The sequence below is a fragment of the Triticum aestivum genome, chromosome 5A (assembly GCF_018294505.1).
Source record: "Triticum aestivum cultivar Chinese Spring chromosome 5A, IWGSC CS RefSeq v2.1, whole genome shotgun sequence".
Taxonomy (NCBI): Eukaryota; Viridiplantae; Streptophyta; class Magnoliopsida; order Poales; family Poaceae; genus Triticum; species Triticum aestivum.
Genome location: NC_057806.1, coordinates 671,914,828 through 671,986,916, shown reverse-complemented (window position 1 = coordinate 671,986,916; position 72,089 = coordinate 671,914,828). Strand labels below are relative to the sequence as shown.

General features: G+C 45.5%; 2 protein-coding genes and 1 pseudogene across 2 annotated transcripts; 2 read left to right on the top strand and 1 right to left on the bottom strand.

Annotated features, from left to right (window-relative positions):
• The first annotated feature begins 7,439 nt into the window (after positions 1 to 7,439).
• LOC123101771 (protein SRG1-like) lies at positions 7,440 to 10,114 on the top strand (annotated as a pseudogene).
• Positions 10,115 to 33,135: 23,021 nt separating this feature from the next.
• Positions 33,136 to 40,361, top strand: LOC123105863 (putative aconitate hydratase, cytoplasmic). The gene is made up of 20 exons (XM_044528026.1): positions 33,136 to 33,453; positions 33,561 to 33,668; positions 34,075 to 34,235; positions 34,722 to 34,814; positions 35,703 to 35,888; positions 35,972 to 36,133; positions 36,298 to 36,442; positions 36,526 to 36,668; positions 36,745 to 36,801; positions 36,898 to 36,977; positions 37,054 to 37,129; positions 37,424 to 37,609; positions 37,862 to 37,929; positions 38,011 to 38,129; positions 38,207 to 38,328; positions 38,698 to 38,796; positions 38,901 to 39,380; positions 39,501 to 39,599; positions 39,690 to 39,932; positions 40,024 to 40,361. The coding sequence occupies exons 1-20, from the start codon at positions 33,165 to 33,167 to the stop codon at positions 40,093 to 40,095; spliced, it is 2,988 nt and encodes a 995-aa protein (XP_044383961.1). The 5' UTR covers positions 33,136 to 33,164; the 3' UTR covers positions 40,096 to 40,361.
• Positions 40,362 to 45,092: 4,731 nt separating this feature from the next.
• Positions 45,093 to 46,489, bottom strand: LOC123101770 (aspartic proteinase nepenthesin-1-like). The gene is made up of 2 exons (XM_044523069.1): positions 46,450 to 46,489; positions 45,093 to 46,393 (listed from the first exon to the last, which is right to left on the bottom strand). Exons 1-2 carry the CDS (start codon positions 46,487 to 46,489, stop codon positions 45,294 to 45,296), a joined length of 1,140 nt encoding a protein of 379 aa, XP_044379004.1. The 3' UTR covers positions 45,093 to 45,293.
• Positions 46,490 to 72,089: the final 25,600 nt, after the last annotated feature.

The window sequence follows — 72,089 nt, the reverse complement described above, 5'->3', positions numbered from 1 at the left end:
CGACCATTTCGAGACTCCTCGTCATGTCCGTGATAACATCCGGGACTCCGAACAACCTTCGGTACATCAAAATGCATAAACTCATAATATAACTGTCATCGTAACCTTAAGCGTGCGGACCCTACGGGTTCGAGAACAATGTAGACATGACCGAGACACGTCTCCGGTCAATAACCAATAGCAGGACCTGGATGCCCATATTGGCTCCTACATATTCTACGAAGATCTTTATCGGTCAGACCGCATAACAACATACGTTGTTCCCTTTGTCATCGGTATGTTACTTGCCCGAGATTCGATCGTCGGTATCCAATACCTAGTTCAATCTCGTTACCGGCAAGTCTCTTTACTCGTTCCGTAATACATCATCTCACAACTAACATATTAGTTGTAATGCTTGCAAGGCTTATGTGATGTGTATTACCGAGAGGGCCCAGAGATACCTCTCCGACAATCGGAGTGACAAATCCTAATCTCGAAATACGCCAACCCAACATCGACCATTGGAGACACCTATAGTACTCCTTTATAATCACCCAGTTACGTTGTGACGTTTGGTAGTACCCAAAGTGTTCCTCCGGTAAACAGGAGTTGCATAATCTCATAGTCATAGGAACATGTATAAGTCATGAAGAAAGCAATAGCAACATACTAAACGATCGGGTGCTAAGCTAATGGAATGGGTCATGTCAATCAGATCATCCTACTAATGATGTGACCTCGTTAATCAAATAACAACTCATTGTTCATGGTTAGGAAACATAACCATCTTTGATTAACGAGCTAGTTAAGTAGAGGCATACTAGTGACACTTTGTTTGTCTATGTATTCACACATGTATTATGTTTCCGGTAAATACAATTCTAGCATGAATAATAAACATTTATCATGATTATAAGGAAATAAATAATAAATTTATTATTGCCTCTAGGGCATATTTCCTTCACTAACACTAGATATCGCCACAAGACGAGAAACCCTAACCTCACCGCCCCAAAGAGACGACAGGAATCTATGCCGGAGCTCTGTCGACAATGTCTAGACGACAAATTCGAGGAGGATCGGAGCCCAGAAGACAAACTCAAAGAACTAGCGCTGCCATCCGTCTGCACCACACCTACAAGAACTAAAAACACTAACCTAAACTACTAATCGGAGCGGAGGCATCGGGATTCCCCTCCCCGCCACCGGCCGTCGGAGTAGCAGGCAGGCAGAGGGGAAGCGAATCCACGGACTTGTCGGCAAAGTTGGGAGGGAAGAGTTTGCTAAAAACGAAAAGGGAAAATTCTTGTGAAACTTAATGATGCTCTAACCATAACTAGTAGAATGCCCGTGCGTTGCCAGGGGCCATGAGATGTTTTTTTTTTGCAGTTGCATATATAAACATAATGCATGTCAAATTTTGCATCTATAGAAATGTTAGCGTGTAACAATCGAAAAGTATTTTAATCAACTTCATTTGTGTTGTAAGTTGATAAAAAATAATAGAAAGTTGTGTACGTAGACGGCAATGATCTGACTAAATATCAGTCACAAACTTGGATCTGCTTGATGTGTTTAAGATATTTCCATTCAACGTAAAAAATGTTGTCTTTAGCTTCATTTGCATGGTACAATGTGAATCCCATTTTTATAAATTGTAGGTACATATAGATAATTTAGATGGTATTTTCTCTAAATCTTCTACCGCAGCCGAGTCATGTCAAGCACAGTCGCGCTATTGCGCCATCAATCTCCATGACAAGGCCATCCCAGGTCGATTATCGATGCCAAGGAGTGCACACCGTCACGCCGAGGGCGATCACCATGGCGCGCGGCCTGCTACTCACCATAGCACTTTCCTATTCTAAGTGCGGCAGCCACCGGAGGACTAACACCACTGACTCTTAGATTTGACCTGCCCATCCCACCCACCCTACTTGTTTGTTGTTGTTGCCGGCACAGTTGTCCTTCCTATTCATTGCCTTTCCGCGCACAACATGCGCCACCTTCTCGTTTACTTCATCGGGTCATGTGAGAGATAACTCGGAAAAGATCTAAGTCACGGGCTCCTTATATCGACATGGGTGACAGAGTTCTCACCTCGGGGCCAACGTCCCAAGAGGAAACTGAGGCACAATGAAACCTGGAATATTAATTAACTAAAACTCATTAATGGGGTAATTGTAAATTCCTGAAGGGGCCCCATACTAATTCTTTAGGATCTAACAAGAGTTGCAATGAAGTTTGACATCAAGCTATGGGCATAGTTCATGGGCGCAGCTTTCCTCCCCTTCCTTCCGTTCCGCAGTCCACATCACTCCTCGCACCCCCACTTATTCTCTTCTCCGAGCCACCGCTGCCATCCGCATAGCCTTGGTTCTACTTTACTTCAAGATTTCATGTGAAAGGTATGAGAACACATGCTGCAGATAAAATTCTCAATAAGTCTCATGTCTATTTATATCAAGAGTAAGACCTTGTATTTTCCATTCGGTAACAAAATATAGCATATGGAGTCAAAACAGATAGCCCCCAAAATGGAAGTCTATCAGAATTCAGTGAAGAAATCCAAATCACCACCATGATTCCACAACCAACGTATTAAAGTTTCTACGTAGTACCAGTCATAAAGTGTTTTCATTGCTCGCATGAAAAGAAATTAAAATAGCTCAACAAATGAAACCAGAACCTGAACAATGAAATCTGATCACAAATTAGTGACACGAGAACTCATCTAATTAGTTTCATTATTCTTTGTATGCATAACATTATACTTGGTATGGAATATAGTAATGTTTTAAAACCTTTGATGTATAAATCCTGAAAATCAATACTACCTGACAACTTGAACAACAAAGAGGGAAAATAGAGATAAACTTCTACTGATGTAGTTTGAGAGGATAAGTTCAACGATGAACAAATCAGAATAATCTGGAGTGATTATCCCTGCTATAAATTGTTTAGTACATCGCACTATGCCTGTTACCAAAGCTTGACAAACGAGAACCCCGACCAACTCATCAAAATAACACATCACTTCCGGTACCATGTTGTTTCATCAAAAAATCCTAGAACACAAATGTTAGAACTACCATAAAGATCGGATTGGATGAAATAGGGAATGGGATCTTCACGGTTCACACTGGTGGGAGGTTGTCGATGTAACTGATGAGCATCTTGAGTTTGGGATGGATGTATCCGTGTAGGTCATGATCCAGCTCAAGGAGTGCGTCGGAGATATACTCCGGCGGCATGCTGAGCGTCCCCTCCACCTCCACAATCATCTTCGCCACCTTCATTAGAAGCAACGTCACACACTTGTAGTATGTGTCAAGAAGAGAGGTGCCGACCTTGACGTCTCGCTCCAGCCAATGCCCTTGCATCAACACCTGTTCCAGGAAGCAAGCGTCAAGGGCGGCGAATAATCCCAACTCTGGCATGCTGCAACTCATGCATCACCCTAAAGTAGTACAAAGCCATCGCCCCAAGAGACCTCTGGGCACGTACTCGTCCACCATGGAGTTGTACATGACGATGTCCCTGGCCGGCGCTCCGTCAAACACCCTCTCAGTGTCCAGCATGCCGCCGGTAGGCGGCCAGAGTGCCCCCCGGCCGGGAGGCCCGCGTCGACGAAGCCCTGGATCACGGCGTTGTGGAGGAGCGCGCCCCGGCTCCCAGCGACCGCGAGAGACTCCGGCGCAGCATCCAGACGGCTGGCAGGGGCGTGGGATAGGCCAGTGTCCTGCGGCGCCTGGTCATTCCGGCTGAGCTCTAGTGGAAGGAGAGGGCGGCAGGGCCGTGTTCCTTTGGAGTGATTGGGAGGCGGGGATGGGTGTGGCCAACGAAGTCGCGGTAGGTCGTCATTTATCCCATTCACTACTCAATCATGATATGTTGATATCAAAAGACACTACAATCCACTTGATCTTACAAATAGCTTTTTTCAGCCACATTGAGATACGTAAGCACCAATTTACATAACTTCCTCAAAGCAAGCATTAACAAATGACACAAAACATTTAATTCACATATGCCGTTAGGATTAAAATAAGCAAGTTCACATTATGATAGCCAATTTCACTACAACTTTCTTTCAAATTGTTTTTCCTATGACGTGCCAAAGATATTCTCATATATTTTCAAGGATCATAAATTAAAATGAATTCCCATCATCGATTAAAAAGTTCCTCTGCAGTATTTGGTCATCATGCGCACAAGCTAAAGATATGTAACTCTCAAAGTTATAGTATATTAAAACATTTCTCTGCAGCCAAAAAAAAAACAGATTGTGCCACCTAAAAATAAAATGGTACATGGTATGTTTTAACAAATCCCTTCAGACATGTAAGCATGTAACATGAAGAAAGTAGTACAATATAATGGCATGGCTTCATACCAATTTTGAGAGTCTATACTTTGTAACAAACTCAAGCTATTATGATGAAGAAAATTGTACATGATCATTTTCATATATGTCTATATATCTCGTACATTGAGAAAATAGGGTTCCTCTACAAAACAACAACGACTTTAAAAGGAAAAACATATAGCCCATTCACTACTCAATCTCTATGCCACAAAATATACCATCAATTATCATGATCGAGGATAGCAACTATACAAACCCAACAGTGAGAAATATCCAGAGAATTTAAGCCCCTCGGTGTAAAGAAATCTGGCCAAACTATACATTTTGAAAGGAAACCATGTCCTAGATGAATAGCCTACACGAAGCACACAAAATTAAATGTCTCATAATATGTAGAATAGTTATAGCTCATGTCGGGCGCGTGTGGGGTGCAGGTCTGCCGAGGCCAAGAAAAGGCTTCACTAACCTCTATTTGCAAACAATTTTTTGATCCAAACTTTAAAAAAGCAGTTGCACGTTCATGTTTGATCAGGCAGAAATGAATGATTGAGATGGAACTAAAATATCAAAACTATAATTGTCGAATGATTGGTAATGTGACTCGTAATCGGAATACCACAGGAGATAAAAAAACATACAAAACTCGATACCGTTTAGGTACAAATGTCACCCGCTCCTTCCTCGGCACCTTGGCGACAATCTCATCTCCCACGTTCACAAGAACAGCTCCCATGTGCGACCAAACATGACTCGTCTCCAGCCTACATGCATGCAAGTGAGATGGATCATGACTTGCTCTTGCATGAATAGCTGATGATCCTTATGAATCTTACTCAAGTACCTTAATGTTCCAGCTTCATCTAGCTGTAAATCTTCGAAGTATACAACAAAGACTGATTAAGGCTTTACCACATCAATAGAATGCAGAGGCCGGGGGTCCTGCTCCTTTTCTAAAAATAACCACATCAATAGAATACAATTGCTAGACAGATTTATCTTTTTGCATAACCAGCAGGCACACCTCAAATTGCCCAAATTTAATCAAAGGGACATATATATTTCTCATGCTTACTTGCCATAGCCATTCTCATGCAGAAGCATGTTGGGCATATTACCTAGAAGGCACAGACAAGCATGAATTACGATAGTCTGGGTATATCAGGTTTTAATACTTTTGCATATAAGCATCTTACTACAGTAAAGTGTGCTTGTAAGGTATATGCATCTAGCTATGGGTGTTTCCAGTATACCTGAATATTTTGCTTGGCCATCAGCATGTTTGAATGACGGAACATCTCCAGTTAACTATGCCAAGTCATCTTGAAAAATTATAGGAATCTTGAAGGTATAAAGTGGCAAGTCCACAGTGAGAAAATTCAGAAATACACTGGAAATACTAATGGATACTCATGGACAGAAGTTTTCTAGTCTAGGACGCCCGCAATAAGATATCTAGAGTATATTAGTCATTGATATATTAGAACCTCGCATGATATTAGTCAATTATTAGCCTTTTAATTCCAGGATGTCTCCGTGGCAAAAGTATTACCATCTACTCCCTCCGTTCCTAAATATAAGTCTTTGGAGAAATTTCACTATGGGCCATATACATAGCAAAATGAATGAATCTATACTCTAAAATGCATCTAGATACATCCGTATGTGGTCTATAGTAAAATCTCTACAAAGACTTATATTTAGGAATGGAGGGAGTAAAATTCTTTCCATATGGTAATGCAGGGTCGGCCATTGCTCTACTTGTTCACGGATTTTAGACAAAAGCACACCATAGATGTTCCGGTTCTTAAAACAAAGCTCCTCCAGGTTGTGCGGATGCCTAAAAATATAGTAGTAAAACAAACAAGACATACTCTGTTGAAATAGCGTTGTCTAATAGAGAAGCTCATGCGCATGACTGATCAAACTGACCATGGCATATTAGGGAAAGCACGCACCGCACCGGGCTAGGGTTTTCTCGTTCTTCAAGATCTGGGTGTTGCGGATCAGCCGATGCTGTGGCGGCGACACCTTGCAGGTCTTGGCGACGACCTCCTTGAACATCCGTACGGTGGCACCCAGGCCGGCCATGGACTTGGAGCCGCTGGTGCACCGGATCTGCCGCCGCGAGCTCGCCGCCAGCGTCGGTGTCGGCATCCCCTCTGCCCATTCCCTAGCCTCAGGGTTGATCCAGGTGCTCCGATCCGGCTTTGGGTGTGCGTGCTTCAGGCGACAACGGAGGGTGCATGTCGTTACAGAGCGATTGCGGCTGGAAGGAGTCGAGAAGAGCTTGCGAGGAGGATTCAACGGGACGGTTTCCCTTCTCAGCGGGGATTATTACGTAATTTTGGGGACGTGGGGCATCCCAAACAAATCTGTGTGGGATTTCGTCTGCCAGCGGTACACACCCATCAGATGGTTTGACTAAATTTGACGGTTGATTTGATCGACCCTGGCCGATCCGGTGGTGCTAATTTATCTAGGTACAATTAGTGGGGTGTCTATAAAAAAGAAAGTGTTCTCTCTTTATTTGTTTCCAGAAAACTCGTTATTTGTTTCTAGAAATCCGTTGTTTGTTTCCTAAATTAAATTGCATTAATAAGAGATATCGGTTGATTTGGATAAATTAGGAAAGTTTATTCCGTGACTTTTTGTAAGTTAGGAAAGTGTTGCTTTGCTAAAAATGAAGAGAAAAATAAACCAACGTGAAGAGTGGTGGTGGGAGGGAAGACGAAAAAAAACCGAACGAAAAAAAACCCAGACAAAAGTGATGGGACTATTCAACCAACTCGTCCATTAAGAATAGAGATGCATGATTGAAAGCACCAAGCCAAAATCTCTCCATGCTGCGAACGGTAGTAGTCGGTGGCAACTATTTAGCTGTTTGCGTTTTTCTAGGCCAACACAGGAACCCGAGTTGTTTGTTTTGAACTTGTGGTCCAAATCAATGATAGAGGTCTATAATGCTTGCGTTCACTGCCACGGCTCTCCACGGCTATAAATCTGAAGTACTACTACCTTGCTACTACACGCAGGCGGAATATGGGATACCAAGCAGAGCAACGAAGGGAAATGGTCGCACGGCAAGACCATGCCGGTGAAGAACGTCCAGGCGCTGGCCGCGAACGCAGCGGAGCTGACGGAGGAGGCCATCAAGCGGTACATCAGGCCGGCGAGCGCCGACGATGTCGCTGTTGCTGCTCATGGTGATGATAACAGCCAGAGCATTCCCGTAATTGACCTTGGTATGCTCCTTGATTCCCGGAGCTATCAGCTGGAGGCCGCCAGGCTCAAGTCTGCATGTGAGGAGTGAGGCTATAGCCGGCTATTTAAAACTATGCTCAAGTCTGCATGTGAGGAGTGGGGCTTCTTCCAGGTATGATTTTGTTCCATGTTTGAACATTTTCTCCATGAACTACGACATCATATATGTCTTTGCTTTCCGTGGTCTGCTACATTAAATAAATCCAACCGTGAAGACATAGTTCATATAAAACAAATGGTGTATTTTTCGTAACAGATAATAAAATTATAACAACTCTTAAATCAGCATTGCAGAATATGTACATAGGAATACTAATTGATTTTCATTAGGGTACTCTCTGACCCTACTTAGTTCAACCAAATGAAGCAAAATTTCTGAAAGTAGTGCGATTCTGAAAACTTGTAGTTTGGTTGAACTAAATAAGGATCAGAGGGTACCCATTTGCATCCCCGTGTGCACATGTTTTGTTGACCAAATTAAAGACATAAAGACCTGTGTCAACTCTATAATTTTGAGAGTATATCTTTTGTTAGAGAGGGCTCAGATCGATTAGTACTAGCTGCAAACAGAAATACATGGAGGCTAATGCTAGGCGTTAGTCTGTTACATCTCCTCTTGGATCTGTGTATTGTTAAACGCTGGAAAATAATTTTGATTGCAGAAGGGGTGCGGCGATATATGTGGACATGGACATGCAACAGAATCAAATGGCCAACAAAATAATAAATACTTTCAGCAATATACTGCATGGAGTGCAAGCTTCGACCAAAAAGAAAGGATAGTAGTACTAGTACACAAATACTTGATTTCAAGAATGAATTTAACAAAAAAAAAAGGTTCAATTCATTTAGATATAAAGTTCAAACTAAAACTTATATGTATAGAATGATGGAGCATAAATATATCAAACAGCATGCCTACGACATATTGTACTGTACAGAGACAAGAGTTGTCACAACTAAACCCGTAATGGTTGTAACCACCAAACAGATGTTTAGTACTTCCTCTGTAAACAAACTTTAGTGACCTTATTTCAAAAAAGTAAAAAACTTCAGTGACCTAAATGCCTTACATTTGTTTGCAGAAGGAAGTAGTGACCTAAAATGTCTGACATTTGTTAACAGAGGAAGTACGCAATAAGTTGGAGCCACTAAATATTTTTTTACCCGTAGAAAGAAGTTGGAGCCAGTAAATGTTAAGTCAATGCAAAAGAAAAAATGCATTGTCAGGAAAAACAAGCTATTACAGGAGAAAATGAAACATAGTGATCTGGCAAAAAGAACTACAAACAACAAAGCATATGAAGTAATAATTCATTCACCATCAGAAAATATATATCAATAACTATGTGTTGCCTTAGATGAGCAAATAAATAGGTCTCTAGAGTAAAGAAAATATTGCAGGCCAAATGTGCAGGTCACACTGCTAATTCAAAAATAAGTTGAGCAATCCTATTCCAAGTTTGTCACCCTTTATATCTCCTTTCAGACTGAAATACTGCAGTTTTTCTCCAAGGAGCCAATACATGTAATACATACAATTTGCAGGTGAAAAACCATGGAATTCCTGACACAGTTATTTTTGCAGGTACATATTTTAAGTCCTATACCATGACTAGCTAAACCTTGAAACAACAAGAAGCGGTGTCTCTGATATGATTTTTTTTCCAATGCAACAGGGAATCCATTGAGTTGTACTCCTCTGAGCTGATGAGGGTGACTGGCTCGCTCATGGCAATCATCGCAAGAAACCTAGGTGTTGAGCTCCCCCAGAGATACGTACGTGAGTCAGGCATTGAGGATGACCTACTACCCTGCATGCCCCGTGGGTCATGATAAAGTTTTGGGGATTTCACCCCATTCCGACATTTCAATGCTAACGCTGGTATGGGAGCTGAATATGGTGGGAGGGCTCCAGATCAAGAGACAAGATGCAGGGGTGCCGGTAAAACCCCAGCCCAAGGCATTGGCGGTGAATGTTGGTGACTTTCTTGAGGTATATCTATGCACCCGTTGATATATTAATTTGTTATCCATTTCTTATTAGGATATACTGTCTAACATCGTATTAGTATTTTGTCAGGTTGTGAAGACTAAAATGCCACATACTCGCTCTAATAAAGAAGTCCCCAATTATTAACATGAGCCCTCTTTATTTGTAGATATTGACAAATGGAAAGTACCAAAACATTGAGCACAGGGTCACCGTTAATCCTCACAAGAAGAGGATGTCCAATTCTGCTTTTCACCTCCCAAAGTTTGATATGAGCGTGGGCCCACTATCTGAAATAGTTGGAGCCGAGGTCAAGAAATACAAGACCCTGAGGGTGGACGAGGTTGCTATGCCATGCTTAGCGTCTGAGTCTACAAGAGCAGAAATTTCAACAGCCGTAGTTGCTATAATAAACTATATAGGCCCGAAACATTTGCGCTGCTCCACTTTGGTCATGGTTAATTGACCGATGTATACGAATGTGAGCTAATAAATGTATCCAGATGTGAGATAATAAATCAGAATGTGTACTCCTCGAAATTTAGAAAGCTTTTCTAATTAAGCTGAAAATGTACTTAACCATAGCATTTGCATGTGGTTGTATTTTGGGTTACTAACCCAAGTGGCCCAGTGGAGTAACTTGCTAACCGTGGAAAAGTGGCAATCCAGTGGTGCAAACCTGACATGTTAAGAAGGCCATGGAAAATGATGGAGTAGTTACAGGGCAGAGTATTAGGTTGTACTTGATCAAGTTGGCCATGTTAATTAGTCTATAAATAAAGTTAACTGTGTGGCTTCCCAGTAGTACTGATTTGGCCATGTGGTTTTGACTTGTGAGAGATAATCAGTTTAGAATTACAAGAAGCCACTAAAACTAGGCAAGAATTTGCATCGCAGTCTTGTATGCAGCAGAGTTGCTCTTGACAGCCCAAAGGTGCCATCAAATATTCCAAGCAAAGTTGCACATGCACCTAGAACATAGCAGATAAAATCTAATCTAGTTGCTTATCGCCCTAACCTCGTTGATGGGATTCAAAGAAAAAAATACTTACAATTCATTTGTCCTCTTCGTGTGCCCTCTTCAGGCTTGGACTTTTCCAGCCAGTTTGTCCGGAACAGTATTTGCACTTTGCTTCGAAGGCACTTTCCTGGGATCTGGGCTGCTTCCGTAGTCTAGAAGCTTGCAGGTTCAGGGTAAACAATGCAGCGCCATTATCGAATGGATCTCGTGAACGGTTGACAAAATGATATGATATTAGCACATATATAATCTTATGCACACTAGTGGAGTTCATATGTGCTCTACCTGATACCCCCAACACCAGAACCAAATATACAGAGATGTCACCACCACTTCAACCTACTGCATGTACAGTGTTTTTTTTCTTTCGAAAAGGGGGTTACCCCGGCCTCTGCATCAGAACAATACATACGGCCATCTTATTAAAACAAATAAATAAGGTTGTAACAATGTCTCAAAAGTCTCCAACTGAAACAAAAGCTCACGCAGAGCTAAATAGGCTAGAAACACATACTAGCCAAAACAAGGACGCCACAACCGGCTGTCTAAAGCAAGATAGGTAAACTAATTGTCTATTCTATTACATGATCGCCATCCAAACCGGTTGAAAATATTCCGTGCTACCATCTCCCAGCGGATAGATCCAGTAACCAAATGCTCTCTGGCCTCCATCGGAGTGAGTAGCGACCACAAATGGATCAATGCCGTGGCTTGGAAGATAACCTGCATAAAATGAAATCATGATGTTCTGTTAAAAACCAAATCATTTCTGCAATTCCAGATAATCCACAGTAAAGAGCATACTCCCACACGAATATGTCTCGCTAAGTCAGGCTCAATCCCATTAAGCCATGTCCCAAATAACATGTTAACAGAATTCGGTGGAGTAATATTGAAAGCAATGTGGACGGTGCGCCAAAGAACTTTGGCCAACGGGCAATCAAGAAACAAGTGCTTAATTGTCTCATCCCGATCACAGAAACTACACCTAGTTGATCCTGTCCAATTATGCTTTGTTAGGTTGTCCTTGGTTAAAATGACTTGTTTATGGACAAACCACATAAATACTTTTATTTTCAAAGGAACTTTGACAGCCCAAACATGCTTGGAGGTAGGAATGAAGCTCGAATTGATTACATCAATATACATTGATTTAACTGTGAATACTCCAGACCTAGTTAGCTTCCAGCGTAATTCATCGGGTTGTTGGGACAATTGAACCTCCATCAGTCTCCTAACTAGACAGAGCCATTCTTCCCAACGATTGCCCGCTAGCGACCGTCTAAACTGAATATTAAGGGGGATAGATTGAAATATCGTTGCAACGAACACCTCACGATGTTGAACAATACGATATAAAGACGGGTATTGAATGGCCAAGGGTGTCTCTCCGAGCCAAGTATCCTCCCAGAACCGTGTACTAGCGCTGTTGCCAATAATAAACTTTGCCCTATTAAACAAGGATTGTTTGACTTTCATCAGTCCTTTCCAAAAAGGCGAGTCGGTCGGCCTAACTGTCACTTGTGACAAAGTTTTGGTTTGAAGGTACTTGCTACGAAGTATTTGCGCCCACATGGCATCAGTCTCATGGGATAGCTTCCACAACCACTTACTAAGAAGGCATCTGTTCTTAACTTCAAGATTCTCAATACCAAGCCCCCCTTGGTCTTTCGGTCTACAGATGATATCCCGTTTAGCTAGCCGGTACTTTCTTTTTAGTTCATCACCCTGCCAAAAGAAACGTGATCGATAAAAGTCCAGTCTTTTCCTTACTCCAACTGGGACTTGAAAGAACGATAAGAGAAACATAGGCATACTCGTGAGCACCGAATTTATCAAAATTAGTCGGCCTCCGTATGACATGAGCTTGCCCTTTCAACAACTCAGTTTCTTTTCAAATTGGTCTTCGATGCACTTTCATTCTCTGTTTGTCAGCTTATGGTGGTGGATTGGTATGCCGAGGTAAGAAAAAGGTAGCTCCCCCAAATCACACCCAAACAATTGCCTATAAGCCTCTTATTCTTCTTTGGCTCTACCAACGCAGAACAACTCACTCTTGTGAAAGTTAATCTTAAGGCGGGTCAATTGTTCGAAAAGGCATAACACCAGCTTCATATTTCTCGCCTTGGCCAAATCATGCTCCATAAAAATGATTGTATCATCAGCCTACTGAAGAATGGATACTCCTCCATCAACAAGATGAGGTACCAAGCCACCGACTTGACCATTCTCCTTAGCCCTTCCTATCATAAGTGCTAACATATCAACCACAATGTTAAACAGGATAGGGGACATCGGATCTCCTTGTCTTAGGCCTTTATGTGTCTGGAAGTAATGACCAATATCGTCATTCACCTTAATTCCAACACTTCTTTTTTGCGTGAACGATGTAACCTGGCGGCGCCAGGCTTCATCAAAACCTTTCATACGCAATGCCTGTTGGAGGAATGGCCATTTGACTTTATCATACGCTTTCTCGAAATCCACCTTAAAAACTACTCCATCTAGTTTTTTAGAATGGATTTTATGGAGCGTTTCATGAAGGACAACCACCCCTTCAAGGATGTTTCTATCCGGCATGAAAGCAGTTTGGGACTATTGCACCACAGAATGCGCAATCTGTGTAAGCCTATTAGTCCCGACCTTGGTGAAGATTTTGAAACTAACATTAAGCAGGCAGATCAGCCTGAACTGCTCTATTCTCACAGCATCCATTTTCTTAGGAACCAGTGTGATAGTTCAAAAATTCAATTGAAATAGATGAAGTTGTCTAGAGAACAGATCATGGAACATAGGTAACAAATCTCCCTTAATAATGTGCCAGCACTTTTTGTAAAACTCAGCCGGGAAACCATCCGGTCCGGGAGCCTTATTGTTTTTCATCTGTGCAATAGCATCAAACACTTCTTTCTCTAAGAATGGAGCAACCAAAATATCATTATCGGCAGCTGATAGTTGAGGCACATCCTCAATCCTGGACTCATCGAGGGACACATAGCTATCCTCGGGATGTCCAAATAACTGCTTGTAATATTCGGTTATATAAGTTTTTAGGTTATCCTGTCCTAAAATAGTACCTTCGTCTTGCTCAAGCTGAAAGATTCTCTTCTTTCTATGCTTGCCATTAGCAATTAAGTGGAAGAATTGAGTATTTGCGTCCCCCTGGACAACTTTGCAGACCTTAGCCCGCAATGCCCACTTCAATTCTTCTTCGCGGAGAAGTTCTTTCAACCTCTTCTCCGCCTCGATTTTAACCTGAAGCTCTGCTGGCTGCAAAATCATGGATTCATCCTGTATGTCAAGGGTGAATAAGAGAAAGGAGCCTGTCCTTTTCAATCTTATACTCCCTACTAAGGTGTTTAGCCCACCCCTTTAAGAAACTTCTCAAATGCCTAATCTTATTCTGCCAACGCTCGACCGAAGTCCTACCTCCTGCACCCTTAGCCCATTCCCTGGCAATCAGGTCCAAGAAACCTTCGCATTCAAACCAGGCCATCTCAAAAGAAAAGGTATCATTGTTTCCCACGTGGTTCGGCTCCCCCGAGTCCACGAACAAAGGAGTGTGATCGGATATTCCACGCGAGAGGGCTTGTACTGTTACGAGAGGGTACTTCTGTTCCCACTCAACGCTCGCGAGAACTCGATCAAGCTTTTCGTACGTCGGGTTTGGTAAAGCATTAGCCTAGGTGAACTTTCTACCAGAAAGCTCTATCTCCCTCAGATCCAAGCTTTCAATAATGGTATTGAACATAAACGGCCATCTGCCATCAAAATTATCGTTGTTCTTCTCCTCTCTCCTCCGAATGATATTGAAATCACCCCAACTAAAATTGGAAGCTGCTCAGACCCACAGATTCGAACAAGGTCCACCAAAAACTCCGGTTTAAGCTCGGGCTGTGCGGCACCATATACCGCCACCAAAGCCCAATTGAACCCATCATCTTTTGACCTGACTTGAAACTTAACCGCAAAGTCATCCATCACTACGCTGCGGACTTCTAGTGAGTCACATCTCACACCAAGCAAGATCCCACCCGATCTTCCTCGCGGAGGAAGGCAATGCCAATGAAAGTCAATACCGCCCGCAAGAGAGGTAAGAAACTGGGGCGCAAAGTTCTCACGACCAGTTTCCGAGAGAGCAATAAAGTCTAAACGATGCTCTAAAGATGCCTCAGCAAGAAACCTTCTTTTAGCCAAGTCTTTCAGACCTCTACTATTCCAAAAGATTCCTTTCATAATTCATCATGAAATTTTTTGGTAGTCCGAATCCTAGCACTCCTACGAACCGCAGAATCGGGGTAAATCTTCCGTTTCCATTTGCGCTTTGGTTTACTAGGTTCTTCCGCCCGGTCCTCATAACCGGGCTTAGTGGCACTAACTACTATATTAGCCTGAGGAACATCATCATCCTCAGACTCCTGGTTTGATGGTGCTAGATCCGCACAGAAGTTATTGAGCACTTGAACCCCCAACTCGTCAATATCCTCATCATTCATGGGCTTTACCGCAGCTAGATTACGAATAATCTCTAAGGCACGTTCTGCTTCCAAATCTAAAAGATCATTTACTGAATTGGAAATTTCACTATCATTAGCCCCTAGTGAAACTCCTAACTGGTTTGCATTATTTATAATTTCCTCATTAGAAAAATGCAATAAAGAATTAGATATGTTGACGGACATACCAGTAGAAATCGCAGCATCCCGAATCTTGGCCGCCCTTATAGCGTACCTCTGCTGCATGTCATCAACCTCCGGGTGGTCCTGGAGACGAGAACTCATCCGTCGCCCCGCAGATACCGGATCGGGGATCCCACCGAAGGAAATAACCTGCTCCCGTGTAACACCTCGCGCTGAAGATTCAGCCAAGGATACCAGAGGAGGCGACGGAGGGCTCACAAGGCCCATGGACGGGAAGCCGGGGGAGGGATGCGCGGGCGCCGCCTGCCCAGACACTCCCCCCGCCCCACCCCCTGGCCAGAGATGACTGGCGAAGAAGGAGGGAGGGTCAAGGCCACCTGCCCCAGACCCTCCCCCCCAACACCACAGGAGAAGCGGCGGCTGAAGCCGGCACCGTAGGAAAAGGAATTGGGTCCACCTGACCCATACATCCTCCCCCATGACCTGCCATCGTAGGCATCACCGGTGTCCCCGGCGCCACGATAGGAGGAGAGGAGATCGAAGTCACCTGACCCGGACTCCCCCTCCCAGATACAGCCTCTGAAGTAGACGTCGTCTCCCGGTCCGAGACCACTGGGGTTAATCCCTCCACCCCTGGTCCAACCACAGCCTCAAACTCCAACACCGGCAGCATGCACTCAAAACCATCATCAGAATCCACCCGGTCGCTCCAAAGTCTGGGAGGGGCAGATGCTGGCTCAAAAGATCCAAACCTCAACGTGCTCATCAGTGCCGACGGAGCTGGGGCTGGCTGAGCCCCGGGTCCATCCCCGGGCAGAGCAGGACTAGATCCAGTAGTCCTCTCTCGCCCAACCTCATCAGTCGGGTCCCCACTAGCACCCGCATCGCCATCACCCTCGTGCATATCCACGCCTGTCCCATTAATTGTGACAGCAAACAACTCTGTATCCTCAAACTCAATCTCAAGCGGGAACACCTCTCCCCTATAAGTCCAGTTGACCACATCCGGGACGAACTCGATGTCCAGAACACTCACTAATAGTCGGGCCACCCCATGGGCATGTGTGAATGTCATATCCACTTTCTCAGTTTTGCCAACCATAATCCCCAGACTAGCCACAACTCGAGCATACGTCAAAGACTCGGAGGGGGCCCCGGAAAATCGCAGCCACACCTGAGTGAGAGGCTTTCCCTTGGGCTCCACTTTCTTCCACTCGTGGAACTCTAGGATGCATTTCGTGCCAGGAACCTTGCACAACCCAAAACTCAGCAACCTCTGCAAGTCGTCCACCGTTGGGAAGTCAACCCTAAACACATTGTCCTCAACCTGGACAAGCTCCCACTGAAAATCACCTGGGGCCAGTTCCTGGAGTCTCTGCACAATCTGAGCCTCAGACCCCACTCCCTGGGTAGCTTTCACAATTCCAGTAGTCAAGCTCTGTGACTCTACCGGAATCTCTCTCGCCGCCGGGGACTCAAAAAACATAAGCTCAGCACAATATACTCCATACATCGTGAGAGCCGGAGCCTGATCACGCAGAAGCGGGCAATCCCCCATGGCGTGTGCTGGTTTACCACACGTGTCGCACAACTCCGCCACACACTCAGCAATGAAGTGACCCTTGTCACCACATCTATAGCATAGCATCTTCTCCTTCTTACGCGCCCACTTGGACGCCCTCTCAGACTCTACCCGGTCGCCTGCGTCAGTTGTAACCCCATTCCCAGGAATTTCCGCGTTAGCCAAATTCGTCACTACCTCCATCGCCTGGCTAGGCAGTGCATTCGTCTAAACGGGATCGGCCGCCACCTCAGCCTCCTGATGATCCACAATGGCCGGTGGCGGAGGCTGTCTGCGATGACGACCACGACCCCCGCCACGACCACCACGGTGACCACGGTAACCCCCTCTCTGCCGGTAGTCCGGTCCAGAAGCTCCCTCAACAAAACCGCCCGGAGGGCCTAGAAACGGCCTCTCAGCAGAACCATCGCTCTGCCAAGCATACGCACGACCGCCTCCCGTCGATGACGATCCACGGTGTCGACCATCCCCATACGCATCATGGCCGTCATCCCCCACTGTCCTCGGGGCGGATCATAAGCTTCTCCAGCCACCACGTTCTATCTCGTCTGCGCTGGGCCCAAGCGCTTCTGCGTCGGCCTCGCAACATAGTGAGGTGGCGGCGCAGGACGATGATGCGTGCCGGCAGAAGTAGCCGGGACGACCGGCCGCGGGGAATTGGCTTGGAGAGCCAGCCGAGGACCATTGGACACATGCACCGGCGGCCTCGGCGGAGCGGCTCCACGCCCCACTGTCGCAGTTGTCGGTGGCCTCAGCGGAGCAGTGCCGCGGCCCACCGCCATAGGTCCCGTCGAAGCCGACGGCGGCGGCCGAACTCCAGCCGTGCCATGACCCGCAGCCGTAGGAGGTCCGGTCGCGAGCGCTGGTTTTGGGGAGGGTGGGACGCCACTCCCTGCAGCAGCCGCTGGTCGGGCTCCAGGTGGCGGGCCGCGCCCTGCCGACAGGATCGGCCTCTGCCCTAGCGCACCACCGCCTCGTCCAGCCGGCGTCGCTCCGGCCACCCCAAGGTTCTTTGGATCAGCAGAAGGGGCACTCCCCCGCCCAGCCATGGCGAGGGGAGGGATACGGGTTGCGCGGCCAGGACCACATCGAGGAAAGCCCGACAGAACGGAGCGCTTGTCAACCCTAGGCGGCGGAAGGATAGATCGAACACGACGATCTTCTAGCATGCATGGCTCGATAAGCAGGGGAGGCGCATCCAGGCTCTCCTGGGCCACATACCCAGTCGGCGCCTGTCCACAAGCCCTTCGTCAACACCCCCATGCTGGGCCTCATACCCATGCACAGGCTTGTAGCCGGCCCACTCCTCGACAGCCCCTTCGCGGCCCAAGAGAAAATTTAAACGAGCCGCCCTAGCCGCTCGGATCTCAGTCGCCGCCCTGATCTCCGGCACCGGCGGTACTGGCTCCGGTCTCCCTCTCTTCTTCTTCTTCTTACGAACAACCCGAGTCCAAGCGTCTTGCGGGAAAAAATCTGACAAGGTGATGGGTTTGATGCATACCTTAGGTATAGGCCCTTTCCAAGGCCGGATCGCCGTCGCCGCCGTCCTCCGGTGGATGGTCCGGCGAACAACCTCCACTCTTTCCTCAGAACACAGCCCGATCCGCCCCGGAGCATCGCCCGGCGCCAGCGCGGCCACCTCATCCTGCGAGTGACCAGGGCTGAAGGCCTCCACGACCACGTCGGACGGCGTCAGTGAGTATTTCCCCGGTGATCTGCCATCAGGATCACCGTCGTCGTCCTCCTCATCTTCCGAGTCCGCAAGAACCCAAAACCGCCCCCCGACATGCCTCATAGACGAAGAAGGCCGGCTCACTGCAATGGCCGCGGGCGCCTCCCGCATCGCCTCATGCGTCGTCGTCAAATCGATCACTTCGATCTCCTCTCTGTGAACCTCCTGCAAACATGACAACACATGGACATCGAAGTCATCTAAAATAAAACGCATCCCTACCTCGATCTGAACGTCCGCCGCCAAGTAGTCGCCGGCAAGGATGTCGTTATCCATATCACGAAGTGACGTCCAGCGCGATGACGGAGAATGCTGTAGCCGTCCCTCGATCCATCCGCGGATCGGATCGGAGAAACAAACCACCCACTGATCCGCCATGACCCGGATCTCGTCATCCCCGGTGATATCCTCTGAGATCACCGGCGGAGGTGATGGAGTCTGCCGCGCGACTGGCGGCCGAAGCGCGCCGGTCAGCTGTGTGCCCGGCGGCCGAAGTGCGCCGGTCGGCTGCGCGCCCGGCGGTAGCGCGTCTGGCGGCCTTGCGTCGCCGCCCAGGACGTCTCCTTTCATCTCCCTCCCCTCCAGGTCCTCCCCCTACAAACCCAGCACCTAACGCTGGGAATTGTTATCTCAAAAGATCATTACTTGAGATATGCCACTGGTTGAGAAAATAGCACATTATGTTCAGTCGTCATTCAAAATTTCTGGATCACCCTTCACAAAGTCTCGCAGTCTGCTCAACTTGGTTGCAACCTGCAGCCGTCGTAAGTGCTTCTCAGCGAAACAGACTTGGTCAGGCAACCATGCATGCAATGCACACTCTCTATCCAAGTGCCACTGTCATCGAACCTACTCAATCTTCAGACAGCTCTTGTCGAGTTACCCAGCAGAGTTTTCTTTGGAAACTAGTTCCAGACACAAATCTCTTGATGTCGCCAGTGAGTATCCCCTGCTAGTAAAACTAATTGTAAACTCACAGGTCTTACTTTTATACATCCATGATAACAGTATCCTTTCCAAGACTAACTTATGATACCCTGACAAGTGACAACTTTAAAAATTGTTTACTTCCATTGGTGCCTTTTGGATTAGCTGTACATTTTGCAAACAAAATATTCAGATGCGATCCGGATGCAACGTGCCAACAAGATGGTTCTGCTAGATGTAGGTGTTTAGTTAGTAGCACAAGTTGATGCATGCAAACTCCTCATAGTTTACTAATTTCGTCTAATTAAGCTGAAAATGTACTTGATCATAGCATTTGCATGTGGTTGTAGTGTGGGTAACTGATCCGAGATGTCCAGTGGAGTAATTTGTGGATGCTGGGAAAGTGGGAATCCCCGGTGGTGCACTAGACATGCTAAAAAGATCATGAAAAATGATGTAGTGCAGAGTTTTAGGTTGTATTGTTTTTTAGGGAGTATTGTTGATCAAGTTGGTCATGTTAATTAGCCCATAAATGTAGTGTATCTCTCAAAAAATTTAGGGAGTATTGTTGAGTATTTCTCTCAAAACGACATGGCCTAATAACTAACTAACAGTAAATTTATAACGGCAAGAAGCAACTAAATCTAGGCAAAATTTTGCATACCAATCCTATATGCAGCAAAGTTGCTCGTGGCTGCCGAAAGGTGCCACCAAATATTCCAAGTTGCACATGCACCTAGAACAATGCGACAACATGATGAGTATCTAATCTAGTAGCTTAAAGCCCTAACCTCGTTCATGTGATTGAAGCAAAACAAATGTATAAGCCATTTGTCCCCTTCTTGTAGTACTTTCCAGCCAGTTGTCTTGTATTTGCACTTTGATTTGAAGCCGCTTTCCTGGGATTTGCTTGTGTAATTAACCTAAAGCTTGCAGGCTCAGCATAAAGAATGCAGCGCCATAATCGCATGGGTCTCCTAAACAATCGACAAAATGATAGTATGGTATTGGTATATGCACACTAGTGGAGTTCATAACTACTGTACTTACTCTCCAACACCAAACTTATCCGGAAAATGTACACTAGAGTGTACTCATCCTTCACAAAGTGTTGCATTCGACACTCCAACAACTCGCAACCGTCACACTTGCGAGACCTCGTCCGGCAACCATGCATGCGTGCACACTAGCTTTCTATATATCCAAGTGTCACTTTCATCAAACCTACTGAACCTTCAGACAGGTTGAGTTGAGGAGGTGCGCGGCAGAGTTTCTTTGTAAACCAGATTCAGATCACGGATCTCTCGGGTGTATTAAAAGATAGCATGCAGGAGATCTTCAGAGATCGGGGCTGCGATGTCAGGCACTCAGGCCAAGCACCGGAGAGAAAAGGTGTTGAGAAACACAATCTGAAAACTCGCACGGTGTGTCCGGACTGCGAAACCAAACCTGCCAGTACATACTGTTTGCGTTACAACTTACAAGTGCATGCCTCTGTAAGCAGGACAGAAAGGAAGTCAAGAAAGAAGAGAACACAAGAAACGCAAAGGACAGAGGTTTCAGGTATGTGTTCACCAGAAATTCTACTTGTCTAGATTGGTGTTCCTCTGTGCATGTATGTGTCTTAGGCAGTGTTCGGCAACCCACCACTCCTAAAAATACGAGGAGCTGCGAAGTGGAGGGACTGCAGCTCCGTGCTGTTTAACTACAGCTCCACCCTGCTCCCGGAGTGGAGCGGCGGAGTGGAGAGACTCCGAACAGGGCTTTAATCATCAAGCTTTTCCTGTGTACACAGTGATATGATGGAGCAACCAAACCAATGGCTTACGCAAACGGTAAGCACATTAATTTGGTCGTAAATCGTAATCACTTGTAACATCTACAAGTTCAGATGCGACAAGTTAATTTTTCTTTTTGTGGATAAGATGCTGCGAGTTAAATGTAGCTATGGATAAACTTGTGATCTTATTGCAATGGCCCATGCCAGGAACAGGAGGAACTAGCTTACATGTACCAGCAAGAAGGGGGTCCAGAGCCACCTTGCAATTCAGGAGCAGCAGTTCGCAGAGCCACCGCTACCTGGCCATGAAGAGCAGTGCTACACGCCACCGATGGCAACCCCGGCATTCAATCCATCTTGTAGCTCCAATTTCCCGAGCTTTGCAGGCTCATCGTCACTGCCGAACTTGCCATTCGGATCGGCAATGGTGAAGAACGAGCTGGGGCAACCGTCTCCGCCGCCATCATCCAACTTCCTCTCCTTCGGAGCTGGCCAGGCTAGCACCCTGAACTTTTCCGGCTGGCAGCGAGACAGAGTCCAAGGGACGATGCAGCAGCTGCAGGCGCCTGAGAGGCGGGGCAGGGCACCGCAAGAGCACGTCATCGCCGAGCGCAAGCGGCGGGAGAAGCTGCAGCAGCAGTTCGTGTCGCTGGCCACCATCGTCCCCGGCCTCAAGAAGGTGCGTGACAAGACAACTTGGCTGCATTTACGTGATCACCAGGTGCCTGCAGGCTGCAGCTTAAATAGTTGGACATTGCCATATTATTCAGACTGACAAGCTCTCTCTGCTGGGGAGTACCATCGACTACGTGAAGAACCTGGAGGAGAAGGTGAAGGCCCTGGAGCAAGGCTCACGGAGGTCATCAGAGTCCATGGTGTTCGATAGCAAATGCTGCATATCCGCTCCCAACAACGATGCAGCAGGCCCCAGCGGGAGCCGCTCCGGGTCAGGGTACTCGAGCCCGGACATTGAGGCCAGCATCCGAGGGAACACGGCACTCCTGAATATCTGCTGCAAGAAGAGGAGAGGGGTGCTGGTGATGATCCTGTCCGAGCTCGAAAACCAGGGCCTGTCTATCATAAACACCAACGTCATACCGTTTACGGACTCCTGCCTCAACATCACCATCACGGCAAAGGCAAGGCCCCTCTGCCCTGGTCATATATACATTGTGCAAGTGTGGTAACAACTTGTGAGAGAATAAACTGTGATTTGTTAGTATAATTCTAATGAATATATCATCAGAAGATTGACATGTTCACTTTTCTCCAGATCGAAGAGGGGGGTTTGTCCGCAGTTGAGCTCGTGAAAAACCTGAAAATGGCCCTCAGAAGTCTCAGCTGGAAGTAGAATGGAAGCGATTTGTACAAATGTCAAATGATTAGGCCTTCCCCCCTTCCCTTGTATTTCAACCAAAACAGGAGTTCCGGCCTTCTAGGAAAACCATCTTTAGTTTCTGAGTTTGTCAACCATTTCAGATTACCATTTATGTTTTCTTTTTCCGAGCAAACAGCAGAACCGCTGCCTTTTCATTAAGAAGAAAACAGAGAAGTTTACCATTTATGTGACTAACCAGATCTCCTCATCTGATTCCGTCAATGTATTTCGTTGACAAGAATATTCCACATACAAGAACCGCATGTGAATGTTCTAATCTAAAAGAAAAGGTAGATGAATGTTCTGAAACTTCTTGTCTCGTGCATGTCCTGGAGTAGAAGTATGGGCCTTATTCAAGATTCTGCCTAAATCCACCTGGATACAGAGATAATAAATTGCATATTTTGGCGGAATGTGTCTATACTGTTGGCTAACTGGCTCAAAAGCACATTGAAGTTGGCCAGCTCAAGCAACTGAGACATCAAAACCAAATGAATAACTAAGATAGTAATAACAGAGAGGGGGGTGTGTGATTTACCTGATTATTACAAAAAGACTGAAGTCCATCCATACCACCACTTGACATGAAGTTGCCCACATCATTGTGGTCCTTCTTGTACACGAAGAAGTGCTTATTCTGCCATGCTAAAAAAATGAGAAGGATTTGAAGTTTTTTACACAACTAACCAGAAATACTGCAGAATATTCAGTGGAACCATCAATGACAAAGGTGGTAAGCATGTTACTTGGGAGTTTGCAGAATCTGCAGGTATCCCCTAAGCCCTTTGTCACATCTGAAAAACACTGAATGGCATAGAAGCCATGAAGATCATATCACCATAGTGAACCAATACTACACATTTGAGGGAAATAGTCAATTCAGGTCTTGCACTGTTTCTTTACAATTTTATTCTTCAAGCGGGAGCATATGTGCCTGAGCTCCGTTTTGAATTTCCATGTATCATATTGGATCTGATTTGCAATGAAATGGTTGAAAAATTAGGACTTACAAATTACCTTATCCCGTCATTGCTGCGATTTTCGTTCTGCACTAATTTTCGATTGCGTAGGTGCCACTAGTCATCTTCAGTGGACACCTCAACGGGTGGTCGGAAACTTGTAATGTTGGAGGCTCACAATCACAAGAGGATCCTGTGGACAGGCAATTGATCAGGTCATGTGTATTCCCAGGTACTAGAAACTTGCAATTCCTATTCCAAATATTTAGAGAGATAAACAAGACGAAAGCGATGCAACAAGATTACCATGGCTATCTACACGTCATGAGGACCATGCTGAACCAAATCTTCAAATCAAATACAAAGCTCTGCGCAAGGTATATACAGGCCCGTTGACAAGGGAGGCCAAATTGGCCGACCGCACATGGCGTATATATGAGAAAAGGGCCCAGTAAACCAACACCCAGGCAGCCCATTCTAGCAACCAAATACATGCACGCACGCAGCCTCGCAGCCTGCCTGTTGGTTTGCCGTAACTCCCGATCGCATCGCACGCACATGTTCCAGTTTTATCCCCGGTTTAGCGATCCCTAGATCGAGGAGAGGTCTCTAGCAGTACAAGGGGCGGCTGGGCGACAGCAGCGGGCAGGCGAGGGCGGCAGGAGTAGGATACTTCAGTGGCGGAGGCACCGCCCGGCGACCCTGGGCACTTGCCCGGGCTCGCTGGTGCTCGACAGCAGCGATCGAGCGAATTAATAAAGGGCTAATCACGTACGACAGCTTGTTTTACCCGGGCAAAAGAAATTTTGGGCCTTCGTTTTTCACAGGTTCATGCAGTTCACGGCCCAAGACCAGTCTGCAGCCCAGCTTCTCTGGCCGAAACAACTTCTGTTTCACGAGGTGCATCGATCGCTCGAACTCCCTGACTACTTGTCTATCCGTATCTCACGGGCGGCTAGCGCAGCCGCGCACGGGCTGGGTCACAGACCTAACCCTGCACGGCTAGACGCAGGGCCGGCGGCGAGCGGACGGCATCACGCCAGGCACCCAGCCGCCCAGGCAGTCTATTCTCCTTCCTCTCATTCGGCTTCGGCTTCGGCTTCCTTCGTTTTTCATTAGGCAGTCTACTTATATGTCTTTCTTTTGGCAACAATGAACATGTGAGAGATGCTTTTGACCCTGTTGGAAGAAATTACACAATGACATCTGGTATGGATAGCTTTCATTTTGTTTGCAACATGGCAAGTTTGCCTCAATTCAAGACTGGTTATATATCTTTTGGTATTAAGTCTGAACTTAATTAGGTGTATGAAATGGATATTGATATATATATATATATAAGTTCACTTTAAAATTAAATTTTGTGTGATTATTATTTTTATGTTTTCAATTTATTATAAATGCGGATTTCTGGTTCAGAAGCTTGGTGCTATATTATATGTTGTGTATCTGAATACCCATTTTTTATTTTTAGATTATACACTTTGACTAAACTTGCCCAGGCTCCACAAAAGTTCTGGCTCCGCCACTGGATACGTGCGTACACGGCCGCCGGCCGGCTACACTCCACGGCGCCGTATTAGGTATTACAGCCGCTACGGCGCCTGCCGTTGTAAATCCTTTTAGAAGAAGCCCTATTTTATTTTGCTAGTGTAGACTCGTTTTTGTTAAACAATTTTTCACAATGTTACATCAAGGTGAAGTATGTTTTATGCAAGGTGAAATATTACACAGAATTCAAAATGATTCATATTATTTTTGTCTATTTTATAAAACAGAAAGAATCATGCATAGAATGATTCTGGTGCTGAAAAGCATAGGAAGAAAACAAAACTATAAGCAGATGCTCGATCCAAAAAGGATACTTTTGATAAATGTCCTCAAAGAATCTGACCGCAAAAAGGAGAAGATTAATTATGAAGATATGATCGAAGATTATACTTCTTTTAGTACAAATTAGGTCAGTCTATTGCTTCAGTACCATCTTTACTATTTTACAATTAGCATTTGGTATATTTTCTAAATATTGTATCAAATAACACATATTTGAAGTTACATAATTAAATGAGAGTATGCTTTACTTACATTAGTTCTTTAGGTATATGATTTATAAAAATTCAGGGCCCTACTTTTATTCTCGTCCCGGGCCCCCAAATTTCTGGAGACGGTCCTGGGTATATATCGAAGCATCATCGATCATGCTGACTGTGGCAAGAGGATTAGAGGAACAATGGGTTACATACATGGCAACACAACTGCACATTCTAATAGGGTTAGTCAACTTGCACGAATTAGGATTCCCCAGGGAAACGAGCACTGAAAACGTAATTCCTAGCACTCGCCTAATTATCCTGTGAACTTGTACGCATACATAAATGTTGGGATGCCAGCACATCAGGCATGACAATAAATCTCGATCTGCTACCAATTCTGTTCAGTTCAGACTTCAGAGACAAGAACTATTCAGCAGCAAGAAGCAAACAAGGCTGGTCTGGGCGGTTTGCAAAGGCTGACTAGTTCAAATGAAAAACAAATGTGAGAGTATTACTACATACCTAGGGTAAGTCCATCCAGCGGGAGGGGAGCCCGGGTTGTGCGCGGAGCAGCGTTGGTTATCACGGTGGTGTCCGGCAGCGGCGCTGCTGCCGTTGTTGCTAACCACGAGCGGAGCCACGGCTACCGCTGTCCCAAGGAAGAAAGGAGAAGAAGAGAGTGAAACAATCGAAGAGCCCACACGAACACCTCGCCGCACCCACCACCGGCCATCCAGGTGTTACTGCAGATGTTAAAAGGCAGACATTCCTGGTGACACTTCTTTTTTTCCAAAGAACGAAGAAGAAACAACAGGATGGATTAAGTGGTATACATAACATGTTATCTCCTTTTGGAACTTGTGAAGAAGCATGGAAAAAATGAAACATAAATTTTTTTGAGTTCAGAAATATAAGCAGATTAATCCTAAAGTTTTGGGGATATTGCAATCTTCATGATCCAGCACCTGCGAAGAACAAAGAAAACTTTCCGGTGAAAAAAACAACAACAACGAAGGCACCGCACTAACAATTCTAGAAGTGATAAAATAAAAGGGTGATCATTCATGACATGAAATCATCCCTCCCTCTGAAAGGTGCATATAACACTTCCTTGGATTCGTGCAATCTGGAAGATCTATTCAAGACTATATAATGGTGTACTTATTTACTAACATGAGGACAACATTGGCTTATTTTTGCCTAGATTAAATAATGAAATAAATATTTTTTAACATGAGGACAACACTAGTTTATCTAACAAAAAGGGAAAAATCAAATGGCAATGTCGGTGTTCAATATTTTTTATATATTTCTATTCTATATAACCTCGTTACGGTAAGTGACCTTAGCTTCATAAAAAAATAGTTGCTTTAGATGAAAAAACACGTCCCTCACAAACCCATATCTCAAGGCTTCAGCTTGAGGGTGAGGAGAAATTCATTTTTAGTTTATAAATTTCAGACATGAGTTAGTTAAATAATGTGTATTGGGAATCTCGCCAAGTAATACACATAATCCACGACGCACAGGAATCATCAAGATCAGGGAGACCCAATTGCCACAAGGTTTGCAGCGATTCTCTCAATTTCAGTCGGTGATTCTACTTAATTATGTATGGCATGGTGATTGAAAAAAAAATGGCTCCACTAAACCAAACAAGAATGTATTAAAGATAACATGGTGAATATCTGATGAAAATCCAAGCGAACCGAAGAAAACCCCGCATAGGGCTAGCCCCAATAATAGTGTCGGTGAAGGGATTGTGCTCGTTTGCTAGGTATCCATTGCCCCCCACGTGGAATCGAATTCCCACCCAACACGCAATAGTAGTTGCGCCATTCAGCTGATGCCCATGTGCATAGTTCGAGGTGGTTATGCTGAGAGTTGTTTACATGGCGGGTTATTATGTACTTTTTCTGTGTGTGTTTTTCACCTTTTATACTTTATTACTATTTTATTGTTTTTATTTCTTTCCTTTCTTTTTTCCTTTTTTAGCTTTTCCTTTTTTATTATTCATTTTATTTTTATTTTTCCTATTTTATTTTTTCCTTTCTTAATGTTTATTTTCTCCCTTTCTTTCCTTTTGTTTTTCCATTTCCTTTTCTCATTTTATTTCTTCTTCAAATGGAATATAAACATTTTCTTTGACAAATACATGCACATTTTTCTTATATGTCCAAATAATAATTTAAAACCATATTAACATATTTTTCAAAATACATGAATGCCTTTTAACAATTACATGAATACTTTATTAAAATAATGGTATATATTTTTAAAATTACACAAATATTTATAAAAAAGCATTAGCACTCTTTAAATAATTGATTTTTCTGGAATATATGATATTACATTTATTTACAACTAATTATAGAATCTATTTTAAAAGCAATTACAACGAACAAAAAAATCAAAATCTTAATGTGGAGTGCGATGGCCGGCCTATTAGGGGAGGGGTGGGGGATTCAGACGATTGACTGGCTATTGGACATATCAAATGAGGTTGCTCATAGTGGGGAATATCATACGATAGTATCATACATATGATACTAGTTATGATACCACTCCCATAATTACCACTCACTCCGTCCGGTGAAAAGTGTACATATAAAATTTTCAAGACAAATTATGAAGTGAAGTAAAAAATGCATTGAAAAATGTGCAAGCCACCATCTCTCTCCCTGATCCAACCCCCAATGAGCTAAGTGCATGTAGAAATTAAGGAGACCATGCGTACAATGTTATTGGTCTTGATTACCGTGTGATGAAAGAGAAACACTTTTTCCTACTTTAAAGTGCATTGAAAAGATAGAAGTACACTCTTTTGTGTACAAATTTCAAAGCCAAATGTACACTCTTCACCGGACGGAGGGAGTATGATTATAAGTTTGTATTTTAGGCTGGTTGTAATGGGGAGTATCATATAGTACTAGTATCATGCATATGATACTAGTCTATAATACTACTTCCGTAATGCATAGTATCATAAGTTAGTATCTTAGGTTGCATTATTAATTGACATGCATGACACAAACTAGTACATCATTTAATATGATACGGTATCATAATATGATACTACATCATCTCTTTCCTCATTTAATTGTGTGTCACATTATCCAAAAAGTCCAGTTGGCATATATGATACCGCTTATAATAATACTCCCATTACAACCAGCCTTGTATGACACATAATAGCACAACATTTATTATGATATGATTCTTATGTCTTCTTTTTTCTCAATTGTAACTATGATACGTTGTTAATGTGCTTAGTTGGCATTGCATGAAGGTGCATGATACGAGCTATAATACTCCTTTTGTGAACATCCTGAAAAGAGGCCTTTACACTTCTGAACTAATCTGGCTAGTGCTTCGAGAGTTTTCAACCGTATTGGAAAGGTCCAGCTATGGAAAGCCCATCACAGTATGGAAAGATCCAGGCACATGATACTTTTGGTTATCAACAATTGCACGCCAGCTAAAAAAATCAACAATTGCACGCCGGCTAAAAAAATCAACAATTGCACGTCCTAGTCTATAATATAATACAACATGCAAGTTAAATGACATATAATCTCGAGAAATTAATATTATCCCATCTGCACGGAAAATGCTTTTCTATCATGCATGATGGAATCAACCATTAAGCGTGTTGGAGATTCACGCACACGTGCCTTATTAATATACATTGAGACATTAGATGCACCCTGAAACAAGAAGAGACCCGATGAAACTGGATAAAACCCAATGATACACTCTTCTTTTGCATATGCATATAGAAACATTCTGATACACTCTGTAATACAAATAAAACACAATGAAACCTTTTTGTTATACTCTTAAACATGATACATTGGACAAAACTAAAAATCATGGCATGAATCTCTAGCTAACAAACACTGCATGGCAACAAAACCACTCTTCCATATGCACCTTACGGGGAGAGTGCTCCCACTCGGCTTGACCGTCCATGAAGCACAACCCCACTACCTCATTTTATTCTCTCCCGCTTCGCGGTTGGCCTCACACCAAGGAGGTGTTCTGTTCGTCAATTTTTGCCCCTAACCAGATTACACCGTAACTTGGAAGCGTTATTCGTGTTTGGTTCACATGGGTTGTAATCCCTTCCCATGTAATCCAATTACATCACTACTCACGGCTGATACCGCTCAAACCCCACCGGAAACAATTAACGATACCAGGGCCATCCATGCCGTTCTTTCTTGTCTCATCAATCTAATCTCTGGCACAGGCCGGGTGGCGGGAGGCGGAGGTGCGGGGATTCGCGTGGGATGCGAGAGCCGAGAGCGGCCGACGTGACCAGGCGGCTCTAACTGGTGGTGTCGCTCAACCTAGCCGACGAGCCGTCTGTGGAGGTGGTCCCTAAGGACGACGTGACGGCTGTGGGGTGGCAGTACGTTGCACAGAGCAGCGAGTCGCAATCGACTGTAGCGCAAGAGCACCAGCGGCTGCACATCCTTTTGGATTTGGATTCGAACAGTGTTTCTGGTGAAGCATGGCCATTGTTTAGATAAAATCTTCCTCAAGGTGTGAACCCAATATTGCATACCGTTACAATGGCAAAACAAACAAAGTTGAGTTTTTCACATTCCATTTTCATTACCAGCGTGCTATTTTGATTTCATTACCGTTTGCCTTATCATCATATGAACCAAACACCTCCTGAGTGATAACCCTATCTTGCTCGGTACACATTCATCGGTCCTAGCCGATCTTTCCTCCGTCACTCAATTTCATTCTTTTTGCAGGGACGGTCACTCGATTTTTGATAGAGGAACATAGATAGCTGCACTAGAGCTAAGGAAGAATTGAGAGGGCGACAATGGCGAGGAAAAAAAGAGCGTCAATATGACGACAAGGAAGGCGACGACGAGAAAAAAAATAGTCCCTCTCACTACACAATATGCGGGAAGCGCCATTTTGGCGATGGGGCGTGAGGCGGTGTTTGAATGATTATGCTGACGCGCGCTATATACTTATTGTTTGTATTTTTGATATAGTGACAGTTAATGGAGTGGCAGATGATTCATTTTTTCTTTCAGGACGGCGATGTCGTAGAAGACTCTATAGCTAGTTTGTGCTTTGCACGCAAATTTGTAGAGTGCGCATGTTTCGTTGGACCTGGTCTGGAGATTGCGACGTATGGTGGTTGACCTTGACCGCTAAACTAGCCCATCAATCCATCAAGGGAATGAAAGGGCAGAGACAACCTGACGATACAATTGGGACGTGTGAGGGAGGGGAAAGCCAACCGAGCTTTGCCCTCTCCCCGTTTTGTTATTTTGCAATCCGAGTCCAAAAGCCACTTCTCGTTTGCCTCCAAGGACAAATAATGCATAGAGGAAATTATAATAATAAATAAAGCAATGAACCATCCAAGTAGCACTGTGCATGTTCTCATGGTCACATATTTTCTCCTGCATCACTCCAAGTTTCAACGCCCATTTGCTATTGTTCTCCGTTTTGCTCGATGTCACTTCGCGCAACAGATGAACAGGTGCCGGTGACATACACGTGCTAACATTAGGGTTAAAAGAGTATGATTAACCCATACAATTTTTTATTTTTGCGGGTGAACCCGTACATTTTTTCATGGCAGTCTTCCTACTGGTCAAAAAAGAAGCATGGAGCAATAATTTAACGTCCCACAAAGTTCAAGCGAATGATTGAATATTGCAATCAAGACAGTAGAAAGAGGGAAGATAGAAGGTGCCACGAAGCTTGCTACGTGGGACGACAAAGCAATTATTTGCCTGCACACGCCTTTCTATTGCACCAAGATAGATCAAACACATGGGATCTTTTTCTCTAATAAATTAATGTTTCCCCTTTGTCTTCCATTTACATATTCTGTGCTTCTTGTTTTTTTGCAGGGGCTGTGCTTCTTGTTATTACTTAGGGTAAATAAGAACATCTATTTCAGAAATTCGCTTTGGCACATGGGAGCGCGCGCTCTTGTCACCGAAAAAATTGCAAACAAAGATTTGGTGCATGCATATCGACATTACATGTGTGCATGTCAAGTTTCCGAAAAAAACCGGTATTTTTTGTGGCTTATGTAGAAAAGACAAAAGGGTGTCTTATGAAAAGCATTTTTTAACACTAGATTTTGTCTTTTTCACACTCGAAACATACCTTGTCGGTTTTTTACGAAACGACTTCATGAGCATGTACAATATCGAGATGTACGCACCAAATTTTTGTTTAGAATTTTTTGACATTTCAAAATACGTTTAAAACACATTTTAAAAACTAGGAGCGCGCGCCCCGTGTGCCAAAACGCCACTCTCCATATATTTGTTGCTCAAAGAACTCCGTTTTTACGTTTGTACATATGGTTGAATTCCAGCTCTCGAGCACCGCAGGATGCATTTTCAAATCAACCCCGCGTTACAAGCAAGAGTGTAATAACCGTCCAACACTGATGCCTTCGAAATGATCATAGCTTCGTGCAATCAACTCCACTACAACCATGCAACCAGCAACTTTGATTTTGTGCTTGTAATTGTTCATTCATGGTTGTAACCCTTGAATATGAACGACACAAGCTAGGCATATATAAGCGCACTCGACAAATCAACATGTATGAGAAATTGAGAATGATACATTCTAAGCATATAAACCAATAAACCACAGACGTATCAGTAAGCCAGGAGAACAAGAACCTTTTTGTATGGAACTTGATTTGTATTTGTATTTTTTGAATAACTTGTATTGCTGCTCACGGATGGAGTAGCACTTATAACCATAATTAATGAAGGACGCAAGCGAGTCTTAAATGCGCTCAACAAAACAACGTGTATGATAAAATCAGGAATTGTAGGTTTTAAGATTAAATCAACCGAGATAGAAGAATAACAACCTTGCCCGATAGGTGGGCCGTGGACATGAATATACGATTTCCACAACAAATTCAGCATTCCCATGGTGAAAACAAAAAAGACGCCAATCAAACACATCAAAGATTATACACCCCCCCCCCCCCCCTCTCAAAAAACACATACACAAACACCTATGAAGCTTGATAAAAAGTCTTAAGGGCGGTTCTCAAAAGAAAAAGAAAACTGTTGTGAACCGGTAAGCAGCAGCGCGGGTGGCCTTAGCGATAACCACCAGCTCAATCAAACCCGAGACAGGTGCATGATTCCCCATTCATTTCCTTTCCAAAAAAAGCTGAACCCGCCGCTGCCACGCGGGCCCTCCCCGCCGGTCCCGATACTCCCGGCCCATTTGTTATTGGTGGTTTGCCCCGGCTCCAAGAAAGAAAGAAAGAAAAGAAAAGACATCCGCTGCCCCCACCGCGGCGGCGCCCCTCCCTCGTCGATCCAAATCGTCTCGCCTCGGCAGCGACCCGACCCAACCCTACCGCGCCCGCGCCTGCCAACCACGCGTCCCCGTCCCCAAAATTCACGGCGGCCTATATAACCCACGCCCATCCGCCCCCCTCTGACCATCCTCTTTCCCCCTCCCCCCCTTCCGATCCGCCATGCCTCCCCTCGCCAGCTCCCTCCTCCTCTCCCGCTCCGCCGCGGGGCCCGGCTCCGCGCGCGCCACCGCCGCCGCCGCGGCCGCGATCTCCAGGCCCGCCGCCGCGGAGCCCGCCCCCTGCCCCTCCGCGCCCGCCCCGTCCCCGCTCCACGCGGCCCGCGGCGGACAGGGCCCGCGCGGGGCCTTCGCGTCGGGCCTAGCGGGCCGCCTGTTCGGTGGCCGCCGCGCCGCCGCCCGCTCCTCGTCCTCCGCCGCCGCCGTCTTCGAGCGCCGATTCGCCTCCGCCGGTAAGGACCCCCCGCCACCTCGAAACGGATCGTCGCGTCGCGTCTCGGCGTCTCGCCCTCTCCTCTCGCTAACGGGGCATCCTTCTGTTTGTTCGTTTGTTTCGCAGCGACGAAGAACTCGTACGATGAAATCCTCACGAGCCTCGCCAAGCCGGGAGGGGGAGCAGACTTCGGCAAGTACTACAGCCTGCCTGCGCTCGCCGATCCGCGGATTGGTGAGTTGTTTCCCAGTTCCCCGCCATTTTCGTCTGCTATTGTGGCGTGGTATGCGTCCTATGCGGTCTGATTCCTAGCCCGCGCCGTGTGTTGGGTGAATTGAGAATCTGATCGGGGCCTGGGCGACGATTTGGTCCCTTTCGGTCTCTCTGTTGCCGCTTGTTGCGAGTCGGAGTGGGTGGATTGTTTGGTTCTCCAGCGATGCGTAGTAGTCTCTGATCTGCTCCTTGTTGGATAGTCTATAATGTTGGTGAATTTTGGCTGCTCCACGTGTTCCCATGGAGCGAATTGTCAATTCTGACGGTGGAATTGGCCTCTGGATGCGTTGTTTTCTAGTCAGTTTTTTTATATCGCCGAATTATGTGAATTACCGATGATTTGACCCATCACTTTTTTATTTATCAGATCGGCTACCCTACTCGATAAGGATTCTGCTCGAGTCGGCAATCAGAAACTGCGACGAGTTCCAGGTCACGGGGAAGGACGTTGAGAAGATCCTAGACTGGGAGAACAGTGCCACCAAGCAAGTCGAAATCCCGTTCAAGCCAGCCCGAGTCCTCCTCCAGGTATTGATCCTGATTCCTGCCATCGTCTCCACTTTTTTTGTTCCAAGTTGTCCAGTTGCCGTGGAAAGAATAAATGTGAGTTGGAAAGATTCGAGTCAATAGCTTTTGATGGTAGGAATATTGGAAATGGAGGTCCCCTTTCCTATCCTTTCACGAAAGTGTAGTTCCCCAATCACCATGTCTTATTTCCCATTATGTATGTGATGTATGATTGCTGCTGTCACCTGGATTTTTAAAGATAGAAATCATGCACCAGTAGGTGATAGGTTTCTGTATAAGATTAGCTGCACCGTCATCACATATTCTTCTTCCAGTGACAATTATAAAAGTCAACACTTCTATTTTAATCTGGCAAGTGGTACTGTAAGCTGGATACATTGCTTATTTTTTTCTGATACGTTTCTGCTGAGATGTTTGATGATGTGGATCCTTGCTCTTCTTTCTGAAATCTTCAGTTTATTCACTTCATCATTTGTCTCTTTATAGGATTTCACTGGTGTCCCAGCAGTTGTTGATCTTGCTTGCATGAGGGATGCTATGAGCAAACTTGGCAGTGACCCCAACAAAATTAATCCTCTGGTGAGTTTATTGACCAGTGTGGCTACATTTACTATCTCCTTTCTTAATAACTTCTTGGAAATATATTCGACATTCTTGTTTGGTGTACTGTGTGACTTATCCTTCAGTATGCCACATTTTGATATGTGATGTGACAAAAGAATCATCAAGTGAGCATGCTTATGTTGTGCTACAATTGATAACCAAGTTACTTAACTGATCATATATATGTTGTAAGAACTGCTGCATTGATTGAGAAATTCTGTTTTCTAACACGCCTATGATGTTTTGCCATTTACACTGTTCTTGATTTCTCATAGCATCTCTTTGGGCCTTCATCCTTATTATCTTAACTAACAGCCTTTCATCTTATCTTGTTTAATAAACACTAAGGTAGAATGCATGATTGTGTTTGAGTGTTTCTATTCCGAACGTATATGCTTTATTGAACACAGATTATTATCTTAACTAACAGCCTTTTATCTTATCTTGTTTAATAAACACTAAGGTAGAATGCATGATTGTGTTTCTATTCCGAACTTATATGCTTTATTGAACACAGATTATATCATTAATTATTGATGTTTTAAGTGTGAATGTATGACCATTTAGTCTTAAATATTGAGGTTAGCACCTTAGCATATCATCTAATTCCAGTTAGTCAAATTATGACATTTATTACAGTTAGGGTTTGAATGATATGCTTGCAACTTCTTAATCCTATGAACTATAGTTGATTAAAGGGTTTCAAAAGATAATCCATGTAGCCTTTTCCCCTCAAAAGTGGGTGCTAGTGCAGCCTACAACTGCTCTCTTTGTCAACTGACCCCCAAGGGTAGCTTTAGCATGCCAGTTTTATGCTCGTGTCTTTGTGCTTTTGCTTATATTGCTGCATGTATATTTTTTCAGGTACCTGTAGACCTTGTTGTGGATCATTCAGTACAAGTTGATGTGGCAAGATCGGAGAATGCTGTTCAGGCAAATATGGAGCTTGAGTTCAGCCGTAACAAGGAGCGGTTTGGATTTTTGAAATGGGGTTCCACTGCATTCAATAACATGCTTGTTGTTCCACCTGGATCTGGAATTGTTCACCAGGTATTTCAATAGAACAACTATTTTGTTCTCAAATAATCATTTAAGTTACTTCCGTTAGTAAACACTAACAATTCCGTTTCTAGGTGAATCTTGAATATCTGGCCAGGGTTGTCTTCAACAATGGTGGGATACTTTACCCTGATAGTGTTGTCGGCACAGATTCACACACAACTATGATAGATGGTCTTGGTGTTGCTGGATGGGGAGTTGGTGGTATAGAGGCAGAAGCTACAATGCTTGGGCAGGTGAAGTTAATATCTGCTGATAACAAGTTTCTTATCTCTGATGCTATGCCTGCAATGATTTATGATTTATGTTTGTGGCCTGTCTGGCATGAAAAAGAGGGGGTGGTGTGCTGGGATCATCTGTTTATGCCAATTTTCTGAATTGATTGTGGTCTGTTCTGCAGCCAATGAGCATGGTCTTGCCAGCAGTTGTTGGTTTCAAGTTATCAGGGAAGCTGAGGAATGGAGTTACGGCCACAGACTTGGTTCTAACAGTAACTCAAATGCTTAGGAAACATGGTGTTGTTGGGAAGTTTGTTGAATTTTATGGTACCCCTCATATGCCATTGCTTTGTAATTCACACCGCTTTCTTTTACGAGCTTCTCTAATGTTACACACTACACAATTTCAGGGGGAGGTATGGGTGAACTATCACTTGCTGATAGGGCTACTATTGCAAACATGGCACCAGAATATGGTGCAACTATGGGTTTCTTCCCAGTTGATGCCAAGACATTGGACTACCTGAAGCTAACTGGCAGAAGTGATGAAACTGTATGTTATAGGCTGTTGCATTTTGATTTGCATCTTAACTGCACACGCATCTAGTTTTGACAGTCACATTCTTTAGGTGGCCATGATAGAGACTTACCTGCGCGCCAATAATATGTTCGTCGACTACAAGCAGGTGATTTCATACTTAATCTTATTATAAGTTGTTTGGTGTGTGTTAATATATATTTTAGTTATTTATAATACTGATGATGCTTCTCCCTTGATGTAGGTTCAAGCTGAAAGAGTGTATTCATCTTATCTGGAACTTGACTTGGATGAGGTGGAACCATGTCTGTCCGGACCAAAACGGTAATGTACCTGGAGAATTCCTATCCTTGGCATATGCGTAGCCTCATTCATGACTAATGAAAGATATACTCAACAGGCCTCATGATAGAGTGACATTGAAGAACATGCAGTCAGATTGGCTTTCTTGCCTGGACAACAAAGTAGGGTTCAAGGTAAGAATTTGCTCTGTATATTACGGCAGTACTCTACTGGTATTCCTGTGTTATTTGCCATAATCTTGTTTATTTATTGATTAGATGGATGGTTATCATTCTTTGACATCCTATGAAAATACAATGTTGATTAGATGATTGTCGGAAAAACAATGTTGATTAGATGATTTGGATTCCATACTTCTATAATATTTCCGAAAATACATGTGCAAATAGTCCATAGCTGCAAATTTCCTGTACCTTTTTAATTTCCCCCTTCCCTTCTCTTATGCTCACTACACTGTTTCTGTGCAGGGTTTTGCTGTCCCCAAGGAATCGCAGGCTAAAGTTGCTGAGTTTTCGTTCCGTGGGACGCCAGCAAAGATAAAGCATGGTGATGTTGTAATTGCGGCTATCACCAGTTGCACCAACACATCAAATCCTAATGTAATGCTGGGAGCTGCTTTGGTTGCCAAAAAGGCTTGTGACCTAGGCCTGGAGGTTTGTCTCACTGTCCTCAACTTTGTGTATTCTGATTTCTGCTTATAGTTAAATTTCAATTGAGGAACTCCATCATGTTGGTAATTTGTACCCTCGTGTGCAAATGCTGCTGTTAAAATGTTTGAAATTGTTGCAGCCTTTTTCTCTTATTACAAGTTAAGTGTATGATTTAGTGCTCCTTTCTCTGCCTATGTTCTGTTAATTTAAGGTTGCCAACTTTTGCTCTAGTTTAACACCGTTTGTATTAATTAGGTGAAACCATGGATTAAGACAAGTCTTGCACCAGGTTCTGGTGTTGTGAAGAAGTACTTGGACAAGAGGTGCCTCTTGCTTCTCCAGACTAAAAGTTCCCTTTTTTTGGGGATCCTTGGTTAATTTTTTTTCTTCATTTTCCTTTGCAGCGGTCTGCAGAAGTATCTTAACCAGCTTGGCTTCAATATTGTTGGCTATGGGTGTACAACCTGCATAGGAAACTCTGGAGATCTTGATGAATCCGTAGCTGCTGCAATTACTGACAATGGTGAGATTGACATTGCTGGTTGAGAAAGGATTGAAAGTTGTGAAAAAGTGCATTTTACTCACTTTTTTGTCTTTCAGATGTTGTCGCTGCTGCTGTGTTGTCTGGGAACAGGAATTTCGAAGGCCGTGTACACGCATTGACCCGAGCAAATTATCTCGCATCTCCTCCATTGGTTGTGGCCTATGCCCTCGCTGGCACGGTAAGAGAACATGCAGTTTTCCAATGTTGAAACCTCTGCATATTATTTCAAACTAAACTGTGGAAGTACCGCAACAAAGAAAGATTGCTGTCATTTATGTAATGCTACTACTTGGACTCACCAATACAATTTCTGGGTGAGAGGAGGGCTCTTACCTACTAAGCTAACTGCTACTACTTGGATTAACCAGTAGAATTGATTAAGCCCTGATCTAAGCTAACTAGTTAAACCTTCTGCCTAAATATTCTTGTGATTTTCTAACAATTCACTAGCGGAAGCAAGGTGCAGTTCTACTAAGCTAACAAGTTAAAACTTCGCCCTCCTTATTCTTGTGATTTTCCTTTCTGAACTGTGGACCATGTGCTGCAGGTTAATATTGATTTTGAGAAAGAACCAGTAGGCATCTCAAAGGATGGGAAGGAGGTTTACTTCAGGGATATTTGGCCTACCACTGATGAGATTGCTGAGGTTGGTACTGCAACTTTTACTTTTGTTATATTTATCTCCATGTACTCTTTGAGACCATATTAGATTTGAGATATTCCTCATATTTGTGCTGTTAATTCTTCTAGGTTGTTAAGGCGAGTGTGCTCCCAGACATGTTCAAGGGCACATATGAGGCAATCACCAAAGGAAATCCTATGTGGAATGAGCTGCCAGTATCAGCAAGCACTCTCTACCCATGGGATCCAAAATCAACATACATCCATGAGCCTCCTTATTTCAAGGATATGACAATGACCCCTCCTGGCGCACGGCCTGTGAAGGATGCGTACTGTCTTCTCAACTTCGGTGACAGTATCACAACTGATCACATATCCCCAGCTGGAAGCATCCACCCAGACAGCCCAGCTGCCAAATATCTAAAGGAGCGCAATGTTGAAAGGAAGGACTTCAACTCATATGGCAGCCGACGAGGGAACGATGAGATCATGGCTAGGGGAACTTTTGCCAACATTCGTATTGTGAACAAGTTCTTGAAGGGAGAGGTTGGCCCCCAAACCATCCATGTACCATCAGGGGAGAAGCTTGCTGTTTTTGATGCTGCTATGGTAATGCACTAGAACTTCATAGAATCCAAATTTTGGTTTTCAGTGATGCAACATACTCCTACTTAGAAAGCATTCAAATCTCATTGAACGATTATCATTTTTTGTGTTTGTTTTTGACAGAAATACAAGAACGAAGGGCATGACACTATCATCCTGGCTGGTGCTGAGTATGGCAGTGGAAGCTCAAGGGATTGGGCTGCGAAGGGTCCAATGCTTCAGGTAACTATGCATCCCACCTGTTGTTTCTTTGCTTACACCATGACACTAGCTGTCACTAATGGGTGTGGTGCTTTGACTTTGTGACTGCAGGGAGTGAAGGCTGTGATAGCCAAGAGTTTTGAGAGGATTCACCGTAGCAATCTCGCTGGAATGGGCATCGTCCCTCTATGCTTCAAGGCTGGGGAGGATGCCGACACTCTTGGCTTAACAGGCCATGAGCGCTACACCATCCAGCTTCCGACTGATGTGAATGAAATCAAGCCTGGCCAAGATGTTACGGTCACAACCGACAACGGCAAGTCGTTCACGTGCACACTCCGCTTTGACACTGAGGTACAGACAATTCTTTCCTGAGCATTTTGTCTAGGCGAGTGTTGACTATCAATGGTGATTTCTGATGTTCAAATTGTCGATTTCCATTCAGGTGGAGCTTGCTTACTACACCCATGGTGGTATTCTACCATATGTCATCAGAAAGATCGCAGCCGAGCAATAGAGAGATGATTGCGACGACGAGGCAAATTGTAATTGTTGTAAACAGTTTGTTTAGCAAGTCCTGTTTGAGGAGTACCCCCTCAAATAACGTCTGAGATGTCGGCAGAGAACTCGGAAATTTTGAGCGCGTAACACGCTAGGTTTTTGTTTGAAGGCACTACTATGTTAATAATATGCCTCACAACTGATGAGATGCTTTTGCATATTGTAACGGTCTATGAACACTGAAGTGGAATCAGCCGAAGGAATGTCCACATTGTTTTCTTACTTCTGGTTGTTTTTTGATACGTCTATTGTTTTAATTCCATGAACAGTAGACGTATCATTCTGGGATTGATGACTAGATTCGGAAGCGCACTTTTGGCTCCGGGCGGCGCGCGCCCGTTGTATCTTGACGGTGCAGGATGTCTTTAAGATGTGTGGTTAAGGTAGTGGAGTTTCATTTATGAAATCAGTAAAGAAACTTTGATGGCTAATACGCCGTGTATACGGCCTTGCTCTCTGCGGAGGTGACATTCTGGTGCAGATTAGAAGAGGAGTTCGGTCATGCATAGTAATGAAAGTTGGCCAGGTTCTTCAATGTTTCTGTAAATGCGCTGACGTGCTTTTTTGTATGTGAACTGTGTGTGTGAGATGAATAAATATCCTGTTTTACGGGGTTAATCCTCGACTAATGACCAATCCATTGCATGCCGATCAATTAAAGAAAGAAAACACAACACACGACTATAACAAACGAGGTGATTAATTAGTGTAAGTATTTCGGCCTAAAAACATTTCAGTTCAAAAGCAAAGTGAAAGATTCGAATGTGTTAGTCCTGATCCTTAATTATAGCGAAAATGAGACGATTAATTAGTGCAGGTGTTTGGGCTAAAAACGTTTTGGTTCAAAAAGCAAAGTAAAAGCATTTCGAATGTATTAGTCACCTAATTCTTAATTAGATAAAGATGAGGCGATTAACCAGTGCAAGTATTTCGGCTCAAAATGTTCCAACTCAAAAAGAAAAGTGAAAGTACTTCGGATATATTAGTCGTCTGATCCTTAATTAGAGCAAAAAGGAGGTTATTAATTAGTGCATGTATTTCAGATGTAATTAGTCGTATGGTCCTTAATTTGAGAAAATTGAAGCGACTAAATAGTTTTGGCTTAAAAAATCGGTTTAGAAACCAAAGTGAAAGTATTTTTGGATTAATTAGTCGTCCGATTCTTAATTAGAGAAAAACGAGGCGACAAATTAGCATTTGCATATGATCTGCGTTATTAATCTGGCTATTAATCAAGACAGGTTGATTGAGGCATTATATATGCGTGGTGGGTTGGCAGGAGATTTCAGATAAGCGCAGGATTCATCATTTAATGCTGACATGAGCAGAACCCACTTGAATGCGAAATACTAATTATATGCGGGTTGACTGTCGTAATTATACACAGAAGAAAATCAAAGAGATACTAATTACTGACGGCTTTGGATGAACCTTGAATGATGAGATTTAGGGGGGTGGCGTGAGCAGGTTCTCCTTCGTATTTCCGACTAGATTCAGCAAATCCCGGTGCTGGTAGTAAGAACGATTATTAGAAAGTTGGCCTGCACATGCCAGGCTCTTAAAAGCAAGAATGCAGATTTGAGCAGGTGGAGTTTGATAGATGAACCTCCTTCCCGGATTTGACGAATGTTGGATGCATAAATACCTTTCAGTTAATGTATTAATACAAAAGGTCTAGGACTACGAGGGTGGTTGGCCTCCACAGCCTCCATATTTTGAGGCACTGAGGTCTCGTTTTTGGAGCGAGCTTCATAAATTATGCCGATCACAGCGCATATGTCGGACTCTGCTAGAGTGCATTTTTGCGTGTTGATTTTTATACTAGCTGTTATTATGGCGATCTGCCACATATGACACATCTAATAGAGTTGTTGCAAGGGTCTTATTTTCATTGATTTTTTTTTGATTGTTAGCTACTACAGTAGCATGTACAATAACGATAGTTGAGTTTGTTATGTTTTTCCCTTCCATCTCGATGATGTTATTTGTATTAGCTTGCGTGTCATCGTTTCCTAGCGCTGCTTCAGACTATAGGTTTAACTGCTGGTAACTGTGTGGAATGCAGTCGCGAGCCGGGGAAAGTTAAAGTCACACTGTCTTTTGGATTATAATCTCCATTTTCTCTTGTCCCACAGTCTATCTAACCAAATGCATGGTCGTGTGAGAGCCCAACAGCCCACCAGCGGTGGCTGCAGTGTCTCGTCCTGCGGCTGCGCTGCCATGCGGGCTTAGTTAATGGAAGCAAAAGAGCTCCGTTGGTTCAGGCTCGTTGAGTTGATTCTGGAGCTTGTTGCAATGTGCATTTGGGCTGAGGAAAACTCCTGTATCTATTGAGGAGTTCCTAGGGCCCTGGATAAAAACATTTCGAAAAGAAGATAAAAAACTTGCTCTAGTGGGGATTTCTGCCTTATTCTGGGCTGCTCTACCCTCTGATGTGAAGGATGGAGGGGTGTTTCAGGTCCTAGTAGATAGGTCTGCTGCGTTGGTGTGCGTTTTGAACTCTGTAACATCACTCGGTCTGGTTGGGTTTTCTTAATAAAAATCAGAAGGGGAGAGCCATTCTTTTATCAAAAGAAAAAGGGCTTGTTGAGTTGATGATTCTTACCTCTTTGTGTGTTCTCGGGTAGTCTGTTGGCTCTTCAACCTACATGCCCTGGTAACCAGTGGCGGAGTTTGATAAAGATTGTTGAGGGGGCGAACGCATGATTTCTTAGAAATTTTTAGGGATACACTCAAGATTTTTTCTAGAGTAGGGGGGACAATGGCCCCCTTTGGCCCCCATGAAGCTCTGCCACTGCTGGTAGCCATTTAGTCCGTCGCACAATTGACCATTGCCTACTGATCACCGAATACCGATAGAGTGAATCTGAAACTAGTAATACTTCTCATCCAGAAGGACAAGAAAAATCAGGGTAGTATGTGTAAAATAACCCCAAAGGATTTGTAGTGTACCATAAGGGAATGTACTACTTGTGTGCTAAATGTGCTAAATTTAGGATCAGATTCGACCTCACATTCGGATACAAGAAGGGCAGATGCTTAGTAGACCGCTGCTCATCTTCTTTTCGCACTCTCCTGCTTGTGCTGCATCAACAACCTCTGAAGATGGCAAAGGCACCGTCAATGGCACATTGGGCACAGAACTTAGTGCCTGCACCTAGGCTTTAAGCCTAGCCGGCCTATCCCTATCCGCGGACAATGATGCTATAAGATAATGTGGTTTTCATGTTTGCTCGATGAGCAATGAGTACGCCGGTGCTCGTCCATTTCGCGACGCTGTTGCTGTTGCCGTGCTACTTTGTCGGTGTGTCTCGTGTCGATTTTGTGATATGTTTGCAGTCTTTTCAATGGAAAAGAGGCACTATCCGGTGGGAAACGAGATGATTGTTCTCCACATGGCCAGCTGGTACATATCCTTGTGAACTTGATGCTGCCACGGTCCTAATCACCTTTTGCTCGCCACATAGGAGTGTCTCAAATTCAGTGGGGCTGGGAGTGCGACATGGACGTCTGGCTTTTTTTATTCCGCATTTCATGCTCCTTTCACATCTCCTTGTTCCATATAACGGCATGGAGGTTTTATCTTCTGGCATGAGTGGCAGAAAATCTACATACTCCTACGTAACTTGCCTAAGAGCATCTTCAATAGCCGCGCAATAAAAAAACATTTGCTTCGGCAGGCGCTGCAAAAAATAAAACTGCGCTATGCACTCAAAACAAATAAAAAACTGTAGACATAGATAAAAAAAGCGATACATAGATAAAAAAAAGCGATACATAGATAGTTCATCTAGCATAGATAGGTAAAAAAAGACACTAATCCGAGGTAAAAACTACGGTGCAACTAGAAACTACTCCGAGTCGTTGTCCCCCTCCTCGCTTGTGTCGTCCGACGTATCAAGCCACGCGTCTTGCCACCACTCATCGTCGCTAGAGAAGAATGATGCCGCTCCCAGATCGCACTGTGATATCGCGAGTGCCTTCCGACGACGCCTGTCCGCCCATTCCGCACGTTGCCTTGTCCTCCTCTCTGCCCAGAAGACATTCTCGTTGGCGCCGTCCTCCGGGTGGCGCTGGCGCCACTCTGCCATGGCTCGCTCGTCCGCCTTGGCGATGAGTAGGCGGCGCTGCCGCCGACAGTGTTCCTGGCGGTCGGTGTCAGTTATTAGCCGCGGCGGAGGGGCGATGGCCCGCGCCTGCTCGCACGTCCAGACGTCCTGAAAGTTCATCTGTGGGCGAGGCCTCCCGAGGCGCCACGCCGCCCGCATCGTACGCGCGGGCGGCCTCGTGCGCAATCTCGAACGTGCGGAGGCCGAGGCGGACGTCGCCGGACCGAATCTTAGCGTAGAAGGCGCGGAGGGGCGCTCGCGGACGCCGCGGTAGCCCGAAGATCCCCGGCGGCGGGGCAGGGAAGCGAGAGAGAGCGCGTGGCGATGTGGATAGCGATGGGAGGCCGTGTGGCGGGCGCAGCAATTTATAGGCGCGCCAAATCTAGCGCGCGACCTTCCGCTTTCTTTCACGCGCGCGCTTGAGTTTTCTGCCTCAGCTGGAGCACGCGAAACCGTCTCGCGCGCGCTAAAGTCGCATTTTACCGCGCACGCGGTTTATGCGGCCACTCTTGGAGATGCTCTAACTAATCTCTCCACCCCCGATTTCAACTGGGTGGGTTCTCCTCCCCTGATTTCCTCCAATAGAAAAAGGCCATCTAAACTATTACATTAATTTATGTTTGATGTTTACGTAGGTGTAGCATTGCCGCTTGCATGGTACCGAGTTTTCAGTGTGTTTGTAAGCTTATTATTGTGTGCTTCTTTATGTTTTGAACCACTAATGATTAGGTTGTCTATATCTTCTGCTGTAGACATTCTCTCGCATTATCAAGAGAAAATCGTGTTGGCGCACTCGACATTCAGTACAAGTAGAAACATGTACCAGAAATCTATCGCATGTGGATATGTCTACAACTATGTCATATCAGACCAGGTATAAACAAACACTAGCTTAGTTTCTTACCTTGTTTATTTAGCACTGGTACGTAGAGAACGGTTGTTCCTTTTCACGCGTTCTTAGTGCCGGTAAACGTATGTGACCAGTACATACGTACATACATACGTAGAACGATACACAATACACACGTACGTTGACGTATCCGTATCACAGGAGCTTGTCGCAGCGCGCGGGCACGAAGAGCAGCATATTGTGCTCCAGGTCGTAGACGACGTGCGTGTTCTGCTGCTGGAAGTTGCCTATGAGCGACCTGCTGTCCTCGCCCGCCGAATTTACCACCACGCACAGCCCGTCCTCCTCGGTGTACATCACGTAGTTCTCCCGTGGGAGGTCCCAGTCCGCGCCCTCCAGGTGGAGGATCAGCTTCGGCATCGCGGTCTCCTTCTTCTTCGGCGAGACGGTGAAGCACAACAAGCCAACGTGCTCGGCGGTGTTGTTTTTGTTGACTGGCAGCGGCACCTGCGACTCGAACGCCTCCACGAGGCTCCGGTACACGGCCTCCGGGAAGCTCGTCAGGGCCGAGCCGGAGTCGATGATCGTCCCGCCGGAGCCGTCGCCCTTGAGCGCGAACGCCGACGCGTCAAAGGGCAGCCGCGTCTTGCCGACGGTGATGCCTTTGAGCGAAAGGTAGTAGTGATTGGATTTGGGGTTCCGCACCAGCTGGGTGGATTGGATAGGTCCCGTGGCCTGCGCTTCGAGGTTGTCCGGCGTGCCCAGGAACACGGGGCTGGGCCTGGACTCCACGATGGTGGTGAAGCAGTGGGAGAACCTGCCGACCTTGAGTTGTGACGGCAGAGACAACACCCCCCGGCCGAAGCCGGCGATGCCGGACTCGTTTGATCCAAAGGTCCCGGTGTTGAACATGCCGCAACCAAACCGGAGGTTGGGCACGACCGCGACCTTGCCGTTGGCCGCCTGCTGGAAGGTGAAGGTGTCTTGGTACATCCTCCCCGTCGTGATCGAGTTGTCGCCGTACGAGTCGGTGTAGACGCAGGAGTTGTCGCCGACGGCGCACCCGGAGAGCGAGAAGCCCCCCTGCACGCAGAGGGGGTCAAAGCAGGAGACGCCGCGGGCTGTGCCGGAGGCGGAGGTATCCAGCTCCGGGAACGGCTGTGGGAAGCAGACCTGGCAGAAGCACTGCGTCCAGATGAGGTCGCTGCCCGTGTCGAGCGTCAGCGCCACATGCTGCGGGCGCGGCGTGTCGATGCCAAAGTGGATGAGGTACTCGGAGTTAAAATTAGTGTAATCTAAAAATGTTAAAAATGACACTGTTAATTAATTATTTTGTGTGGTCTCTTCTCACGTGATGGATGCCTGCATGCCACTGCATTAATTTTCCTCATGTTCATCCTTCTGCATCAATTTTTGTTTTTCAAAATTATAAAAGACATCCTCTAAACCGCGCGTCGAAATTCAGTTCCGTTTTCACTGTTGAAACCCTCGCGACGTGCTCTTCAAAAGTAGATCCCACATGGACATGTTTCGGCGAACTAGTCTTCCTGCCAACTAAACATCAATGTATGCGCAACTAAACTACATTGTCGCGCCAACTGAGCATATGTGTGTTCCAAAATAGCACTCCCAACTAAACATTAATGTGTGGAACTAGACTACATTACCGCGCCAACTGAGTATATATGTGTGCCAAATAGTCATGCCAACTAAACATCAATGTCTGTGCAACTAGACTACATTGCCGTGCCAACTGAGCATATATGTGTGTCAATAGTCCTGCCAATTAAACATCAATATGTGTGCAACTAAACTATATTGCCGCGCCAACTAAGCATATGTGTGTGTAAATAGTCGTGTCAACTAAATATCAATGTGTGAACTAGACTACATTATCGCGCCAACTGAGCATATGTGTGTGCCAATAGTCTTGTCAACTAAACATCAAAGTTGTCATGGTTGCTAGAATGCAATCTCATAGGAAGTTGAATTATGCAGATCCAAAAATTGGTTTTGCAAAAAGTTGCACGATGTAGTACTAAAGTTGCACAATACAGTACTAAAGTTGCACTATATAGCATCAAAGTTGGCATCAAAAAAAATTCGTCGAAACATACTCATGCGGGATCTAGTTTTAAAGATCTCGTCGCAAGAGTTCCAGCAGTGAAAAATCAAATCCCGACGCACGGTTTGAAAGATATGACTTTTTAAAATTTAAAACTCTGAAATGAATATGCGTGGATATGTTTTGTTCGGAATGGAGTAATTAGTGTGAACACATTTAATACTAACAACCACATGCACTAGAAGACAAAAAATTAACAACCACATGCATGCGAGACGCGGCCGCTCAATTCAATCAAGAAGTGCGTATGCACTTTTTAAATTTTAGGTTTTTTCTTTTAACACGACGCCTGCTATTTGTTTCCGTCATTAGCTTGTGCGCCAGCGTTTCCTACCTACTGAAGATGATGAAGATGGCACGGCAGGGCACAGAACTTGGTGCCTACATGCATGCGTCTAGGCTTTAAGCCCGTCGAGCATGACACTATTAGAGAATCCCTATCTGCGTGAGGAGCGGTGAGCACGCCGGTGCTCGTCCATTTCACGATGATGCCGCTGTCTGCTGTGGTGCTACTTTGTTGGTGTGTCTCTATGTCGATTTCATCGTACGTTTGCGGTCTTTTCAGCAGAAAAGAGGCGGCACTACCTGGTGGTGATGAACTACATGATTGTTCCCACCCCCCCCGCTTCATATGGGACATCTTTTCTTTTGCGAGGTATATGGTACATCTTCTTGTGAGCACCGACGCTGCTGCCACCGTCCTATGTGTTTGTCTTCTGGTTTTCTAAGTGCCTTCTTATGCGCACCACCTCCGAATCTCAGGTATTAATCGCGCGACATGCTGCTCGGTTTAACAAAACTACTCCCTCCGTTCGTAAATATAAGTATTTTTTAGATTTCACTACAAACTCCACGCGGATGCATATAGACATATTTTAGAGCATAGATTCATCTATTTTGTTCCGTATGTACTCCCTCCGTTCCTAAATATTTGTCTTTCTAGACATTTCAACAAGTGACTACATACGGAGCAAAATGAGTGAATCTACACTCTAAAATATGTCTACATACATCCGTATGTAGTAGTCATTTGAAATGTTTAGAAAGACAAATATTTAGGAACGGAGGGAGTAGTTCATAGTGAAATCTCTAAAAAGACTTATATTTAGAACAGAGGGAATAATTAGCATGCATGTATTCCTTACGAAGAAGAAACATGTTCATCCTAGTTAATAGGCAAACTGTCAGCAAAAATAAATAAGTGATGTACTACTAAATACTCTCTTCATTTTTATTTACTTTGCATATTATCTTTGTCTCGAGTCAAACTTTTTAAATTTTGACCAAGTTTATACAAAAATTTATTAACATCCACAATACCAAATCGATACCACTGGAATCGCCATCCAATATATTTTCATACCATATATATTTTTATTATGAAAGTTTAGATGGTTTTTGATAAACTTGATCAAACTTTATAAAGTTTAACTTAGGACAAAGCTAATGTGCGGAGTAAATAAAAACGGAAAGAGTATTACAAAGTCTAAATCATGACTTCTACCTTCGAAAGTCGGCTCGAAGATTGAAAAAAGGACTGCTCCATTGGTAAAGATTGTCCTTTCGCCAATGTATTTGTGACATCTTTAAAGGGCACACGCTCAACAGCCTCGGATTAAGGTACAAATGACGTGGCCACATCCTTCTTAACTTGGCAGGTTTTTCATTGTTTTCCAAGGTATTGTGCCTTTTTCTGGCCAGTTAGATGAGCATACCACCCTTAGCCTCCGCCCCGCTTTGTAAGAAAACTATGGTTACATACGGAAAGCTAAAATAGGGAATCAAAATACTGAGATAATGCTAGGATTGTATGGCGATGCGTAGGGGCGCTGCTTTGGTCTCTTTGGTCGGTTTGGAACAAATTTACGATTGAACAAAAGTTCCCTACTCACCCAAATGATATTATCTTCAAATGCCACATTTTCCTACAGATTTGCGCACCATTGGGAAGACACGTGGCGCGGACCGTATGGACGGGATCATGGAGCAGATAAAGATGACTATGGTGAAGGCACGACAGACAGATGTGCCAGTTTGAGACTTTTGCGCCGAGCTTGTTTGATGTTTAGCTGGTCTTTTGGGCATGTTAAGCTCCTCCTATGGTGGCTAGAAACTGATTTTATTTAGCCTAGACTATTCGGGGATATGTGGCCCGCCGTATGGTCTGTATGTTTAAACTATCTGTGGATGCTGCCTAGTGGCTTTATTAATTTAAAGCCGGACGTTCTAGTGTCTACGTTCTAAAAAAATACTGAGATAATTCTGACGTTCACAATAGATAAAACATTATGTATCTAATTAGCATGTTCCAGAAAATTGATGAAATAGCAGCGTGCTTATCATCTCAAATACCGGATAAGTTGTATTGTCGTTCCCTGAAGAAGGAGATAGCGACTGTTTATGCGAGGGATCATCCATAGAAAATGATAGCACTGGCTGTAAATCACATTGGGACCGACAGAGGATTCGTTGGTGTTGAGCACATATGATAGTGGGTGTTGTAGGGATGTTCTCGTTCGGCGACCCGGCGCCGATGAAGCAAGTGGATCTGCACAGGCGGAGCAAACAGGAGCGCCACCGGCAGGTGTTGCTCGAGTTGGATGGGAGCGATGGACGCAGACGTGCGTCCAGTGCGTTGTTCTTTTCACGTGAGCAAAGGCATTTTTGGAGGAGGGGCATGATGGTGGGAGTGTGCGGTGCGTGATTTTGGCTAATGTGTTTTTTTCAATTATTACGTGATATATGGTGTGACAATTTATTGCCTAATGAAGGTGTAATTAAGGTGCAATGATGCCTAATTAAGGTGTTCTGGAGATAATGCGTGATATATGGTGTGACGATTTGTTTCCTAATGAACTGTAATTAAGGTGTAATGATTCCTAACTAAAGTGTTGTGAAGATGATTAAAACTTATTAATATATATGTGAATTTAGTGTGACACAACATTCGAACAACCTGGTCCACTGATGAATGATAGATATGTGGCTGAGATCTAATGTTTCTTCCTCAACTCACTTGTTTATAGTATAATCGAGATGGAAATCAGTGGGACATAGAAGATGTGCATTTATCTATTCCACATTTCTTGTTCTTTGGCAACATATTCCATATCTTCGCACACAGGCGGAGAGTTTATGTTTCAGCAAGGGCGGCGGTTTAGCACCAGGTATGATCGAACATGAAAGCTTGTCCAATTTTGCTATTTCTCAGGTACATGAATTTTTCTGTTGTGTTAGTCACCTTTTCTTCTTATTTCCTTCTTTTCGGGGGTACCTCGTCGAAGAAGCAACATCACTATCTGTCTTAGAGGGAAGCCATAGCCTCATTATTTACCTTATTAGGGGGAGCCACAACCCCATTATCTATCATAGGGCTGGGGTTGCAGGGGATCATCAGAGTTGTTCATCGGTGGTGTGGGACTTAGAGGGATGGTCAGGGCGTCGGCCAGCACGACGGTGGGGGAAGGTCGAGGGGAGGGTGGGATGATGAGGCAGCTATCGGTGTCAAAACCGGCGGATCTCCGGTAGGGGGCCCCGAACCGTGCGTCTGAGGTTGATGGTAACAGGAGACAGGGGACATGATGTTTACCCAGGTTCGGGCCCTCTCTATGGAGGTAATACCCTACTTCCTGCTTGATTGATCTTGATGAATATGAGTATTACAAGAGTTGATCTACCACGAGATCGTAATGGCTAAACCCTAGAAGTCTAGCCTGTATGACTACGGTATTGAGTATATCTTTTCCGGACTACACCCTCCGGTTTATATAGACATTGGGGGGATCTAGGGTTACATAGAGTCGGTTACATAAGATGGAATCTTCATAGTTGTTCGCCAAGCTTGCCTTCCACGCCAAGGAGAGTCCCATCCGGACACGGGCACCGTCTTCGGTCTTCATATCTTCACAGCCCATCAGTCCGGTCCATAGATAACAGGCCGGACGCCCGAGTACCCCTTAGTCCAGGATTCCCTCAGTAGCCCTTGAACCTGGCTTCAATGACAAGGTATCCGACGCATAGTGCTATCTTCGGCATTGTAAGGTGGGTTCCTCCTTCCGAACTCCCGAATAGTCTTCAGACGAATTGATCGTGTTCGGACCTGTAACACACACCGCACACAACCGTAGAGAGAATATAATAACACACAAGTCCAATCTGCTGACAACTTTAGTAATGTGACGTCACGCCTGTCCGGTCATAATTTCGAACCATTTTTCGCCCCACGTTTCGAGACACGGTTGTCATTAGCATGTCTTGTCAAAGCAGAGATCGTGTCCCCTTATCACGGGATTCTCATCAATACGTGTGCGGGTAACCCAAGCGTGTTGTTTACACAGCCCTTGGGAGCAGGCGAATGGGGGGGGGGGGGGCGTTCGATATTCACCGCCCTTATAAGGAGATAAGATTCCCCTTTCTTCTCCCACGCTTTCCTCCGGCTCTCCGTTCTTGAGCAACGCCCAAGTTCTCATTTGCCCCATTCAAACAAGCACCCAGCCATGTCCGGATCCGGAGCCGGCGGCAAGTGGATGACCTCCTCCATTAAGAGGAAAGATATGGAGGAGCTCCGAGAGGCCGGATACCTGGCCAAGGAGATCGTTCACCGACTTTCGGCCGAGGGACAGATCGTCCCCACCCCCGAGCCTCATGAGAGAGTGGTGTTCCTCACGCATTTTGTCCGCGGGCTGGGATTCCCTCTCCACCCATTTGTCCACGGATTGATGTTTTATTATGGGCTAGACTTCCATGATCTAGCCCCCAACTTTATCCTCAATATCTCGACATTTATAGTCGTGTGTGAGGACTTTCTCCACATCCCACCTCACTTCAGCCTATGGCTGAAGACCTTTAATGTGAAGCCAAAGGTGGTGAGAGGCCAACAAGCAGAGTGCGGAGGAGCTATGTTGGGTAAGATGCCCAATGTCACCTGGCTCGAAGGTTCTTTCGTGGAGACGGTGAAGGGGTGGCAATCAGGGTGGTTCTACATCACCGATCCGCGTGACACCAACTGGACGGCAGCCCCCAAATTCCGATCCGGAGTTCCGATGCGGCTCACCTCCTGGCAAGAGAAGGGCCTAACCTAGGGTTCTCCGGGCGAGCTGACAGGGCTCCAGACGTGTGTCCAGAACATGATATCCAAATAGATTAAGCTTGTCAATGTGATCCAGGTTATGCTCATCCGTCGGATCCTCCCGTGCCAACGCCGGACTTGCTATTTATGGGAATTCTATCCGGCCAAGCACCAGACGCTGCTAGAGCTCTTCAGCACAATGCACGAGGATATCTGGAAAGTGCTCTTCAAGGCCGGCGAGATGCCACCGCCTACAACCGAGGATTGTGGGCTTAGCTCAAAGCGCCAAGCTAATTCGGTAAGTTCTTTCACGCTCTCAAGGCATAACCTTTACTAGCATGTTGTGAGAAAGAGGTCTAAGCTCTCCTATCAATTTTTTCCTTAGGCCTGGATTGAGATAGCGAGGCGGATTAACTGTCCAGCCCCGCTACCCGAAGACGAAGAGACCCCACTCCTGACGAAGATGTTGTTCCAGACGCCTTATGACGTGCCAGAGAAGAAGATCAAAAAGGCAGCCAAGGGGACCAGGAGTGGCCTTCGTCGAAAGGATACTTCGGAACTGTCATCCGGAGACGAGACCGACCCTTCGGTCGCCGAATACAGCGACGAGGAGGAGGAAGAAGACAATTCCCCCCTGAGGGGGAAGGAAGAAAAGGGTGGCCTCCACGAACCCGGAGGCGAAGGCACCCAAGAGGGGGAAGGGCTCCGTCATGGATAACTCCACGTGGGATGTCGATAGCAGTCCGAAACGAATGCCCCGGACTAAGCCTCGGGCAGCTTCGTAAGTACCAAAGACCTTATGCCCGTCCAAACGTTTGGCCCTTCCCCTTTGCAATATTAATATGTTTAATTTATGCTATTGCAGTCTGGCCTGCGATAGTTCTCCGCAATCCTCGACAGAGGGCTCGCTAGACTCAAAGGAGATGGCTAGCATGTCGCCGCCACCTGTTCACTCTGCCTTGCCCAAGGATGATGATGAGGTGGTGTCCCAAAGGGCCTTCCCCGACAAAGGGGGGGCTCCGGAGATCGTCAGGATGGCGTCCAAGGGTGGTGTCAGGACCCCGATTCCATGCCACATTGATCTAGACGGTAACACCTCATATCACTTTGCGGCCTCACGCACGGTATCCCATGGGTGTCGCCTTACCATGGCCCGGGACCGTTTGCGCCTTTTGACTATGATGGTGTTGCTAGCATCCATATGACAGAGAACCCGTGCCGACATGGCTAGTCGTGAACCCAAAGCGGCACTAACCTATGGGGACAGGCATACATGAATCACATCGAGCATGTCGGTCAGCAGCGTGTGAATCCGGGCTGTAGCACTGGGCTAACAGGACTCCGGGAACCCGGGCTGTAGTAGGCTAGGCAGGACTCCGGATGTCACGGCGTGACATTTCCCCGAAGGAACAGACACAGGAACGAAGTGAAACACATGCCGGCCAGTCAAGTGTCCTGAGCAGTAGTGCTGGGCTAGCAGGACTCCGGTGAACCGGGCTGTAGCGGACTACTATGGCTCAAGAAGGCACTAGACTACATTTCCCCATAAGAGAGGCTGCCAAGGATAAACAACTAGATTGTCGGATCCCACACATAGCAAGCATTTCAATCATACACACAATATGCTCGATATGTGTAAATACAACATGGCATCACAACATAACTCTACGACTTCAGTATTTATTCATTAGGCTCCGAGGAGCGAGATATTACAAACATGGGTCTCATGACCCAGCAGTCATAGCATACAATGCAAAGCACATGCGGAAGCTTAACATGTCTGAGTACAGACATCTACAAATGAAAAATGCTAAGAAGCCTGACTACCTACCAGATCCTGCCGAGGGCACAAGATCGTAGCTGAGGTAACAAGCTAAATGTCGAAGTCCACGCGGATATACTAGCGAGACTGAAATCTCTCTGCAAAACATAAATTAAGCAAACGTGAGTACAAAAGTACTCAGCAAGACTTACATCAGAACCGAACTACATATGCATCGGTATCAACAAGGGAGGTGGTGGAGTTTAACTGCAGCAAGCCAGCTTTGACTCAGTGGCTAATCTGAACTACGACTGCAAGCAACTCTTTTGAGGTGGCGCACACGAGTCCACATATTCACCATTCAATACACCACTATGGATCCACTCTCGTCTCCCTACGAGAAGGCCATCCATAGCACTCACACTTATCTTGCGAGTTTTAGAGTATCCACTTTCACTTGTCTATGAACTGTTATAGGCAACCCAGAAGTCCTTTATCGCGGACACGGCTATTCGAATAGATGATGTTAACCCTGCAGGGGTGTACTTCTTCACACACGCTCTCACCACTTACCGCCATTTACACGACATGTACTCGGCAACCTTGAAGCGAAAGCCCAACGAGGGTGTCGGCCACGGCCTACCTAAACACTCAAGTCTCTAGTCCAGGTTTATCGCCTATCCAGGTTCCATCCGCAGGGAGTCCGGCCGAGGTTTCCACATACGGCCCCGAACGATGTGAACAGGGTTCCCGAGACACCAAACGGGCGCCCGGTACACCGTGCCACGGTGTATCTACCGCAACATAGCCCACCCCTAGGGTCAGCGCTACGCACGGCCGCCAACACATATCCTATAAACACCAGAAACTAGTTGCAACTCCTGGACAGAGGACAAGGGTGATCAAGAAGCCGAGAGGGTCCATTGGTTTCGGGCCCAATGCGTGGTAGTAACTGTTTCATGGATCACAAACACATAACTCAGTTCCTGAGGACGGCTTCAATGAGACAACCCACCATGTACTCCTACATGGCCTCTCACCGCTACCTTTACCAAATCATGTTCACACACTTAGCTCTCAACAGTAGGACATGTTTACACACCTCCGATTCATCCCCGATGAACCAGACCTGACTCAACTCTAAGCAGTAGCAGGCAAGACAAACAAGCATGAATGAGTAGGCACATCAGGGCTCAAACAACTCCTACTCATGCTAGTGGGTTTCATCTATTTACTGTGGCAATGACAGGTCATGCAAAGGAAGGGGTTCAACTACCGCAGCATGTACAGTTGAATCGTTGTTGTCCTAATGCAGTAAAAGAAAGCAGGAGCGAGAGAGTGGGCTTGTATCGGAATGAACAAGGGGGTTGTGCTTGCCTGGCACTTCTGAAGATAGTATAGTTCTTCATCGGTGTCATCGATCAATTTATCAGAACGTCATCTACTGAGAGGGGACAAACACCGGCAACAGAGAGGAAACACAACTAATGCAATGCAACAATATGATGCATGAATGTGACATGGCAATAATGTTATGATTGAGCTAATGCAACTAACAACAAGTTAAATAGAGTTGGCTTGAACACTAGGTTCAAATTCAAATTCAAACTATGGATTCAAATAGTGCATTATCATGTTTTGGTCTAAACAGTGATGTTAGGTTGTTCAAACATGCATGAAAATGCCATATTCAGATTCCTTGAATTTTTTTGATAATTTTTCATATATAAATTATTTCATTTGGAGTTACGGTTGAATTTCTATGAATTTTACAAGTTTTGGGTATTTTTTAAAATTTCCTGAATAAGAATAAATCCAGAAAAGCCTATTACTGCGTCAGCATGATGTCGGGGTGACGTCAGCAGGTCAAAGGAGTCCACCAGGTCAAACCTGATCAGTGGGACCCACTGGTCAGTGACTCAGCTAATTGACTGAGTTAATTAGCCCTAAGCTAACACTAACTAAAATGTCAGTAAGGCTGGGCCCACATGTTAGCGAGTCAGTGGGTTAACTAAGTTATTTAACACTAATTAAACTAACAGTAATTAAACAGGGCCTGGTTCCACACGTCAGGACCCAGGGGAGGTCAACCCGGGGTCTACCCGGGCCAGCGGGGTCAACCCTGCCGGTCAAAGCGGTCAACCCGCCGGCGTTTAGCCGCCGGCGAGGGCCGAGACGGCGGTGCGGCTCGGAAAAGCACTACGGGGCCTCGTTCGAAGCGTGTCTGGGTGCATTGGGAAGCTCTTGCTCCCGCGCGTCGAACGATGCAGGTGCTGGGTCGTGGGGAGGCCGGAGCTCGCCGGAGTGGAGCCCACAGCGGTTGCCGGAGCTCGGCTCGAGCGGCACAGCGCTATGGTGCACGAGAAGATGAGCTGGTGGCGGCGTTCGCTTGCCGCGGAGCTGCTGAGCATGTAGCCGTGTTCGGGAACGAGCTTTGCTAGCTCTTGTTACGGCGGCGACTAGAACGGCGGCGGCCGGCTCTCGGGTCAGGTGGAAACGGCGGGTTCACGGCGCAACAGAGCACGGGGAGAGAGGGGAGCGGCAGAGGAGCTCACAGTGAGTCGAATGGAAGGGTCAGCGAGCGCGGAGGGGCACCGGAGGCAGCAAATCGACGGCGACGATCTTCGTTGGCCGACGAGGGGAACGGCGGGGCTTGCGGCTTCCTGGGGCTTCCATCGTCGGGCAGCTCGGTGAGGAGGAAGAGAGGGATGAGGCGGAGCTCGTGGGCGCGTCGGTGAGGCGTGGGGAGCTCGGTGGGCACGGCTATGGCGAGCGTCGTCGGCGGTTGCGCTCAGGCGCGAGAGGGAGAGAGAGCAGAGGAGGGGAGGGGCACGGGAGAGGGTGAGAGGGGCCAGGGCTGCGTGGCGTCGCCTGGTGCATTGAGGAGGAGCCAGGCAGGCTGGGAGGGAGGAGGTGGAGGCCTCGGGCGCGCTGGCGTCGACACGCCTCTGCCTACTGGCAGAGGTGGAAGAAGACCAAGGCGCCCCTGGTGGGCTGGCCGAGTCTGCTGGGCCACCAGGTAAGTGGGCCTCAGGTAAACGCCAGGTTAGTCCTTCTCTCTCTCTTTTCTTATTTCTGTTTTGTATTTTTATGTAATTGTGTTTGGATTTATTTAAAATGCCAGAGCATTTCCAAAAATCATGCAACTGACTGTGGCCACTGTTTGGAATATTTCCAACAGTAAACATTTCAGTTTGTGATTATTTGGGCATTTAAAATATTTTATAGGATTTAAATGCTCAAATGGAAATACTGTATGATTTAATTCAGTGACCCCCAATTGACCTAGAAAAATGTGCAATATTTTTGGCAGAGGTTCAAGACCAATCCAAAGATGATGAACATTTTAGAGGGGCATTTTGGGTTCAGTGAAATGATTTTTATTTGGACCCTAGTTGAGTTTCATTTGCTGCTAGGGTTTATCAGCCCCATTTCAAAATTAAAAGAAATTGAAATTGATGCATGGATGCAATTTCCTGTGACAACTCACCCCCACTAAACAAGAATCTCGTCCCGAGATTCAAGTCGTGAGGTAAGAAGACATAGGGAACACACGACCAACATAATCTCCACGATCTAGACGTCTTTCTTGAGGATATTGATTCATTGCGTCATCTTGATCTTGACGTCTTTGCTTTCGGGATCTTCATCCAGCATGATGACGAGAAGAAAAGAAACTCTCAAAGAATCGATCTTCTTGAAGATCGAGCAACCGACGATCAACTCACAGAACGAGACATAGCGACATCTGTCGAGATGAGACACGATACACACATCAGAAATGATGGAAATGAGCATATGACAAGGTTTGAGTAAGTAGCGGAATTCCCACACCTAGGAGTGTGGTGAACGGTGTCAATGTCGCGAGGGGTTGGGTTGCCATGATACCATAGCGAGACATCTTAAGGAAGGTGACTCGCAGAAATATTCCCTTAAGTGGCAAAAAGAATTACTTTTGATTCGGAGATCATTGAAATTCTTTATACCAGCTTAAGGCAATCACAAATGATCGTGTAAACGAGTTCGAACGAATGGCATACCCATGCCAGAATGGATGATGTGGACTACCTTGTTGAAGACAACACAATGGATGATTTTTGCTTATCATCGGAAATGGATGGGACCTATGGTAAGTCCACTTTTGAAGATGATCCTGAACCACAGCTACTGAGGTGTAAGCTGGGAACAAAATGCAAATGTTGGGAATGATTCTAGTAACTGGGGAGAAGGTTCACCGGCAAAGGTGATTCCACCAATTGGGTGTCTATCGAACAACTGAGAGAACGGAGGCACATTCCAGTTAACGACAACATCAGAAGCTAGTGCCTGAGCGTGCTCTCAAGAACTTGAGCATTTCCATACTCATCAAGGTTTTACCAATATCCATGTCAAGGATCCTGGCAACAGAACATACCACCATGATGAATGGTGATGGATAATGCAAATGCAAGGGAAGATAACACTTTCTCAGATTTCACCTTAGCGAGGCCAAGGAAACAAAATCTGGATGATCGACCGAGAGACATTTAGCACCCCGCTTCTAATGTTCTCCTTGATGTGCTAGCATAATCCATTCATAGATATGGTTTGATATCTAGAACATCAAGTACAAGGTCGGACTTCGGAAGCTCAAGAATCCGTAAGGATTAACTACGGAGGTAAATCCTACGAAATCCTCATGGGAAGGTGGCCAACTTACTCAATCAAGATACTACAATAATAGGTCTTCCGGCTAGGTGTGTTGGCCACGACATCCACTTTACCGGGTTACAGAGAGACCAATATTATAGCTCTTGGGAAAACGTCCCAACCATCACATCTGCCTGAGATTCAGATCTGGTTGGTGTGAGGATATTACAGACTCATCGGGTCTAGAAAGGAATGAAAGTTTGCAACACAAATCGACGAGATGACATTGCGAGATTCTCAGGAAATGGACTATGGTAGTAAGCTCCAAAACAGGAGCTGGTTCTGCTAAACACATGTGAACACGATGTCCCAGACAAGCATGACCACATGGTAGTCTTATAATAAAACACTACCGAGTTCAGGTGGGGAACCATTATCGAGGATAACAAAGTCCTAACATAAGTCATGATTCTTAAGAAGGAACTTCTTCTCCTTGAACAAATCAATCAGTGGCTTGGTGTGCTAGGGATACGTATGGAATGAAGATGATCAGTCTATGAGACCATAGAGTACTTCGCACGTACATGACTGACTTGGGACGATTCCAAAGGAAGCAAAACAATCTTTCTCGGATTCACGGCGACAACTTGCACCTAATGCACATGAACTTGGAGAAAGTCACTTCTTACACCAAACATGTATTTCATGAATGGGACATGAAGATAATGCTTACAAAAGTTTCCAACACTAACTTAGATGTTCAACATGAATTATGGGGGAGACAACATGCTGCTGATGGGCTCAACAGCAACTCATCAAAATTTCCATATCACTGGACTTCCACCATCATGTGAACACAGTGGTAGCATTGGCCAGACCAAAGGATGTAATGGTGTATGCTCGAGGGATCAACCACAAGTAAAACAACATTACGAACATCGTTGGTTCTGATTTGACTTGACGATAGCCCATACTCAAGTCAAAGTTTTGACAAGACAATAGATCCAACAACTGATCACGAGGACCAATTGGTGAAGATATCATCTTTCTTCAACACACGCACAAACACAAAGATATCCCTTAACATGAACTAAGTCAGACAAGCTTTTATCTTCCAACTCTCCAAGTTGTTGTTAAGCCTAACCAACTAGCTCAAGGGTATCCAACACAGGTTCCTGAGGAAAAAGTGGTTTATCGGAAAACCAACTTGATCATGAACTCAACATAATGATCAGGTGACAACCTGGTGACAATTCCGAGAAGATAATCGGAAAATCACGAACCACCGATATGTTATTAAGCTCGAGAACAATCTTGCTTTTCAGGGCAAGACGATATGATCAAGGAGCGAGGGATTGTCACAGTCCTAACTCCTTGGTCGATGAGTGCACCCGGAAACATGGACTAGGTAGCATGATCAATCTTAGAATGGTAGGTCAATAACCAACACGCTAAGAATGAGAATATTGTCCATTTACTACCAAGCAATGAGTTGCTCGGAGTATTGATTTCACACATCACGATTCACTTGTCGGCATTCCGGTTATAATAACACGGAACTGAGGAATGAACAATGATGGCAAGAAGTATTACTGCGTCAAGAATTCATAAGAGGTGGTGCAATTCTCACGACAGTCCTGACATAAAGTGGGTAATACTTCAGGGTAGAACAGAACCAAAAGCTGGGTTGCATTTTGATCTGCGGAATACAACTGCTTTGGCCCAATCCTGGATATGGATGAGGTACTGGAGTTTATTTCTCCCAGTCATTCTGAAATAGAATGGCTTGATGAACCACAAGAATACTAGGCATCGATGAACACGAATGCATACATACTCCTCACTATCAATTGATAGACGAAGATCGGAATATAACGGAAGGGGACAACTCAAGGTACATATAACTTTCTGAGTTGTGGATGCATAGATTAGTATGTCGAACGAGTTCAACATATTTCTTCCGGATAACCCATGCAGAAAGTAGGGTTGGCAGAGTCACAACATAGAATGGAGAACTTATCAGGAGCACTCTGTCGTGACCTTTTGGTTCAAAAGAACTCCTGCCAAGAATGGTTCATGATAATTGGAAGAAGGATGTACCACGAACCTCGAGGACTATCGCAAAGGTTACTAATATCCTAAAGGATCTAGCAACACTATCAACATGAGGTAAGTAGGGTGAATCTCGGGTTCAAGAACCCATGAGTAGAATACCTACTTCTAAATGACATCACGGGATGCTTTCGAGAATGGTGGCCAGAATCATCACACCGGAACACAAATCATGGCTAGATTACTAGGTAATCTTCTAAGACACTTAGGGTCGTAGTAATAACTCCAACTTAAATGTCGAGGCAAAAAATTACCTCAATGCACCGGATAGTGTGGTTAGACTGGCCCAAAAGACATCAAACATAGGAGAAAGGGATTTGCAAATGCATCAGATTGTTTAGAAACCTGGGATGACTCGGACAGCATAACGGCTGTAAATGCTAAAAATGATTTGAGTCATCCTGCAAAATGGTGGCATAACCATTCAACATCACAATATCAAGGTTCTGAGGCCAGTTATGAATATATGGAAGTAGTAGGAACTGAACTGAGGCTTGAACTCAACAATCCTAGGCAACTACGATTCAGTAACACGTCATCCTGATAGATAGATGAGAAGGCCTAGTTCTTAATCCCCGTAGAAGAGAAGAGGTTGACTCAGATCAGAAGGCCATGAGGTATAAGGAGTAAAAAGAGCCTTGCGCTCCCTTCCACAATCAATTCCCTTACATAACTAAAGCATTTCTAGACACAACTTCGACCGGTTTGGCTTGGTAATCCTACAGGTAGTCAGGCTCTGATACCAACGCTGTCAGGACCCCGATTCCATGCCACATTGATCTAGACGGTAACACCTCATATCACTTTGCAGCCTCACGCACGGTATCCCACGGGTGTCGCCTTACCATGGCCCGGGACCGTTTGCGCCTTTTGCTCACGTATATGATAGTGTCGCTAGCATCCATATGACAGAGAACCCAGGCCGACATGGCTAGTCGTGAACCCAAAGCGGCACTAACCTATGGGGACAGGCATACATGAATCACATCGAGCATGTCGGTCAGCAGCGTGTGAATCCGGGCTGTAGCACTGGGCTAACAGGACTCCGGGAACCCGGGCTGTAGCAGGCTAGGCAGGACTCCGGATGTCACCGCGTGACATTTCCCTGAAGGAACAGACACAGGAACGAAGTGAAACACATGCCGGCCAGTCAAGTGTCCTGAGCAGTAGTGCTGGGCTAGCAGGACTCCGGTGAACCGGGCTGTAGCGGACTACTATGGCTCAAGGAAGGCACTAGACTACATTTCCCCATAAGAGAGGCTGCCAAGGATAAACAACTAGATTGTCGGATCCCACACATAGCAAGCATTTCAATCATACACACAATATGCTCGATATGTGTAAATACAACATGGCATCACAACATAACTCTACGACTCAAGTATTTATTCATTAGGCTCCGAGGAGCGAGATATTACAAACATGGGTCTCATGACCCAGCAGTCATAGCATACAATGCAAAGCACATGCGGAAGCTTAACATGTCTGAGTACAGACATCTACAAATGAAAAAGGCTAAGAAGCCTGACTATCTACCAGATCCTGCCGAGGGCACAAGATCGTAGCTGAGGTAACAAGCTAAACGTCGAAGTCCACGCGGATATACTAGCGAGACTGAAATCTCTCTGCAAAACATAAATTAAGCAAACGTGAGTACAAAAGTACTCAGCAAGACTTACATCAGAACCGAACTACATATGCATCGGTATCAACAAGGGAGGTGGTGGAGTTTAACTGCAGCAAGCCAGCTTTGACTCAGTGGCTAATCTGAACTACGACTTCAAGCAACTCTTTTGAGGTGGCGCACACGAGTCCACATATTCACCATTCAATACACCACTATGGATCCGCTCTCGTCTCCCTATGAGAAGGCCATCCATATCACTCACACTTATCTTGCAAGTTTTAGAGTATCCACTTTCACTTGTCTATGAACTGTTATAGGCAACCCAGAAGTCCTTTACCGCGGACACGGCTATTCGAATAGATGATGTTAACCCTGCAGGGGTGTACTTCTTCACACACGCTCTCACCACTTACCGCCATTTACACAACATGTACTCGGCAACCTTCAAGCGGAATCCCAACGAGGGTGTCGGCCACGGCCTACCTAAACACTCAAGTCTCCAGTCCAGGTTTATCGCCTATCCAGGTTCCATCCGCTGGGAGTCCGGCCGAGGTTTCCACATACGGCCCCGAACGATGTGAACAGGGTTCCCGAGACACCAAACGGGCGCCCGGTACACCGTGCCATGGTGTATCTACCGCAACATAGCCCACCCCTAGGGTCAGCGCTATGCACGGCCGCCAACACATATCCTATAAACACCAGAAACTAGTTGCAACTCCTGGACAGAGGACAAGAGTGATCAAGAAGCCGAGAGGGTCCATTGGTTTCGGGCCCAATGCGTGGTAGTAACTATTTCATGGATCACAAACACAGAACTCAGTTCCTGAGGACGGCTTCAATGAGACAACCCACCATGTACTCCTACATGGCCTCTCACCGCTATCTTTACCAAATCATGTTCACACACTTAGCTCTCAACAGTAGGACATGTTTACACACCTCCGATTCATCCCCGATGAACCAGACCTGACTCAACTCTAAGCAGTAGCAGGCAAGACAAACAAGCATGAATGAGTAGGCACATCAGGGCTCAAACAACTCCTACTCATGCTAGTGGGGTTCATCTATTTACTGTGGCAATGACAGGTCATGCAAAGGAAGGGGTTCAACTACCGCAGCATGTACAGTTGAATCATTGTTGTCCTAATGCAGTAAAAGAAAGCAGGAGCGAGAGAGTGGGCTTGTATCAGAATGAACAAGGGGGTTGTGCTTGCCTGGCACTTCTGAAGATAGTATAGTTCTTCATCGGTGTCATCGATCAATTTATCAGAACCTCATCTACTGAGAAGGGACAAGCACCGGCAACAGAGAGGAAACACAATTAATGCAATGCAACAATATGATGCATGAATGTGACATGGCAATAATGTTATGATTGAGCTAATGCAACTAACAACAAGTTAAATAGATTTGGTTTGAACACTAGGTTCAAATTCAAATTCAAACTATGGATTCAAATAGTGCATTATCATGTTTTGGTCTAAACAGTGAGGTTAGGTTGTTCAAACATGCATGAAAATGCCATATTCAGATTCCTTGAATTTTTCTGATAATTTTTCATATATAAATTATTTCATTTGGAGTTACGGTTGAATTTCTATGAATTTTACAAGTTTTGGGTATTTTCTGAAATTTCCTGAATAAGAATAAATCCAGAAAAGCCTATTATTGCATCAGCATGATGTCGGGGTGGCGTCAGCAGGTCAAAGGAGTCCACCAGGTCAAACCTGACCAGTGGGACCCACTGGTCAGTGACTCAGCTAATTGACTGAGTTAATTAGCCCTAAGCTAACACTAACTAAAATGTCAGCAGGGCTGGGCCCACATGTTAGCGAGTCAGTGGGTTAACTAAGTTATTTAACACTAATTAAACTAACAGTAATTAAACAGGGCCTGGTTCCACACGTCAGGACCCAGGGGAGGTCAACCCGGGGTCTACCCGGGCCAGCGGGGTCAACCCTGCCGGTCAAAGTGGTCAACCCGCCGGCGTTTAGCCACCAGCGAGGGCCGAGACGGCGGTGCAGCTCGGAAAAGCGCTACGGGGCCTCGTTCGAAGCGTGTCTGGGTGCGTTGGGAAGCTCCTGCTCCCGCGCGTCGAACGGTGCAGGTGCTGGGTCGTGGGGAGGCCGAAGCTCGCCGGGGTGGAACCCGCGGCGGTTGCCGGAGCTTGGCTCGAGCGGCACAGTGCTATGGTGCACGAGAAGATGAGCTGGTGGCGGCGTTCGCTTGCTGCGGAGCTAATGAGCATGTAGCCGTGTTCGGGAACGAGCTTTGCTAGCTCTTGTTACGGTGGCGACTAGAACGGCGGCGGCTGGCTCTCGGGTCAGGTGGAAACGGCGGGCTCACGGCGCAACAGAGCACGGGGAGAGAGGGGAGCAGCAGAGGAGCTCACAGTGAGTCGAATGGAAGGGTCAGCGAGCCCGGGGGGGGCACCGGAGGCAGCAAATCGACGGCGACGATCTTCGTTGGCCGACGAGGGGAACGGCGGGGCTTGCGGCTTCCAGGGGCTTCCGGCGTCGGGCGGCTCGGTGAGGAGGAAGAGAGGGACGAGGCGGAGCTCGTGGGCGCGTTGGTGAGGCGTTGGGAGCTCGGTGGGCACAGCTATGGCGAGCGTCGTCGGCGGTTGCGCTCAGGCGCGAGAGGGAGAGAGAGCAGAGGAGGGGAGGGGCACGGGAGAGGGTGAGAGGGGCCAGGGCTGCGTGGCGTCGCCTGGTGCATTGAGGAGGAGCCAGGCAGGCTGGGAGGGAGGAGGTGGAGGCCTCGGGCGCGCTGGCGTCGACACGCCTCTGCCTACTGGCAGAGGTGGAAGAAGACCAAGGCGCCCCTGGTGGGCTGGCCGAGTCTGCTGGGCCACCAGGTAAGTGGGCCTCAAGTAAACGCCAGGTTAGTCCTTCTCTCTCTCTTTTCTTATTTCTGTTTTGTATTTTTATGTAATTGTGTTTGGATTTATTTAAAATGCCAGAGCATTTCCAAAAATCATGCAACTGACTGTGGCCACTGTTTGGAATATTTCCAACAGTAAACATTTCAGTTTGTGATTATTTGGGCATTTAAAATATTTTATAGGATTTAAATGCTCAAATGGAAATACTGTATGATTTAATTCAGTGACCCCCAATTGACCTAGAAAAATGTGCAATATTTTTGGCAGAGGTTCAAGACCAATCCAAAGATGATGAACATTTTAGAGGGGCATTTTGGGTTCAGTGAATTGATTTTTATTTGGACCCTAGTTGAGTTTCATTTGCTGCTAGGGTTTATCAGCCCCCATTTCAAAATTAAAAGAAATTGAAATTGATGCATGGATGCAATTCCTGTGACAACTCACCCCCACTAAACAAGAATCTCGTCCCGAGATTCAAGTCGTGAGGTAAGAAGACATAGGGAACACACGACCAACATAATCTCCACGATCTAGACGTCTTTCTTGAGGATATTGATTCATTGCGTCCTTGATCTTGACGTCTTTGCTTTCGGGATCTTCATCCAGCATGATGACGAGAAGAAAAGAAACTCTCAAAGAATCGATCTTCTTGAAGATCGAGCAACCGACGATCAACTCACAGAACGAGACATAGCGACATCTGTCGAGATGAGACACGATACACACATCAGAAATGATGGAAATGAGCATATGACAAGGTTTGAGTAAGTAGCGGAATTCCCACACCTAGGAGTGTGGTGAACGGTGTCAATGTCGCGAGGGGTTGGGTTGCCATGATACCATAGCGAGACATCTTAAGGAAGGTGACTCGCAGAAATATTCCCTTAAGTGGCAAAAAGAATTAGTTTTGATTCGGAGATCATTGAAATTCTTTATACCAGCTTAAGGCAATCACAAATGATCGTGTAAACGAGTTCGAGCGAATGGCATACCCATGCCAGATTGGATGATGTGGACTACCTTGTTGAAGACAACGCAATGGATGATTTTTGCTTATCATCGGAAATGGATGGGACCTATGGTAAGTCCACTTTTGAAGATGATCCTGAACCACAGCTATTGAGGTGTAAGCTGGGAACAAAATGCAAATGTTTGGAAATGATTCTAGTAACTGGGGAGAAGGTCCACCGCAAAGGTGATTCCACCAATTGGATGGCTATCGAACAACTGAGAAACGGAGGCACATTCCAGTTAATGACAACATCAGAACCTAGTGCCTGAGCGTGCTCTCAAGAACTTGAGCATTTCCATACTCATTCAAGTTTTACCAATATCCGTGTCAAGGATCCTGGCAACACAACATACCACCATGATGAATGGTGATGGATAATGCAGATGCAAGGGAAGATAACACTTTCTCAGATTTCACCTTAGCGAGGCCAAGGAAACAAAATCTGGATGATCGACCGAGAGACATTTAGCACTCCGCTTCTAATGTTCTCCTTGATGTGCTAGCATAATCCATTCATAGATATGGTTTGGATATCTAGAACATCAAGTACAAGGTCGGACTTCAGAAGCTCAAGAATTCGTAAGGATTAACTACGGAGGTAAATCCTATGAAATCCTCATGGGAAGGTGGCCAACTTACTCAATCAAGATACTACAATAATAGGTCTTCCGGCTAGGTGTGTTGGCCACGACATCCACTTTACCGGGTTACAGAGAGACCAATATTATAGCTCTTGGGAAAACGTCCCAACCATCACATCTGCCTGAGATTCAGATCTGGTTGGTGTCAGGATATTACAGACACATCGGGTCTAGAAAGGAATGAAAGTTTGCAACACAAATCGACGAGATGACATTGCGAGATTCTCAGGAAATGGACTATGGTAGTAAGCTCCAAAATAGGAGCTGGTTCTGCTAAACACATGTGAACACGATGTCCCAGACAAGCATGACCACATGGTAGTCTTATAATAAAACACTATCAAGTTCAGGTGGGGAACCATTATCGAGGATAACAAAGTCCTAACATAAGTCATGATTCTTAAGAAGGAACTTCTTCTCCTTGAACAAATCAATCAGTGGCTTGGTGTGCTAGGGATACGTATGGAATGAAGATGATCAGTCTATCAGACCATAGAGTACTTTGCACGTACATGACTGACTTGGGACAATTCCAAAGGAAGCAAAACAATCTTTCTCGGATTCACGGCGACAACTTGCACCTAATGCACATGAACTTGGAGAAAGTCACTTCTTACACCAAACATGTATTTCATGAACGGGACATGAAGATAATGCTTACAAAAGTTTCCAACACTAACTTAGATGTTCAACATGAATTATGGGGGAGACAACATGCTGCTGATGGGCTCAACAGCAACTCATCAAAATTTCCATATCACTGGACTTCCACCATCATGTGAACACAGTGGTAGCATTGGTCAGACCAAAGGATGTAATGGTGTATGCTCGAGGGATCAACCACAAGTAAAACAACATTACGAACATCGTTGGTTCTGATTTGACTTGACGATAGCCCATACTCAAGTCAAAGTTTTGACAAGACAATAGGTCCAACAACTGATCACGAGGACCAATTGGTGAAGATATCATCTTTCTTCAACACACGCACAAACACAAAGATATCCCTTAACATGAACTAAGTCAGACAAGCTTTTATCTTCCAACTCTCCAAGTTGTTGTTAAGCCTAACCAACTAGCTCAAGGGTATCCAACACAGGTTCCTGAGGAAAAAGTGGTTTATCAGAAAACCAACTTGATCATGAACTCAACATAATGATCAGGTGACAACCTGGTGACAATTCCGAGAAGATAATCGGAAAATCACGAACCACCGATATGTTATTAAGCTCGAGAACAATCTTGCTTTTCAGGGCAAGACGATATGATCAAGGAGCGAGGGATTGTCACAGTCCTAACTCCTTGGTCGATGAGTGCACCCGGAAATATGGACTAGGTAGCATGATCAATCTTAGAATGGTAGTTCAATAACCAACACGCTAAGAATGAGAATATTGTCCATTTACTACCAAGCAATGAGTTGCTCGGAGTATTGATTTCACACATCACGATTCACTTGTCGGCATTCCGGTTATAATAACACGGAACTGAGGAATGAACAATGATGGCAAGAAGTATTATTGCGTCAAGAATTCATAAGAGGTGGTGCAATTCTCACGACAGTCCTGACATAAAGTGGGTAATACTTCAGGGTAGAACAGAACCAAAAGCTGGGTTGCATTTTGATCTGCGGAATACAACTGCTTTGGCCCAATCCTGGATATGGATGAGGTACTGGAGTTTATTTCTCCCAGTCATTCTGAAATAGAATGGCTTGATGAACCACAAGAATACTAGGCATCGATGAACACGAATGCATACATACTCCTCACTATCAATTGATAGACGAAGATCGGAATATAACGGAAGGGGGACAACTCAAGGGTACATATAACTTTCTGAGTTGTGGATGCATAGATTAGTATGTCGAACGAGTTCAACATATTTCTTCCGGATAACCCATGCAGAAAGGTAGGGTTGGCAGAGTCACAACATAGAATGGAGAACTTATCAGGAGCACTCTGTCGTGACCTTTTGGTTCAAAAGAACTCCTGCCAAGAATGGTTCATGATAATTGGAAGAAGGATGTACCACGAACCTCGAGGACTATCGCAAAGGTTACTAATATCCTAAAGGATCTAGCAACACTATCAACATGAGGTAAGTAGGGTGAATCTCGGGTTCAAGAACCCATGAGTAGAATACCTACTACTAAATGGCATCACGGGATGCTTTCGAGAATGGTGGCCAGAATCATCACACCGGAACACAAATCATGGCTAGATTACTAGGTAATCTTCTAAGACACTTAGGGTCGTAGTAATAACTCCAACTTAAATGTCGAGGCAAAAAATTACCTCAATGCACCGGATAGTGTGGTTAGACTGGCCCAAAAGACATCAAACATAGGAGAAAGGGATTGCAAATGCATCAGATTGTTTAGAAACCTGGGATGGCTCGGACAGCATAACGGCTGTAAATGCTAAAAATGATTTGAGTCATCCTGCAAAATGGTGGCATAACCATTCAACATCACAATATCAAGGTTCTGAGGCCAGTTATGAATATATGGAAGTAGTAGGAACTGAACTGAGGCTTGAACTCAACAATCCTAGGCAATCTACGGTTCAGTAACACGTCATCCTGATAGATAGATGAGAAGCCTAGTTCTTAATCCCCGTAGAGAGAAGAGGTTGACTCAGATCAGAAGGCCATAAGGTATAAGGAGTAAAAAGAGCCTTACGTTCCCTTCCACAATCAATTCCCTTACATAACTAAAGCATTTCTAGACACAACTTCGACCGGTTTGGCTTGGTAATCCTACAGGCAGTCAGGCTCTGATACCAAACGCTGTCAGGACCCCGATTCCAGGTCACATCGATCTAGCCGGTAACACCTCATATCACTTTGCGGCCTCACGCACGGTATTCCCACGGGTGTCGCCTTACCATGGCCCGGACCGTTTGCGCCTTTTGGCTCACGTATATGATAGTGTCGCTAGCATCCATATGACAGAGAACCCGGGCCGACATGGCTAGTCGTGAACCCAAAGCGGCACTAACCTATGGGGACAGGCATACATGAATCAACATCGAGCATGTCGGTCAGCAGCGTGTGAATCCGGGCTGTAGCACTGGGCTAACAGGACTCCGGGAACCCGGGCTGTAGCAGGCTAGGCAGGACTCCGGATGTCACCGTGTGACATTTCCCGAAAGGGACAGACACATGAACAAAGTGAAACACATGCCGGCCAGTCAAGTGTCCTGAGCAGTAGTGCTGGGCTAGCAGGACTTCGGTGAACCGGGCTGTAGCGGACTACTATGGCTCAAGAAGGCACTAGACTTCATTTCCCCATAAGAGAGGCTGCCAAGGATAAACAACTAGATTGTCGGATCCCACACATAGCAAGCATTTCAATCATACACACAATATGCTCGATATGTGTAAATACAACATGGCATCACAACATAACTCTACGACTTCAGTATTTATTCATTAGGCTCCGAGGAGCGAGATATTACAAACATGGGTCTCATGACCCAGCAGTCATAGCATACAATGCAAAGCACATGCGGAAGCTTAACATGTCTGATACAGACATCTATAAATGAAAAAGGCTAAGAAGCCTGACTATCTACCAGATCCTGCCGAGGGCACAAGATCGTAGCTGAGGTAACAAGCTAAACATCGAAGTCCACGCGGATACACTAGCGAGACTGAAATCTCTCTGCAAAACATAAATTAAGCAAACGTGAGTACAAAAGTACTCAGCAAGACTTACATCAGAACCAAACTACATATGCATCGGTATCAACAAGGGAGGTGGTGGAGTTTAACTGCAGCAAGCCAGCTTTGACTCAGTGGCTAATCTGAACTACGAATGCAAGGAACTCTTTTGAGGTGGCGCACACGAGTCCACATATTTACCATTCAATACACCACTATGGATCCGCTCTCGTCTCCCTACGAGAAGGCCATCCATATCACTCACACTTATCTTGCAAGTTTTAGAGTATCCACTTTCACTTGTCTATGAACTGTTATAGGCAACCCAGAAGTCCTTTACCGCGGACACGGCTATTCGAATAGATGATGTTAACCCTGCAGGGGTGTACTTCTTCACACACGCTCTCACCACTTACTGCCATTTACACGACATGTACTCGGCAACCTTCAAGCGGAAGCCCAACGAGGGTGTCGGCCACGGCCTACCTAAACACTCAAGTCTCTAGTCCAGGTTTATCGCCTATCCAGGTTCCATCCGCAGGGAGTCCGGCCGAGGTTTCCACATACGGCCCCGAACGATGTGAACAGGGTTCCCGAGACACCAAACGGGCGCCTGGTACACCGTGCCATAGTGTATCTACCGCAACATAGCCCACCCCTAGGGTCAGCGCTATGCACGGCCGCCAACACATATCCTATAAACACCAGAAACTAGTTGCAACTCCTGGACAGAGGACAAGGGTGATCAAGAAGCCGAGAGGGTCCATTGGTTTCGGGCCCAATGCGTGGTAGTAACTGTTTCATGGATCACAAACATAGAACTCAGTTCCTGAGGACGGCTTCAATGAGACAACCCACCATGTACTCCTACATGGCCTCTCACCGCTACCTTTACCAAATCGTGTTCACACACTTAGCTCTCAACAGTAGGACATGTTTACACACCTCCGATTCATCCCCGATGAATCAGACCTGACTCAACTCTAAGCAGTAGCAGGCATGACAAACAAGCATGAATGAGTAGGCACATCAGGGCTCAAACAACTCCTACTCATGCTAGTGTGTTTCATCTATTTACCGTGGCAATGACAGGTCATGCAAAGGATAGGGGTTCAACTACCGCAACAAGTAACAGATGAATCGTTGTTGTCCTAATGTAGTAAAAGAGAGCAGGAGCGAGAGAGTGGGGTTGTATCGGAATGAACAAGGGGGTTTTGCTTGCCTGGCACTTCTGAAGATATCATTGGGTCTTCATTAGTGTCAACGATCACAGCGTCGGTACATCGTCTATCGAGAGGGGACATTTACCGGGAAACAAGGAAGAACACAATCAATGCAATGCAACAATATGATGCATGACCATGACATGGCAATATGCCGTGATTGAGCTAATGCAACTAGCAACAAGTTAAATGGAGTCATATGGACCAAAGGGTTCACATGCAACTCCAATTTACATTTT

What these genes read in the sequence shown, in the direction of transcription:
- LOC123105863 (XM_044528026.1), top strand. Translation starts at nt 33,165, where the DNA reads ATGCCTCCCCTCGCCAGCTCCCTCCTCCTCTCCCGCTCCGCCGCGGGG. An exon ending in CAGCCCGAGTCCTCCTCCAG is followed by an intron (nt 34,236 to 34,721) that starts GTATTGATCCTG and finishes GTCTCTTTATAG; the next exon opens with GATTTCACTGGTGTCCCAGC. An exon ending in TGCTGCAATTACTGACAATG is followed by an intron (nt 38,130 to 38,206) that starts GTGAGATTGACA and finishes TTTGTCTTTCAG; the next exon opens with ATGTTGTCGCTGCTGCTGTG.
- LOC123101770 (XM_044523069.1), bottom strand. Translation starts at nt 46,489, where the DNA reads ATGAGGAAAATTAATGCAGTGGCATGCAGGCATCCATCAC. An exon ending in GGCATGCAGGCATCCATCAC is followed by an intron (nt 46,394 to 46,449) that starts GTGAGAAGAGAC and finishes TAACATTTTTAG; the next exon opens with ATTACACTAATTTTAACTCC.